This window comes from Mesoplodon bidens, assembly GCF_964165515.1.
Source record: "Mesoplodon bidens genome assembly, chromosome: 14".
NCBI classification, from domain to species: domain Eukaryota; kingdom Metazoa; phylum Chordata; class Mammalia; order Artiodactyla; family Ziphiidae; genus Mesoplodon; species Mesoplodon bidens.
Window position 1 is genome coordinate 19,513,124 of NC_138170.1, and position 71,505 is coordinate 19,584,628.

The 71,505-nt window shown below is 47.4% G+C and overlaps 1 protein-coding gene across 1 annotated transcript; it reads left to right on the plus strand.

Moving 5' to 3' along the window:
• Positions 1-10,376: 10,376 nt before the first annotated feature.
• On the plus strand, positions 10,377-45,851 carry IL1R2 (interleukin 1 receptor type 2). The gene is made up of 9 exons (XM_081254245.1): positions 10,377-10,430; positions 28,728-28,855; positions 29,377-29,635; positions 35,558-35,738; positions 36,955-37,126; positions 39,246-39,308; positions 41,419-41,554; positions 42,973-43,115; positions 45,660-45,851. Exons 1-9 carry the CDS (start codon positions 10,417-10,419, stop codon positions 45,824-45,826), a joined length of 1,263 nt encoding a protein of 420 aa, XP_081110371.1. The 5' UTR covers positions 10,377-10,416; the 3' UTR covers positions 45,827-45,851.
• Positions 45,852-71,505: the final 25,654 nt, after the last annotated feature.

Genomic DNA, 71,505 nt, shown 5'->3' on the forward strand with positions numbered 1-71,505 from the left:
TGCACGTCTGTGAGGCCAGGAGCCCTGGCAGCCAAGGCTGGGAGTGGGCAGGCCATTCCTCGACCCCCAGACACACACAGCGTTGTTTCCAGGGGTATTTCACCTCCCGCCAGCTGTCTCTCTAGGTGCCTTGAGCCACTGCACTTCAGGCTGGTTTCTCGTGCCCAGGGCGTTAATGAGTTGGGCTTAGTTTTGCTGTAGTTGCCAGCATTTGCTGGTGCTTTACTTGTGCCCGGCACTTTGCTGCATGCTGGTTTAGTCCTACAACAACCCTGGATTGATATTGTTATTGTCCTGATGTGCAGAGGAGGAGACAGGTCCAGAGAGACTAGGAATTGTGCCCGGGCCACTAATGAGCAGAGAATCGTGGTCACCTTTGACTCAGCTCTTTGAGCTCTTAGTAAATGTGCGTTAGACTCAGTGGGATTAGTGACTGATACTGCTCCAGGGTTCCCTATCCCTGAGCATCCTCGCCCTTATCTCTAATGGCTGTTGAGGATCAGGGTGCAGACTCTACCCCTGGGGCAGGGCGGGGGCTGAGCTTCTGTCTGGCACCCTCCACTGTGCTGTGCTGAGCCTGGGACCCGGCGTCCACCCTGGAGGGCGACGAGGCGTGAGGGAATGGGTTTGGAGAGGGCCTCTCACCTACCCGTCCTTGGAAGGCATTTTGCCTTTGGCGTCATTCCACCTTGGCAAGAGTAACAAAGCAATTCGCTTCCTGCTGGAATGTGACAGGCTCAACCATCAGTGTGAAATACGGGTTAGCAAAAGAAGATGGTAAACAAACACGTCCCATTTCTTCAGGGACATGACATTCTAGAGTGAAGGGTTCTGTTGCTACATGCTGGGAAGTTAGAGGATGGTTTCAGTCTTGTTGGAGATGTTTGCCACCTTTCCTGGTGTATTTTAATCTTCTGGGGATGTGGATGGCCATCGGATCTGCGTTGCCGATCCCCTCTCGGTGGAGGGCTCAGCTACCTCCTCCACCCCCAGGCATGAGGGCTGTGCCGTGTCCCTCCTGGTGCTGAACTGGCAGCAGCCCTTCCAGCCTCCCTGGTCGGTGGGGATGGGATCATGGGCTCCGGAACCACAGGGCCCAAGGCGGAGTCTCAGCTCCAACGTGAGCTACTACTCTCGGGTGGTTCAGAGCAACAGCAATGAGTGGTGTCACAATTCTGGTGGCTGGAAGTCGCAGGTCAAGGTGTCCACAGGCTCAAGCTCCCTCTGGTGACTCCAGGGGAGCATCCGTCTTTGCCTCTTCTGGCTTCTGGTGTCACCAGCCATCCTTGGCATCCCTCAGCTTGTAGGTGTGTCATTGCACTCACACAGCTGTCTCCTACTTGTGTGTCTTCACGTTGTCGTCCCTCTTGTGTGTCCATCTCTGTGTCCAAATTTCTTCTTTTTATAAGGACGCCAATCGTATTGGATTAGGGCCCACCCTAATGACCTCGTTTTAACTTGGTTGCCTTGGTAAAGCTGCAGTTTTCGGCTAAGGTCATATTCTGAGGTGTTGGGGGAGGGAGTTGGGACTCCAACATGTCTTTTTGGAAAAAGAGAATTCAACCCCTAACCTGTGCTCTTTTGACAAGTTACTTGACGTCTGCATACCTCAGTTTCTTTATCTGCAGAACAGGGCGGCTAATACATCATAATACTTACCTCATAGGACTGTTGGGATGATTAAATAAGTGAATATGTAAATAAAGTGCTTGGAATAGAGTCAGGCGCTTAGTAGGTGCTCTGGGAGAGAGAGTGGGTCTTATCATGACCCCTCCTCACACTCGCAGAGATGCAGGAGGTGTAGACGCTTACCGAGGGTGTGGTAAGTTGGATTAGGAGCCAAAGTTGGTCTGGACCCAGAGGTGGCTCCGGGGGAGGCCAGCGGGGAGACCAGCATCACCCTGGGTGGCTGATTTCACCCGGAGAGCACAGAGCCTGGTCTGGAAAATGACTTTCTCCTTCTGCTTTTTCAAAGAATTGTTGTCTAAGCTGGCGAGGCTTGGAAACTCATCAGGGAGCAGGGGAGGGCTTCAGCCCTTAGTCTTTAACATGGTGAAATCCGACCACCAGGGCTTCCTCATCTACAAAGGGAGGGGGTGCCCTGGGGGGCCCCGAGCCTCTTCCCACTCCAACAACCTGTGGGTCCATGGATACCCAAGCACAAGGGCAAAACCCACAGTGTTCTGACCAAACAAGCCCCAAGGCATAGTTTGCTTAGTTCTACTAGAATTTGGCCCAAGATGGCCCCAAAGCTTGGGCAGCTCCTCAGGCCTTGTTAGAATGGTCCAGCTGCCTCCTGTCTTTCAGGGTCTGGAGAAGCCAGAGCTTGGGGCTGTGGAGCCCCTGGGGTTCTAAGATTCCCAGAGGGTGAATAGCGGATTGATTGAATCCTACAGAACCCAGGATTCCTCTCCCCCCTCACCTGGGGCTGTCATAAAGTCTGGAGGTGGAATTCCTCTGCACCCCTTCCTGGGCTGACTCCTCTGGGTATAGGCCCAGGAGGGTAGGTCAGGGGGGCATGTCTGCCCGTGTGTGATTCTAACATTGTCTTCTTAGTCACTGGGAGAGTGGTCAGGATGACTGTGGGTCATCATCCTCTTGAGCCGTTGGTGGGGTGAGGGGTGCTTCCTTGGAGCATTTGGGAAGGGGGTCTTGCTTCTCCATCCAGACGCTGGAAAGAAAGGCATGAACCTGTGATTCAGGTAGGAGACCATTTACTGCCCTACTTGATTCTCAGTCATTGTTTTGAGAAGGAGATGAGCTTGAAGTTGTGGGAGAAGGCATGTATTTAAAGCTGTTGGAAGTCTGTCAAGTACACTCTGGAAATGGATCCAGGCTAACAGAGTGTTCTGAATAGAGAAATAATTATGATTTGTTATCAATGCATCATCACTTTATGGTACGTGACTATTTTTCCTAAGTTAATAGCATGTGCTTGCTGTAATTTTGTTTGTTTTTTACTTAGCAAGTCTTTTGTTGTTTGTTTGTTTTTTTTTGCGGTACGCGGGCCTCTCACTGTTGTGGCATCTCCCGTTGCGGAGCACAGTCTCCGGACGCGCAGGCTCAGCGGCCATGGCTCACAGGCCCAGCCACTCCACGGCATGTGGGATCTTCCTGGACCAGGGCACGAACCCGTGTCCCCTGCATCGGCAGGCAGACTCCCAACCACTGCGCCACCAGGGAAACCCTTAGCAAGCCTTTTGGATACAGATGGGATCAGAACAAACTTCACCCTAGTCCTGTTTCAATTGCCAGCACTATTGATGCCCCTACTTTTACTGCGTTAACGTAGCCAGATCAAGCCTGAGACATCCCAAGGTGAGGTGCCGCAGACTCTGTGGGTGGGGACTGATTCCAGCAAGAATTGACCTTTTTTTTTTTTTTTTTTACATCTTTATTGGAGTATAATTGCTTAACAATGGTGTGTTAGTTTCTGCTTTATAACAAAGTGAATCAGTGATACATATACATATGTTCCCATAACCCCTCCCTCTTGCGTCTCCCTCCCACCCTCCCTATCCCACCCCTCCAGGCGGTCACAAAGCACCGAGCTCATCTCCCTGTGCTATGCGGCTGCTTCCCACTAGCTATCTACTTTACGTTTGGTAGTGTATATATGTCCATGCCTCTCTTTCGCTTTGTCACAGCTTACCCTTCCCCCTGCCCATATCCTCAAGTCCATTCTCTAGTAGGTCTGTGTCTTGACCTTTGACTCTACCTCGTGGAGGGAATTCTGTGCAGAGGACCTTAGCATCGGTTATTGGTTACTCAGCATCTCGCTTGTTGTAAATTGACACTCCTTTGTTTACTTCTTCATTTTTGTCATTTTCCTCCACTAGAATATGAGTTCCTGGGGCAGGTTTTCAAAAATGTATTAGAGAAATGAATATGAATGAATGGGGTGCCGACCCAGTCCTTGGTCTTTTCTGAGCTTCATTGCTGTGAGCTGAAGTCAGCTTCCCCTGGTTGACCTGAGTAGATGCTGGCCATTAGATCTGGAAGCTCAGTTGTCTGCGAGGCCCCTTTGATGAAGCCTGGCAAACCCCAGGCCTCACCTGTGTCTTCCTTAGGACCTGTCCTCTGTGAGTGAGCCTTGGAATTTTCTTACTTGTTTGTGTTTTCTCCCTGAGGCAGCCAAAGATAGGGCCCTGGAGGAGGTGAGCGGCCCAAGGCCTCAGGCAGCGGCTCTCAATGCTGGCAGGCGGCCCAGAGACCACAGGGGAACTTGAGAGTGTTGCCTGACCCAGCCCCATTGCTCCCACCTGCACTGCCCAGGTCTCATTGGTGAGAGAGTGGCCTGGCGTGGGTATTTGTCAGACGCCTCTCATGGGCACTCAGAGGTGAGAACCACTGGAATAGCCCTTCTCACATTTTGTCCACATCAGAATCATCTGGGGGTGGGCGGCTTGTCAGACCCCAGTTGTTTGTTTCCTCCTCTAGTTTCTGACTCAGTGCTCTCAGGTGGGAGCTTAGAATCTACATTTCTTCTTTTGGCGGGGAGATGTGCCGCGCGACTTGCAGGATCTTAGTTCCCCGACCAGGGATCGAACCCGTGCCCCCTGCACTGGAAGCTCGGAGACCTAACCACTGGACCGCCAGGGAAGTCCCAGAATCTGCATTTCTAACGAGCTGCCAGGAAGCGCTGCTGTGGTCCGGGCCACACTTTGAGAACTGCTGCCCCAGGGCTCCATCACAGCCACCCTGCTTCTCGCTGACCCAGGGCTTTCTGCTTCCTGCCCCTGCTGCTCCACCAACCCCCTTTCTCCAGCTGGGGGGCTCTTGCTTTGCCCTCTTTACTGGTCTGCCCTTTGCTGAGCTCTGGGTTCGCCCTGACGGGATGTAGGAAAAATTGTTTTTATCCACTTTTGTCAACCCAAAGGAGATGGGAATGCTTCTAAAGGCTTTCTAAGTGGGGGGGAAATGGACCCCCCAAATGGGGAAATGTACACATGGAAGTGGACACAGTTGAGGGCGGCTGGGGTGTGGGCTCTGGGCTGGTTGGTTTGTGTTTGAGAGGCACACTTACGGGTGAGTCGTTTGGTATCTCTAGGAACTGGCTAGTCCTTGGAGGGGACAGCGAGGCCCCAGATGTCAAAGCTAGAACACAGACGTGCTTACTAAAAGACTTGGTTAATCCAGGGCGGTTTGCGGAGTAAAGGGGAGGTCTTGGCTCTGAACTTCAGATCCGTTTTAAAGTGTCTTTCCTAAGAGCACTGTCCAGCCCATAAACTATGCATTGGTGTGTCACTGACCCTTGTCCTCCAGATTCAGCCAGTCTCTCCCATGCCACGTTAGGGGTGACCATCCTCTTCCTTTTCCTCTCCGGTGGGGGGAGGTCCCGTGCTCAAGGTTCATGAACTGAGGCCAGCTACAGCCGTGTGAGGTCACTGATCCCACACAGGCCCCCTGGGGCAAGTGTAATAGCTGCAGGAGTGCTGGGTGAGGTGGGGTGACTGGGAACCGCACGGAGTGGCACCTCCTGTGAAAGCTGGAATGCCAGACCCTGATGGGACATTGAGGAACCCGGATCTCTTTGTGATTCGCTTCACCCCAGGTCCTCAGCCCAGCTGCCAAATCCTGTGGAGCCTGCCCTTGACCACCTGCCCTGGGGGCCTGGAGTGTTTTGAAGATGACAAATCAGAGTTGGCTCAGCCTGAAGTCTGTATGCCTGTCGGGAAGGCTGGCAGGTGCCCCTGCCCAGGTGGGGTTCTTTACATTACATGACACACGGATGAGAAGGCCGTGGGTGCATCTGGGGCCTGGCAGGGTGATTCAGGCACCATCACTGCTTCCCAGAAGCATGGCGCTTGCGTGTCAGCTGAGCAAATGTTCTGTGTGTCACTGAGATTATTAGAAAGCAGAGAACCATCCCATGACTCACTGGAAGCTGGGGGCAGGGGCTCTATAGAAGCTGGAGGGGTATCAGGGCCGGAGGATGTGGGAGGTGTGGGGAGGGCGGCCAGATCTGGAAACTTCACTTTCCGTCTGGATTGACGGGAAGCCACGGGGACTGTTGGCAGGCATGTCTTCCTGGCCACCCTTGGTGATGGGACACGCGGCATTGCTTCTTATAGAAATCAAATCTCTAGGACAAGGAATTGTTGCTCTTTCTGGTTCTAAAGGAATGGAATGTCTCTACACCCCTCCCACCCATGGAGAGAATGGCCCCACCTCCACGCATGGCCTGGCAGTGCCCTGGGAGGTCGGCTTCTAGGTTTGTTCTTCTGGACTGGCCACGTCCCCAGCGCCGGCCCCATGTCCCCAGCCCAGAGGTGGAGCGTAAGGCAGAGGGAAGCAGGGGCACAGAGAGGGACAGTGGACCTCGAATCAGAGCAGGCTTCTGGAGTCTCCGGAGCCCACGGCAGAGGGAGGGCTTGGTTTGTGGATGCAGGATGCAACGGTTCATGTGGGGGTGGAATGGGGAGCTCTGCGGCCTTCGGTGGGGAGGCAGTCGGGGCTGGGTGCCCTGAGGACGGGGTGTAGGCATGACATGGGCCCAGCATCCAGCTGGCCTCTGCCCACGCTCCGGGCCCCGTGGGCAGGATGGGGGGAGAGTGGGCAGTGGCCGTTAGAGTTCTCATCCCTTCGGGTGTCTCTCACTGGAACCAAGGTTAGGAGGAGGAAGCCAAGGAGGAGCTGGTAAGAACTGAATACAAAACAGAATCTCTCCTGCAGCTCTCGAATGCTCTGTGCATGCTCTCTACGCCACGCCATCTAGACAGCCTTGACCTTTAGGTGTGATGGGCACTGCGCTCCTCCAATTCACACTTATGCAGACCCATTCCCTACACTCTGTAGCATCATCAGGCACAGACTCTGAGAACGGGAAAGGAATCTTCGAGCTTGTCAAGGCTGAATAGTAGTCCCCTAAACACACCAAACTCCTCCCTGGAACCTGTGGGTTTGGTACCTTATATGGCAAAAGGGATTTTACAGGCGTGATTAAGTTGTGGATTTTCAGGTGGGAAGACTATCCTGGATGACTCGGGTGGGCCCCACATAGAGTCACGAGAGTCCTCCTAGGAGGGAGGCAAGAAGGTCAAAGAAAAAAGGCCACGTGTTGATGGAAGCAGGGGGGAAAAAAGGACAATGTGCTGGGGGGCCACAGTCAAGGAATTGAGGACAACCTCTAGGACATGGAAAAGGTAAGAGAAGGATTGTCCCCTGGAGCCTTCAGAAGGACCTCAGCACTGCCAACACCTTGACTATAGCCCCTTGAGACCATGTCAGACTTCTGACCTCCAGAACTGTAAGAGGATCAAGTGGTATTGTTTTAAGCCATTGTTGGTGGTAATTTGTTACAGCAGCAAAAGGAAACTAATACAGAACTTATTGACCTCAGCCCTCTCTTTTTACTGCTGAGGAGACTGAAGCCCATTTGTGGTAGATATTTTCCTTTTTAGTTTGCTAATTTGTAAGTTATTTATGAGAAGGGAATGATTTTTCTCCTGCCTCCGTGAATAAGACCAAGTTTTTTTCTGTAATTGTCCTGTTGACGAGAGCAGGCCTTAGAATTTTCAGTTTTATGGGGTGATTGCTATATTGATCCTATAGGTTCGATGACCATATTTTCTTGGATCAAAAATGAAAGAACTCTGATCTGATAGGTATGAGTGGGCTTATGGGGATAATAAGACAGAGGCTATTCCATAAAACCAGGGACAAATAGCCCGCGCTGTAATACATGGCGTAGTGGCCAACCCACGCCATCCTGGCCGCCAGCTCCCGTCTCACCTCCCACACCCTCTGCCTCCACAGCACAAGGAAGGAAAGGGGGTGGAAATCTTGACACGGGGTTTTCAGAGGATGCTGCTGATTTCTGAACCAGAACAGACGTTGAAAAGTCCTCCTGAGCCTAAAAAACGAAGACTCATTGCTTCAACCCTTGCAATAGACATCCTGGGTGACCTTCACCTCAAACCTCAGAGGATTTCGAGATACCACGGAACATTCTGTGCCTTGTTTATTTCCCATCAGTTGGTGGAGAAATTGAACCAATGCACTGGTGACAGTGGGAACAGGTCAGTGTAGGCCCTGGAGGGGAAGGAGGATGCCGAAAATGTAGCCCTGGAGATATTGCAGGATCGGTTCCAGACCACCACAATACTGCGAATATCGCAATAAAGTGAGTCACATGGATTTTTTGGTTCCCCCATGTATATAAAAGTTATGTTTACACTCTACTGTAACCTATTAAGCATGCAATAGCATTATGTGTATATACTTTATTGCTAAAAAATGCTAACCATCATCAGAGCCTTCAGTGTGTCATAACCTTTTTGCAACCATGTCAAAGATCACAGATCATCATCACAAATATAGTAATAATGAAAATGTTTGAAGTATTTGGAGAATTACCAAAATGTGAAACAGACACGAAGTGAGCAAACGCTATTGGAAAAAGAGCAAGGTTGCCACGAACCTTCAATGTATAATAAATGCAGTATCTGCGAAGCGCAGTAAAGCAAAGCCCAGTAAACCGAGGTCAGCCTGCACTGCTGCAGGCCAGGGGACTTGTTCTTGGGTGGCTGTGAGTCTGAGGCATTAGTTTTTTTGTTTTTGTTTTCTTTTTTTGCGGTACGCGGGCCTCTCCCTGTTGTGGCCTCTCCTGTTGCGGAGTACAGGCTCCGGACGCGCAGGCTCAGCGGCCATGGCTCACGGGCCCAGCCGCTCCGCGGCATGTGGGATCTTCCCAGACCGGGGCACAAACCCGTGTCCCCTGCATCAGTAGGCAGACTCTCAACCACTGCGCCACCAGGGAAACCCTGAGGCATTAGTTTTTGAAAGGACGATTCAAAGATTCAAATGATTCTTGTGGCTTGAGGATCAAGGTTTCCCATGGAAAAAGCTGAGGTTATATAAATTCCTCTTTCTGGATCACAAGATCAGCAGTTACCCTTCAGCATGGCCAAAGGCACATTGCACGATTTCACTTCCTTTCTTTGGCTCTATTAATGTGGGATGTCGTATGTTATTTAGTGAGTAGGATCTCATTGCTTCAACCCTTGGCAGGTCAGCTGGATTAATGTGTTTGGTGGACTACAGAGACGGTGTGGAGAGGACTCAGTTATTGACATGCCCTTCATCCTGGGATGACGATGGTATTTGGTGAGATTTACCTGCTTGGGTGAATTCACACCCTTGAAACTTCCTTGGCTTGACCCCAAATGTACAGCTCACTCTTCAATTTTACCATGTCAAAATTATGGAACAGAAACAAATATTCCCCCTTCAACTGGTCCTTGGAAAAAGAATAAACACAGATACAAGGTAACATTTACTTTTTGCCCAATAAACTTCTTTTGGGGGTATTTCCAGCTTCCATAAAAACCCCATTGTGAAGTTATACACACACTCAATTAATCCAGTGAACTCACCTGTGGTCCCCCTATGTGCCTGGACCTCAATTTCATCTCCTTGAAACTGGAGAATGGATTTGACCATCTCTAAGTTTCCATCTTGCTCCAGCATTGCTTTTCTCAGATATTATTTATCCATCTGAGTTGTGACCCTTGAAAGTTACCTTCCTTGTTAGCAAAAGGATAAAACTAATGCCGGCGGGCCCTTTTGACTGTGAGCCATTTGCTCTGGGTATGAAATTCCTAAGATTTCTCTAAAAGAGTTTCTGCATCTGCCTTTTCACCTGTAAGAGCCTCAGTATCTGAATAAATCAGACAGAAGATGTCATTCAGGTTAGTAACAAGGATTTTTAAGGACATTTGGAAAAGTCCTTCCTTTCCATCCAACAGCAGGGGTCCAGGCTCACCCCCTGGGGCTCCAAGCTCTCTAGCTCCACGGGGAGCTCCCTGAGGGGAGAGGCACATTCAGTATCACCTTTGGGGCTGCTGGGTGGTTAGCAGACACTGGTTTTGTACAGACATGAATTTCCATCTCTAAACTATTCAGTTAGCCAAATCCCACAGACTATAATAAATACTTCGAGAATCACCCCCTTCCTTTGCTAACAACTAAACATCACGTAAGACTGGCAGTGGGGGTCTCCTAACCCTAGAAGGACTTCATGGGGGAAACAGCACATACCTCGCTGGTTAAAGCCACAGAGTCCTCCTTTTCTCTTTAATGGGGCCGTGGTTGGGCAAAATACTCATCACTTTAAAACCACCTCACAGCTGGAAGTACGTAACTTTTAACGAGTCACAAAAAATAGGGAAACTTACACAGAGTTTCTCTGGCCACTTCCCCATCTGAGTGATCACACACCCAGCGCTACAGCGGAGGCGGGGCTCCCTGTGAGGAGGGAAAAGGTGTGTTCACAGCCACCCAGTTGGAGGAGTGGCACAAGCCTGATTGGGAAATCCCTGGACAATGAGAATATAAATTCCTGCCAGACTGCTGAGCTCCCACTGAAGGTGAAATGCCTGGCAGCCATCCCAGGAGACAAGCACCAGGCAAACGATGCAGAGCTGCAGGTAAGGGGAGAAGGGACGGGAGGGCCATTGACCTGGGAGTCAGGACACCTGGGCTCCATCGCTTCTGGAGGGCACCTCAGGAGGCTTTCCTGATGTCTCCAGACCCCAGGTGCCTCCTCCATGTGACTTTCCTCATCTCTGTGACCTTCCTCACCTGTGTGAAAGTGACCTTGACCTTTTGGGGCTTCAGTTTCTCTATCTGTCAAAAAAGGGGCTGGGGGCTTCTCTGGTGGCACAGTGGTTGAGAGTCTGCCTACCGATGCAGGGGACACGGGTTCGTGCCCTGGTCCGGGAAGATCCCACATGCCGTGGAGCGGCTGGGCCCGTGAGCCATGGCTGCTGAGCCTGCGCGTCCGGAGCCTGTGCTCCGCAACGGGAGAGGCCACAACAGTGAGAGGCCCGGGTACCGCAAAAAAAAAAAGGGGGGGGGCGCTGGATTGGAGAATTTCTAAGGACCTTCTATGATTGGAAGTGACCGGCAAAACTGCTGTGGAGTCAGTAAGAGGAAAGGAATTGCTGAGAGGATTTGTGTTCAGCTCAGGGGAGGCTATGCCTCTGAGACTTACACTGAGTTTAGAGGCTTTCCTCTTTGGAAGGATCATGGGATGCTTTCTAAAGTATGAGTAACTTTTCTAATGCCTGAGCTCTCCGTGTTGGCTGATCACCAACCCTCAAGGCCATCTTGGAGGAGTATCCCGCAGAGTGTGGCTAAGTGTGAGCCCCAGAGGCTAAAGCATCCGGGTTCCAGTCCAGCTGTGCCTGTTACTGGCTGTGTGATGTCACGCACCTGTTCCTATAGTAACTGTCTTTTAAAAATCCTGTTCTCCAGTGAAAAAGTATCACTGAATAGAGATGGTCCACCCAGTGGCCAGCAGCTCACCAGTAATCAACAGCCAGGAAGTATTAAGCTTATCTTTATCCCTTGCTTCTTCATTCCTGTGAAGTAATAATACAACTGGGTGCGATTCTTTAAAAAAATCATTTTTACTCTCGATTATAATTAAGTAATCCATGCAGTTTATTTTCACCCTCCCGGCGCCCCAGTCTCCTCGTCTGTAAATCGTGATGCTGATGGTGAGGGTCACAGGTGGAGGGAAAGGCGTATGAATCTGAATCACATGGAGCTTTAGCACAGTGCCGGGCTCAAGGGGGTGCCACCTAAATGGTCCAGCGGTTAAGACTCTGCGCTTCCAACTCAGGGGGTGTGGGTTCGATCCCTGGTTGGGGAACTAAGATCCCACATGCTGCTCGGTACGACCGAAAAAAAAAAAGCTTGCTCTCTGTATTAGACGTCCTCCCTCTCGAATCCCACTCCCCTTTGGAGGCCTTGCCTCTTCCTGGCGCCCAGCTCCTTCGGGAGCCCCTGGTCCCACTCTGCCCTAATGCCGTGTGATGCTGTTCGGGGCTTGTCATCCTGTTGAATTTCCTCTCCTGTAAACTGAGGCAGTTGAGTGACTTGACCTTCTGAGCCTCTCCGGCAGCTCGATGTCAGAGGTGAGATGCTGGGGCATTCCTCCCGGCAGCCCATCCTGCACCCCCTCCCCCTCTGCTCACCCTTCTCTGAGCTCTCCCTCCCCAAGAGAGCGGGGGTCCCTCTTCCCAGCTCGAAAAGGGGGGCTCCTCCTACAGGCACGGTAGAAGGGGCACTTCCCCTCAAACCTCATTACAGTCTTGCCCATATTTTTTTTTAATTTATTTATTTGGCTGCATGGGGTCTTTGCTGCTGCGTGCAGTCTTTCTCTAGTTGCAGCAAGCGGTGGCTTCTCTTGTTGCAGAGCACAGGCTCCAGGCACGTGAGCTTCAGTAGTTGTGTCGTGTGGGCTCAGCAGTTGTGGCTCACGGGGTTAGTTGCTCCGCGGCACGTGGGATCCTCCCGGACCAGGGCTCAAACCCGTGTCCCCTGCATTGGCAGGTGGACTCCCAACCACTGCGTCACCAGGGAAGCCCATTGCCCATATTTTAATTGTATGTTCCACTTTCTAGCCTGTCTGGTTATCGTAACAGGCAAGCAAGGGAGCTTGGTCAGGGTTGTGGGGCTGTGAGGATGGTCCCCGCACCATTTGTTCCCAGCCGGCCTGGGACGCCGCTCCACCTTTCCACACCTGCCACAGCCCTTCCCCTCAATATCCCCACTCCTACAATCGACACCTGAGTGATCAGGACGCACAGACCCTAGGATAGCAGAGTCTAGTGACAACACAGCTGAAGTAGTGCAAGTATATAGTTTCGGGTGGTCTTTTTATGTCACCATCACCTGCTCTCTCTATGGGGACACTTGATCATGACAGTGTCTTCAACCAGTGGTTCTCAAACGTCAGCCTGCTTCAGCATCACCTGAAGGATTTATTCAAACGGATTGCTGAGCCCACTCGGAATTTTGGATTTAGTAGACGCAGGGCAGGAGGGGCTGAGGACTTGCACTTCGAATGAGTTCCCAGGTGATGCTGAGGCTATGGGTCTGGGAGCAACACTTCCTTAGGAGACGAGAGGAGGTTTCATGTCCAGAAGCAAATCAGCAGGAACAAGTGAGTACCTCAGCGTGTGAAACTAGACCTCAGTTTCCTACCAATTTTGTTCTCTACGCACGAAGGACTGCTGCTTATAGAAGGAAGGAAGAAAGCGGCAGAAAGATGAAAGGGACGTGGACGCTTCTGTGATCAGCTGATGAGCCAAAGCCAATGGGGTCACAGGAAAAACAGTGATGGGGATGATGCTGGTCTTCCAGCATCTTAGAATCCCTGCTCCAGTGTTCGTAACCTGGTTGAGCATTAAAATCACCTGGAGAGCTTTAAAAAAAATCTCCATACCTGGGACCAATTACGTCAGGAGCTTGGGGGGTTGGGGCCCAGGCAGCAGTAGTTTTTAAAGCTTCCCAGGCAATTCTGATGTGCAGCTAAGGCTGGGATCCACTGCTCTATTCTACCTCTTATACTCACTGTTCCACTTATATAAACTATTTAGGGACTTCTTCTTTCTCCCTGCAGAGCCTGTGTTCTAAACCTGTCATGTATCTGATGATTCTCATTAGATACGTGGGCATTTGACTTATCAGTAGCATGAGAATCTGTATGAAACTCCATCTAAACGTTTCTGGAGCGTACGTTAGTGAAGAACCTCTGTTTCATTTTGAGCGCAAATAATTCCCTAAACACACGAGGTAAATTGTTGTGGCACTTGATTGTGGGCCAGAGGAGGCCAGTTTTTTTTTTTTTTTTTTTTTTTGCGGTATGTGGGCCTCTCATTGTTGTGGCCTCTCCCGTTGCGAAGCACAGGCTCCGGACACGCAGGCTCAGCAGCCATGGCTCACGGGCCCAGCCGCTCCGCGGCATGTGGGATCTTCCCAGACCGGGGCACGAACCCGTGTCCCCTGCATCGGCAGGCGGACTCTCAACCACTGCACCACCAGGGAAGCCCAAGAGGCCAGTTTAAAACCAGGATATTATCTTGTTATGTGACTTGGACGTATAAGTTTGTTTCTGGACGTTAGTTTCATTCATCTGATGAAATGGATGGATTAGAGAGCAGGGGTTCTTTGCTATTTTAAAGAATTTCTGGGAAGTATTCATTCCACTCAAAATTTTTTTAATTAATTAATTTATTTTTTATATTTATTTTTGGCTGTGTTGGGTCTTCGTTTCTGTGCGAGGGCTTTCTCTAGTTGTGGCGAGCGGGGGCCACTCTTCATCGCGGGGCGTGGGCCTCTCACTATCGTGGCCTTTCGTTGCGGAGCACAGGCTCCAGACGCGCAGGCTCAGTAGTTGTGGCTCACGGGCCCAGTTGCTCCGCGGCATGTGGGATCTTCCCAGACCAGGGCTCGAACCCATGTCCCCTGCATTGGCAGGCAGATTCTCAACCACTGTGCCACCAGGGAAGCCCTCAAATTTTTCATGAAATGTCAAGAGGAAATTTAAGAATGCTTGGACTTAATTGGGGATTGCTAACCTGAGTGTATTCAGGGGTCAGGCAGTAAGTCAAGTCCGTGAGGCTGTGAGTGACAGGGCCTATGACCCACTGGAATGAGTTTGTCCCTCAGAAAAGAGATTCAATGAATAATAACACCACCACTCAAGCTGAAAAAATGCATATCCACAAGTTGAACAGGCCTGTGACCCCCAGTTTGTGCTTCCCAGATTAGCTTTGACTATTTGTGACAATCTGATCACATCACCCCTAAGTTAAAGGGATGAGGGCCAAGTCCTGGCCCCATCACTTCTATTTGTATCTCCTTGGAGGAGTTATTGCACTTCTGTGAGCCTCGGTGTCTTTATCTCTAAAACAAAAATAATAATATTGGGCTTCCCTGGTGGCGCAGTGGTTGGGAGTCCGCCTGCCAATGCAGGGGACGTGGGTTCGTGCCCCAGTCCGGGAGGATCCCACATGCCGCGGAGAAGCTGGGCCCGTGAGCCATGGCTGCTGAGCCTGTGCATCTGGAGCCTGTGCTCCACAACGGGAGAGGCCACACAGTGAGAGGCCCGCGTACTGCAAAAAAAATAAATAAATAAAAAATAAAATAATATCTAGTTTGTAAAGTATTGGGAAAATTAAAAGAAATCATACATGTCAAGACTTTGCCCAGTGCCTGGCACATGGTTGATGTTCAATAAGTGTTAGTTATCCTCACCACCCTCACCATCCTCACCATCATCATCATCATCATCAGATTATGAGGTTCTGACCTCAAAATTTCAGAAACCACTCTGAGAGGGCTGGGGTGATCCGGGTACAGGGATTTAATATTGTCCCTGGTCTTAATCCATGAGGGTATCTGCCTACTTTATTTAAGAATGAGCCAGTCCTTACGATCAATGCTTCTCAAATCACCTGGGAGTCTTGTTAAAAGGCAGATGATTCTGATTCCCTGGTTCTGGGGTGGGGCCTGAGATTTTGCATTTCTCACAAGTGATGTCCATGATGCTGGTCCAGGGACCACACTTTGAGTAGGAAGGCTTTAGAATATTCGAGACGAGGTTTTCTTATTTGGGAGCGAGGAAGTCAATGTATGGCTTTGGATGTGTCCTAAATTTTCTAGAGCTAGTATTCATCAGCATGTTTTCTTAACTGTCTGTGGTTGGCAGAATTCTAAGGTGCCCCCCACTGAGCATGCCTTGTGCAGCCCCCTCCCCTTGGATGAGGGTGGGTAATATAAACAGGATGGGATGGCATTCCCATGATTAGGTTACCTTATACAGCAAAGGCGAGGGAATTTTGCAGATGTATTTTAGGTCCCCGGTCAGTTGATGTGAAATTAATCAAAAGGAAGACCATCCTGGGTGTTCCTGGCACAACCAGCTGGGCTCTTTAAAAGAGGGTCCAGGGGTCAGAGTCAAGAGGTCAGAGAGATGTGAAGTAGGTGGTCCATTGGCCCTGAGGAAACAAACTGTCCCGTTTTATGGAGGGGGCCCCGGGGCAGGAAACAGTGGTGGCTTCTAGTTGCTGAGAGTGGCCTTGGCTGACAGCCCGCAAGAAAGTGGGCACCTCAGTTGTATAATCCCTAAGAGCTGAATTCTACCATAGCCCCAGGGACGTGGGACAGGACCCCAAGCATTGATGTCCACCCGTGGGACCCTGAGCAGAGTCCATCCAAGCAGAGGCTGACCTTGGGCCCACAGTGATGTGAGCTAATAACTGGGCTTGGTTTCAGGTCACTGAGTTTGTGGTCCTTTGCCCCAGGGCAATAGAAAACGAACACAGTGTCCTTATTCTTCTCTTTGATTGCTGTGCATACCCTCCGGGTTACACTGCAAGATAACCTACAACATCTCAGTAGCTTAATCCATCACCTTGCTCACCGTCGCGTCACTGTCTGGGTGCAGCTGTGTCAGACCCTGACGGCCCCTCACAGCTACCTGAGGCCATTTTCAAAAGAGAATTTTGTAGACTACCTGTCTGCCTCAGATTGTTTTGACACAAGTGCTGGTGTGGAAAATCTGTGTTTTTCCTGTTTAACAGAAGGAAAAACAGACGTTCAGGAGCAAGGGAGTGGCTTCATGGATGGAAGTAAACCTCAGTCTCCTATTGGTGGCCACCATCCATCAACAGAGGCACCATCCTTGAACAAGGGTGGCAGAAGAGAGGGCTGGAGGGTGGGGTACCGGAAATGAAACACCTGGAGGTGACCTGTGTCCTTCCCGTGTCCTTCCCACGATAACCAGTCATGTGGCCGTGCCTAATTCAAGGGTGCAGAGAAGTGAAATCCTTTGTGCACCCCAAAGTATCACAGGTCCAGATGTTGGGAACCTGAGTCTATCATATCAGGTTGCTGGGGAGGAAGCAGGATTTCAGATCGGCCAGCTTCAGGATGCTCTCCTTGAACCAGGGATGAAGCTGGCTGCCCCGGCATCCTCCTGGGAGAAGCCAGAGGGAACACATGTGAGAGGGAAATGCTCCCCCCCACCCAGCTCCAGAGAAGAGCAAAGCGTTTCTTAATGGGACTTTCTGGGTCTGTGGAAAACCCAGTCAGTCTGGGATGTCTTCAGGCTAACGACTGGGGTTTCTTGTGCCCAGGGATTTCCCCACACCCTGTGGCTCAAAATCGCTTGGGTTTCCTATCGTGGTTGGCTTTCTTGGCTTGTTTTTTATCTGGTCTTGTGGCCATGCTGGGCCCAGGGCTGGGGGAAATTGTGCCTTCTGTGACCCTCAGAGGACAAGCCATTCTAGGTGGACATATTTTCCAGGGAGTGAAAGATGATCTTTCAAAGCATAAAAAGAAAATCTCATCTGTTCTGACAACTTAATTTTGGGAGGAAATATTTCTAGAAGATATGTATTGTGGTGCAAATTTGTAGTCACTGAAACTCGATGTCACAAAAATGTGCCTTTAATAACTTTTCTAATAAGACTCTCGTTTGGCTCCTGAGGCCTCTTTCTAGGAGGAAAGGGGAATTTAAGCTGCCCGTCCATGTTGTTCCAGTCTAGGCTGGTCCATCTCTGCCTCTCTTGGATTTATTTGGTCTCTTTTGGGTAGATGCTCAGTCTCTTAGGGTTTCTGACTTTGCCACCTACTTCTAGCAAGGAGTCTGAGAACTGGGGAAGCCGTGTCCTCAGGGCATGGTGGGGAGGGCGGCTGGTCCACACTTGCTGGCCTGGGGGGGGTCTTCACTGGTTTCCATGGAGATGTTCCTGGACCTGGCTGGTCACGCAGTGTCCTGCTACATCTGCTGCTGAGATTCGTGGCTGGGAACGCCGGGGTCTGGTCTTTCACGGCAGTCAGAGCCAGTGCAATGGCTGATGTGGCCCCACTGTGCCCCTTGCTGGCTCCATGGTCCTCTGCATCCCTTGGCCATGGCCTCACTTCTCCCCTGGCTTAGACTGGCCACCTGCGCAGGTGGTAGCCCAAATATTTACCAACCCGCACGGCAGGAGTATCAACCAGTCAGAACAGGTGCTGCCCTATGTTGCTGGACCGTGAGGATCTCAGGGGAGCCCCTGGAAAGGTAGAGGATGGAGAGTTCAGGGCTTACGTGGGTGGTTAGTTACCAACTGGTAAAGACATGTTTCCACAGTTGGCCACGCTGCTCCTTAGGGACTGAATGTCCTGCAGCCTCTAGGTCACCCGTCCGTCATGGCAGCCCCAGATCAGCTCAGATCTCAGTTTAGCCCCCCTTTCTCCATTGGAAGCACAGGGGAGATCTGAATCTCCTCCCCATCAGCAAAGAACTGAGGCCAGCAGGGAGCTAACCCTAGCATCCCTCTACCTAAATAGGCCACGCCATTATCTCCATCCTTCCCCGGGGCCCCCATCTTGGTACTGGCTCCTTACTTTACCCTGGTGGGATTCCTCCAGGGACCCAATTTGAAAGCAGAGGAAAAGCCCCTCCGCTTTCAGCTTCCCCCTCTCTTCTACCCTCTGTCTCTTTGCACTCACGTTTTGAGCCCGGAAGTGGGGGCAGAACCCGCTTTTCCTACTTAGACATCCCCTATGTCACATCCACTTCCTTCTTTCCTTTCCAAGGAGGCCTTTGCTCGTCCCCTTTCTTGGGGCCATAGTGGCTGAAGACTCAGAGGTAACGAGCAGCGAAATACACTGGAAGGTAGTTAGCGTGTTATCCTCATCACGTACCTTATTCACTGTCGTGTCCTCGAGAAGGAAGGTCCTGTGCAAAATTTAAACTGTTCTTCATGATTCAGGGATATCGTTACGGACATCAACTGTTTTGTGCTGGAACACCTGGATACCCTCAGTAGGACACAGAGAGGTGGAGGGGACCGTTTGTGTCTGCTCTGAAAGGCCTCTGATTGCTGTGCTCTTTGGTTCTTGCATCTGTCTCAGTAGTTTTTCTTCTCTCCTCCGTTATTGGGTAATTGGCTGCCACGGCTTTGTGGGTGTGTTTTCCCACATCAGCTCTCTCCCTCTTTCTGATTTGCTACCTCTTCTCTGCTTCTGATAGAACATTCTGGTCACCTATCGCTGCATAACAAACTGCCCCGGAATTGAGTGGCTTACGACAAACATTTTATTGTAACTCATACTCCACAGGTCATGAATTTGAGAGGGGCTTAGCTAGGCAGTTCTTTTGCTCCATGTGTTTCACTTGAGATCAATTAGTGGTACTCAGCTGGTGAGTGGACTCATCTGGCGAGCCTAGGATGCTTCACTCACATGGCTGGGGCTGGGCTGGGACGGTCGGCCTGACCCCCTACATGTAGCCTCCCTCCAAGCAGGTCTCAGGGCAGTTGGACAATTTACACGGTGACTGGCGTCCCCCAGAGCCAGCATCCCAAGAAAGCCAGGTGGAAGCTGCATGGCCTTTTCTGACTTAGCTTCAGTGTTCACTCAGCACCATTCTGTTGGTTAGACTTAAGTCACAGTTGGCCCACATTCAAGGGACCCCTTGATAAGTTGCACTCCACCTTTTTTAAAAAATATTTATTTATTTATTTTGGCTGCGTCAGGTCTTAGTTGTGGCACGTGGAATCCTTCATTGCGGTACACAGGCTCTTCCTTGCAGCGCATGGGCTTCTTTCTAGTTGTGGCATGTGGGTTCAGTACTTGCAGTGCGTGGGCTCTCTAGCTGTGGCACGTGGGTGCCAGAGCACACGGGCTTAGTTGCCCCACGGTATGCGGGGTCCAGTTCCCCAAACAGGGATTGAACCCGTGTCCCCTGCATTGGAAGGCAGATTCTTAACTACTGCACCACCAGGGAAGTCCCTGGACTCCACTTTTGATGGCAGAGTAGCCTGGTCACATCACAGAAAACACTAGGGAGATATTGTTGTGGCCATCTTTACAAAATACGATCCGCCCCTCTGAGAAGCAATAGCCACATTCATACGAATAAAGAGACAGGTTCTGAAAGAGAGCTTCACATTTCTTCTGTGAGTCAAATAGACATGACTTGGTGCCAGGATCCTATTGACTGTCTTTCAGCTGTTCAGGTTTTTTTGTCCTGGTTTCTTCTAGCTGTGTTATATTTTAGATGGTCATGTTTTCTGGATAACTGATAATTTAAATATCTGCGACATTTATTACTCTCAGATTACAAGGGTTGAAAGCAACATTCATTTCAAAGGGTGTGCATCTGCTCATAACAAGTCTCCTGTCCCATGCCAGCACAGGGCATCCAGATACTAGTTAACACTACCCAGTGAGCAGCCCCACAGGGCTGAAACTCCAGTACCCAGGACAACTCAGGAGTCTTGAGTCCTGGTTTTGCCAGTTGCTAGCTATGGGACCTTAAGCTACTGAGTTGATCCAATTCAGTGGTTATCTGACTGAGCCCCTGACTTGGTGCTTTAGAAATTAAAGGTGTGCCCAGGAATGAAGCCTAAACTCAAGTTCAGCCTGACCTTGACCCTAGGATTTTACACCTGGGAGGGACCTGGGAGCTTTTGGCAGCCCAAACCTTTATTTTGGTGATGAAGAAACTGTGACCCAGGCTGGGTAAGTGGCTCAGTGGCTTGCCTACGATCACGTAGCAATAGCTAATGGTCAAGTGAGGACAGGAATCCAGCTTCAATCTCCTCTTCTGTGTGCTTAAAAACTCTTGTGCTAAGATGTCTGAATGAAAGCATTAGCATTCCATAATAGGCCTTGAATGTGTGTGTTTATGATTGTGTGTTTGCAATTTAAACACACTTCTATAATACGGGTGTATGCACACAGGCTCATTGATTCCTTCAGGTGAAATTGCACACCTCTCTAGAATAGCATCTGGTGCGCTATTAGCTGTGCTATTGACTAGGGCACCAGAACATTCTCTGGCTGTGTGATGGACCTTTAGCTGTAGTGAGGCAGAATGCAGACTGGAAGCTCTGACTTCTCACCCAGGTCTGCCAGATGTGTGCTCTTGAGCAAATTACTTACCTCCCCAAGATTCTGGGTCTACTTCTGGAAGATGCTGATGAGAGTGACCTCTTGTCGAGGGCTTTCTCTGTGCCAGCACTGTGCTGACCTCTTTATATACCATATGTCCTCCTGTGATGCACGCCAAGCCGCAGCCACTTTACAGACTAGCAGACTGAGCCTCACAGAGGCACTGAACCATCCAACTAGCCCAGAAGGAAGGGAGGATTGACACTTGCTCCTGCCAGACTCTAAGGGCCATGTTGTTCCCACAGTGCTCTCCTGTGTAGACTCCCTAACCCTCAGGACTCTTGGAAGATGCAGAAGGACTTCTTCTGAGCTGCCCCCAGGGGGGAATCTGGCCAGTGAGTGAAACTTAATGGGAGGAGAAGCTGCATCCTAAAATGACAGAAGTTTCTGATCATGAGTAGTTTCCAAGACTGAAAGTGTCCATCTTACAAGGGGCACGTGTGGCCAGCTATGGAGGATGCTGGTTTGGGAAGACTGTTTGTGTGGGCTGCTAAACTTAATGGCTCCTGGAGTCCCCTCTAGGTCCAGGTGATGATGCTCCTACAGAGCTGAGGGCCAGTACCAAGAATGTGGACTGTGTCAACTCAGGCTTACCTCCTACCTGATGATTCCATTAGCTCTGTGGCCTTGGGTAACCTACTTAATGTGTCTGAGTTGGTTTCCGTTGCTTCATGTTTATAATGAGGTTGACACGCTCTACCAGACCCGCGGGCTTTGCCCTCTTGAGTTGTTCAGAGCAATGAATCCCTTTTACACAAACATCAGGCTGGGAGAATTTGAAGCTTGGTGAATTCGTACCGTGGCTGCCAAGGGTCTCATGCATCGAGCTTCCCTGTCTGTCCTGTTGGGGGAGGACGGCGACTGTTCTGAGCTGGAGGACTGGTCTTGTTGGGGGTTGGCCTGTGGGAGGGGCTGATGCAGGAGGAAGGTGATGGAAGGGTCTTTGCTTGATGGTCCAGCCTGCCGGGGGCTCTGAATGACTTGGGCTCACTGGGAATGCAAGGTGTGACTGGAGGAGCTGACGGAGAGGGAGGATGAGCTGGGCTGATATGCTGAATCTCTTGGTTAATGGTTCCTGGGGCACAAGTTGGTCCAGTTCAAAAGGTTTGACAGCGAAAGGGTGATTTGATTTATTTTTTATTTTATTTTTATTTTAAAAAATTAAAAAAAATATTATTGACGTAGAGTTGATTTACAATGTTGTGTTAGTTTCAGGTGTACAGCAAAGTGAATCAGTTATACGTATACATATATCCCCTCTTTTTTAGATTTTGTTCCCTGAGAGGTCATTACAGAGTACTGAGCAGAGCTCCCTGTGCTATACAGTAGGTCCTTATTAGTTATCTATTTTATATATAGTAGTGTGTATATGTCAATCCCAATCTCCCAGTGTATTCCTCCCGTCTCCTTACCCCCTGGTAACCATAAGTTTGTTTTCTACATCTGTGACTCTATTTCTGTTTTGTGGATAAGTTCATTGGGAAAGGGTGATTTTTTTTTAAACATCTTTATTGGAGTATAATTGCTTTATAGTGGTGTGTTAGTTTCTGCTTTATAACAAAGTGAGTCAGCTATACGTATACATATATCCCCATATCTCCTCCCTCTTGCGTCTCCCTCCCACCCTCCCTATCCCACCCATCTAGGTGGTCACAAAGCACCGAGCTGATCTCCCTGTGCTATGTGGCTGCTTCCCACTAGCTATCTATTTTACATTTGGTGGTGTATGTATGTCCATGCCACTCTCTCACTTCGTCCCAGCTTACCCTTCTGCCTCCCCATGTCCTCAAGTCCATTCTCTACATCTGCGTCTTTATTCCTGTCCTGCCCTTAGGTTCTTCAGAACCTTTTTTTTAGATTCCATATATATGTGTTACCATATGTTATTTGTTTTTCTCTTTCTGACTTACTTCACTCTGTATGACAGTCTCTAGGTCCATCCACCTCACTACAAATAACTCAGTTTCGTTTCTTTTTATGGCTGAGTAATATTCCACTGTATATATGTGCCACATCTTTTTTATCCATTCATCTATTGATGGACACTTAGGTTGCTTCCATGTCCTGGCTATTGTAAGTAGAGCTGCAGTGAGCATTGTGGTACATGACTCTTTTTGAATTATGGTTTTCTCAGGGTATATGCTCAATGGTGAGATTGCTGGGTCACAAGATAATTCTATTTTTTTTTTTTTTTTTTTTTTTTTTTTGCGGCATGCGGGCCTCTCACTGCTGTGGCCTCTCCCGTTGCAGAGCACAGGCTCCGGATGCGCAGGCTCAGCGGCCATGGCTCACGGGCTCAGCCACTCCGCTGCATGTGGGATCTTCCCAGACCGGGGCACAAACCCACGTCCCCTGCATCGGCAGGCGGACTCTCAACCACTGCGCCACCAGGGAAGCCCTATTTTTAGTTTTTTAAGGAACTTCCATACTGTTCTCCATAGTGGCTGTATCAATTTACATTCCCACCAACAGTGCAAGAGGGTTCCCTTTTCTCCTCATCCTCTCCAGCATTTGTTGTTTGTAGATTTGGAAAGGGTGATTTTAAAGAGAAAGATACTTGTTGGCAGAAAGTAAAACAGAAAGAGAGTGCGTAGCCCTTGGTGGAGCCAAGTCTGAACCTTACCAGGTTCTCCCTGGTCAGACATTCAGCCCAAGTGGCCCAGTGCCTTGTTCTGCTAAAGATGGGTCTTCCTGTGCCATGGGTTCCAGTAAGCGACTCTGTCCCCACCCCCCCAACCCCCCAGCCCCATCAGGGTCAAGGACATGCAGGTGCTGTCGTCATGACACAGCCATGCCGACCAGAAGCAGTCCCACCGTGCTGCTACTAATTGCCTTAATTCTGGGGGGAAAGTGTTAGCTTCTCTCTTTTCTATAGAACAAAACTAGTTTGTGGACTTCTCTCAAGGGTTCTGCTTCTGCTTTGAGCCCGTACATTTTTCAACCAAATGTGCCTCAAACCTGGGCACGTATTTCCCTGTATCTGAAGCTGGAGGATCTTCCCTACCTCTCAAACGCCTAACATCCTGTGCTTCCCAGAGACTTAGTTCCAAATACTTTTTATTTTGCTTCAGCTTTGAATTAAAAATAAAATCCAAGCTTAATTTTGATGTAAATATGTATTTCCCCATAGGTTTCAGAAGGTTTTATACCACATGCCTGAAACAACATGTTCAGTTTTTTAGGAATCTATTTTGCAAACTGAATGTGACTCGGCAGTAGGTATAAGCCTGGAGAGTTATTTGTCTTCCTTAATAGTCAAGATCTGTCACCTTGTGTTTGTGTTTTGGATGACTGTACTGCCTGACTCAGAGATGGACAGTTGCCTGAAACCTTCTGGGAACAAGGTGAAGATGGAAATAAAGAAAAGTTTCATCTTCTGGGTGAATGAAGAGAGAGACTCAAATATACTAGAGAATCAAATTTTTACTCCTTTTAAATGCCTAAAGATTTATCTCTGGAGCTATCATTTACTTACTTATTTACTCTCAATAAGCTTCCAGGTGTTCAGGGGAAAATGTGTGTGTGTGTGTGTGTGTGTGTTTGTGGCCCAGGTGGGGCTGGGATCCAGGCAGGGGGTTGGGAGGCTGAAGCCCCACTTCTTGAACCTATGGGGAAATTAATATTTACATCAAACTTAAGCTTGGAAATTTTTTTAAATTCAAAGCTGAAGCAAAATAAAAAGCATTTGGAACTAAGTTTCTGGGAAGCACAGGATGTGGGATAATGAGGGGGTCTGGGGCCCAGAGAGAGAGAGAGAAACAGACAGACAGAAAGAAACAGAGAGAGAAAATGAGAATAAAGCAAAATGTTAAAAATTGGTGAACCCAGGTAAGACACATACTTGTGTTATTATACTATTCCTGCAACCTTTTAGTCTGTTGGAATTGTTCAGAATTAAACTAAAAGGTGAAGTAAACACCTACACACCCTTAGGCTCCATGTGCCACCCTTCAGCAGGAGGCAGACCCAGGGTCACAGGCAGGTACTGTCACCTGGGCCTTAGCGAGGGCTGAGGGGGGTGCTGCTCAGGTGCCCTCCCCTCCCCCTCCCCTCCCCCCTGCCCCTGGCGCCCCTGGCTCAGGCTGGGCCATCAGCAGTTTCCACCTTACTGCATTATTTTTCTTTTCTTCAACTCTTCACACATTTTTTTGGTCATTTTCTTATGCCTGGCCCTGCTTTGCCTCCTATTCTTCTGTGCCCTTACACTGAGTACTGGGAAATAGGGTTATTTGACAAAGGAAAAAATAAAGCCAGAATTGTAACTCAAATACTTGGAACGAGCTGCCTTTAAAACTTCTTTCTTCCAGTAAGAAGGTCACCTCAGATTCAAGCAGAAATGTCAAATTGCCTGTCATTTAAGGACACATTTAAAGAAAATAGGGCAGGAAAATAGCATTTTGCTTGCAAACTTCTGCAAAACGAACTTTTCCCTCTGGGCCTGCAAAGACCGACCGTCTCCCTCACTAGGGCAGTTCTGGGTACAGCCCGCTGTTGAGGTTTCAGTTATTGAAAACGATCACTGCTATGTGCTTGTGGTTTAATCCTCTGAAGCCACTTCCTGGAGAGGTCGCAGCAAAGCAGCTATTGTGCCAAAGTTCACAGAGAAGAATGGAGAAAACTGCCTTGGCCGGGGGTCCAGGCGGGGGCGGGGGTAGTTGGGAAGCCCAGGCGGGGCTTGGGGGTCCAGCGGGGGCGGGGTTGGGAAGCCCAGGTGGGACTTGAGGGTCCAGGCGGGGGGGTTGGGAAGCCCAGGCGGGGCTGGGGGTCCAGGTGGGGCTTGTGGGTCCAGGCGGGGGGGTTGGGAAGCCCAGGCGGGGCTGGGGCCCAGGTGGGGCTTGGGGGTGGATGGGGAGGGGCTGGTCTCGGAGGAGAACAACAGTGTAGGATTTTGTTCCACTGGAACAGGGTCCTTGTTGAATCATCAGGGTTCTTACCCCAACCAGATGCGTGACTTTGAGGAGAGGATTAATTAAAGTCCATCTCCCGTTCATCACGTGAAAAGAAAGGGATGGGATGAGATTCCTCGGAGCCCCTCCCAGTTCCCTGGCTTTGTGACAGTTGAGCGAGCTGCCGCCCCAGAGTGGACACAGCCTGACTCTCTGGTGTCAGAGTGATTTTAAACGTGGTTTCAAACCTCCACACAATCAGAGTTTAAGCCTGAGCCTTGGGGGCTGCTTTCACCCGAGGAGAGTTGAGATGACTTCTCAGGGTCAGTGGGCAGAAACGGTTTATTTGGAAGAGTTGAGTGTCAGAAAGAGGAGCAGTGGGAACACCACACGTGACAGAACCCGCTGGGCTCCTTCCCTGGGGTCCTTGAGGTTAGGGATTCGGGGTGAGGATGACAGGAAGCCTGAACATATAAAAGGAGGCAGTCGGGGTGGGGGAGGGTAGCTCCACAAAGCCACTGAGGACCAGGCTCCTCTGGTCACCCCACCATTTCAGCACGTGGCTCAATCCGCCCACCACATCCACACTGAGCCGGCAGCAAGGCCGACTTTGGAGACTTTTACGTTTTTTTGAGACTTTTAAGTTGACACCTTGGGAGGGGCATACATTTCCACTGACATTTCATTGGCCCAAATCTTGTCACGTGGCCACTCCTAGTTGCAAGGGAGGATGGGAAATGTAGTCTTTGTGGGGATGGGGGCGGTGCCCAGGTAAGAGTCGGGGGTTCTGTTACTGGGGGAGCCGACTTTGGAGGAGGAAATTAGCACCATCTGTCACAGAAACTATATTTTTGAAGAGTAAGGCCTTTGGAATCACCAATCCTGGGTTTAAACGTCAACCCCCCGCGTACTAGCTGTGAGATGTTGGCCAAGCTACTTCACCTCTTTATCCTACTGCATCATCCGTAGATCTGGAGAGAGACTCGCATCATGGGGGCAAAATGAAGGAACAAACGGTCAGTATTTAGCACAGCAGCGGTAACCGTTCCACTGGTCCCTGGGTCAACGTCTTTGACTTCATTCATTTACTTGGATACGTGGTATTGATTGCACGTGGTGTGTTTAACTCCTGTTTCTTTTATGTCCTTACTGGAGAACTCGTGAGTCTGGCTGGGACCAGTATGGTTGGGACGTGATAAGCTAGTCCCTGCCCAAAGAGGACAAAGCAACGTGGTCAATGTTGGTGTGACCTTTATGCTAAGCAAGTGGCCTGGTGAACCTTGGGTGGGGTTCAAGTTACAGGAAATGTCGGCGTTTCAGGAACACGTGAAGGATAGGACCCTGTAGAAGCAGGAAGAGCTTAGGGGAGACAGCCCGGGGTGGACACCCAACTAAGGGGAAAGTCCCAGGTCCTCCACATCAACCCCTGCGCCTCATCACCAGTGGGGGAGCTCAGGACGCAGCTCTGAGCCCCTGCCTTCTGATGGTTCCCCACTGATGGGGAGGGGAGTTTCTAGAGTGCAAGGGTTACTTCCTCTGTCTGCCAACCCTGCCCTGGCCAGTTAAGAGCCATCTGGTTTTACTAGGAGACATTCAGAACTGCATCTGTGCCAGGAACAGAGAAAAAGTCAGACTCCTTCAAGGATATGGGGAGGAGGTATGGGTAAGGATGTTTTTTTCTGGATTCACTCATCACTCCCAACTCCGTGGTAGACTTTCAATCATACACATTCCCTGGTAACTTCTGGAACTGGGCACTGTGTAGTCTACGAAGGCTGTGAATAAGACCCAGCCTCTGTCCTCAAGGCCGTCCCCACCCGTGGGAGCCAGACAAGTCACAGGTGTGGTGGATGGCCTGATTGCTCCCACTTCATTCCCCTCCTGGTGTAACTTTGCAACTCCTCCCACTACAGGTGGGGGTATTTCCTGGTCCCACAGATGGCAGTTTGGCCACGTCTTGCTTTGGCCAACGGAATGTGGGCCAAAAAGAGTGAGCTAGTTCTGAGCAAGCAAGGCCTCGAGTGCTTTTGCCCACATTGTTTGAGTTTTGCCATCACATGAGAAGATCATCTCCCAGGAAGTCACTGGTCCAAGGAGGGTGAGACACCCATGGAGCTGACTTGGGTCCCACCTGAAGCTTGGAGCCGAGACTAACCCAGCCTAATCTAGGTCAGCCAAGCTCCACCTGACACACAGACCTGTGAGCAAGAATAAGCGACTGGTGTCGTATGGCATTCGCTTTGGGGCTGGCTTGTTAGCAGTATTGTTGTGGCAGCAGCTAGCGATACAACAGGCAACTGCGATAAAGCGTGAGAGGGACCACGGGGAGATGCGGAGGCATCTGATACTCCAGACTTGGGGAGGTTGGTAGGGAGGAATGCTTTGTGAGCTTGTATAAATTATTCACTTTTTGGCCCTCATTTTGCTTTTTCCTCGGGGACGCTCTAGATCAGAGGGTATGCTGCATCCCTCAGCGTATGTCAGAATTGTATGTAAAATAAGAGTTAATCCATAAAGACTATAGGAAGAGTTCTCTGACCAGTAAAATATAAGGAACTTTCGACTTCTGGTGATTCATTCACTCATCCCTTCATTCAACAAATAGGAGTTAGGGAAACAGCAGTGAATAAAATAAAGTAGGGTCCTGAGCACATGGAGCTTACATGCTGGAGAGAAGAGACATGGTTAATGATAGACGCCATAGAGAGCAATAGAGCAGGAAAGGAAATATGGAGCACTGGGGTGGAAGGTGGTGCAACTTTACGGGAAGGTCAGGGAAGACCTCACCAAGGGTGATGCCTGAGCCCAGACCCTAGCAGTGGCCTTAGGTGAGGAAAGAGCCTATCAGGCCAAGGGGTAGGGAGTGCTAAGGCACGCTTCAGGAGAGAGAAACACTTAAGAGACAGAACTCCTAGTCCAGTGAAAGTTGCTGTAGAGGAATAAATTCAAAAATTTGAGTTTTCTTGTTAAAAAATCCAGGCAAAAGGGTTTTGGTCATCAGGGGAAACCTCCAGAACCCATCCCAGGGACCATCCTCAAGGGGTTCTCTCTTTGGGCATCAGTGGTTCTTGGTGACCCCTCCTCTGTGTCCTCCTCTAGGCTGTGGGGTGCTGGACCTGCGGTCTCCACCTCCTGTGTCCTCCAGAAGTTCCCGGGAGTGATATTCACCTGGTCCATGTTGATGATGTGTGTCTCTGTCTTCACCATGCAGCCTGAGGAACACATGGGTAAGAAGTGACTCTTTCAGCTGGAGGGGACGTGCTGCAGCTTCTCTGGGGAAAGGAGTTGCTTCTCTAGGGAGGTTCTGTTGTCCTCAAAAAGCAAGGTGGTGGTAGGTGATGGAGTCTTCCTCTTGCCCATCTCCTCTGGTGCACGAGCTTGCTCTGGGCCTCGGTCATTTCTGCCAAAGGAGCAAACCAAAGAGACCCTGCTTTGGCCCTTGACAAAAGGTGCCTTTGGATTTTAACCATACGACCTGCTGCAACTAAGCTGAACTCAATCAAGATCGACTTTGAATGATAAGGCATCAACAAGTCAAAAATAAGGCCAAACTTTTTTTGTCATCACGTGAACCTGACTTAACTTTTCCCACAGAATGTTGATGGGACTGGATAGTCGCCCTAACCTTGTTATTTGGGAGTTCTGAGATCTTTGTGAGAGGAGGGGTTCATGGGGCCCCCACGTTGTCCGGGGCATGTGGCTTCCTCGGATGGACCTAAAGCCTGACTGTGGGTTCTTTGTCCTTCAGTGGCTGTAGGAAGCTGCCAATTTCATGGCAGGCATCCCAAAACCAGGTTCAAGGTAGAAGGGGAAGCTGTGGCCATGAGGTGCCCCCAGGTGCCCTACTGGGACTCTGCTAGCGCCCACCTCAATGTGACATGGCGTAGAAACGACTCCACCACGATGGTCCCAGGGGAGGAAGAGATGCGTGTGTGGGTCCAGGACGGCAGCCTCTGGATTGTGCCAGCCTTGCGGGGGGACTCAGGCACCTACGTCTGCACTGTAAGGTCAGTCCCTCTGGGGTGAGGATGGGAAGGGGGGCCCTTGCAGGATGGATGCTTGCATGGCGTTTCCATGACAACCTGGATTTCAAAACCCAGCGCACAGGTGGGAACCCGCCTTACGTCCGCTTCACTGTCACTGAAATACCTCCTACCTGAGAGCCTGTCCACAGATGTCCTCATGGCGCCCTCTCTCGCTTCACTGAAGTCTCTGCTCAAGTGTCACCTCTATGGAGAGGACGTCCCTGGCCACTTGATCTAAAGCAGGATTCCCGTCACTCTCCCCTTACCCTGTGCTTGTTTCTCCTCATCTGTCACACATATATGTGTTTTATGTACTTAAGGCTTATCTACCCTGTTAGAACGTAAATTCCAGAGGACAGGGACTTGGTTTGTTTGGTTCACTGCTGAATCCACAAGGACCCAAGAAATAGATGTAGAACACTGAGTAGAACTGGAGACCCAGGTGAGACTTCAAGAAGAAGTTAATCCAACTGCTTATTGCACACCTGGGGGAACCAAGCTCACTTATAAAGTTCTCCCAGGCGGTGGGTGTGGAGGTGAGGCTGGAACCCACAGCTCCTGGGGTGTAGTCCCCTTCCTCATTGTCCTGTTGCTTTTTTTCCCCTTTAATTGTGGTAACGTAAGCATAATATAAAATTTACCATTTTAGGGGCTTCCCTGGTGGTGCAGTGGTTGAGAATCCGCCTGCTGATGCAGGGGACACGGGTTCGTGCCCCGGTCCGGGAGGATCCCACATGCCGCGGAGCGGCTGGGCCTGTGAGCCATGGCCGCTGGGCCTGCGCATCTGGAGCCTGTACTCTGCAACGGGAGACGCCACAACAGTGAGAGGCCCGCATACCGCACAAAAAGAAAAGAAAAAATTTACCATTTTAACCCTTTTTAAGTGTACCATTCAGTTGTGTTAAGTACAGTCACATGGTTTGTGTGACCATCACCACCATCCAGCTCCAGAACTCTTTTCATCTTCCCAAGCTGAAACTCTGTCCCCACTGAACAACTCTTCAATGTCCCCTCCCCACCAGCTCCTGGCAACCCGCATTCTACCTTTATTCTGTCTCGATGAATTTGACTATTCCAAGTATCTCATATTCCAAGTACCACAGTATTTGTCCTTTCGTGACTGGCTTCTTTCACTCAGCACAACGTCTTCAAGGTTCATCCATGTTGTAGCAGGTGTCAAAATTTCCTTCCTTTTTAGGGCTGAATAATATTCCATTATATGTACGGTTGACCCTTGAACAACACGGGGGTGAGGGGCACCAACCCCTAAAGTCAACAATCTGCATATAACTTATAGTCAGCCTTCAGTATCCACGGTTCCTCAGTATCCTCAGTTTTGCCTCCGTGGATCCAACCAACATGGATTGTGTGATACTGTAGTATTTACTATTGAAAAAAAATTTGTGTACAAGTGGACCCACACAGTTCAAACCTGTGTTGTTCAAGGGTCAACTGTACATACCATATTTTGTTTATCCATTTATCCATCAAGGGACACTTAGGCTGCTTCTGCCTTTTGGTTGTTGTGAATAATGCTGTTTGTACATGCCTGTACAAAAATTTGAGTCCCCGATTTCAATTCTTTTGAGTATATACCCAGAAATGGAATTGGGGGATCGTATGGTAATTCTATATTTAATTTTGAGGAACTTAAATTGTTTTCCACAGTGGCCAGACTATTTTACTTTCCCTCCAGGAATGTACAAGGGTTCCAATTTCTCAACATCCTTACCAACACTTATTATTTTCTGTTTTTTAATAGCCATTCTGATGGGGGTGAAGTGGTATATCACCGTGATTTTTTTTTAACATCTTTATTGGGGTATAATTGCTTTACAATGTTGTGTTAGTTTCTGCTGTCTAACAAAATGAATCAGCTATATGTATACATATATCCCCATATCCCCTCCCTCTAGGTGGTCACAAAGCACTGAGCTGATCTCCCTGTGCTATGCAGCTGCTTCCCACTAGCTATCTATTTTACATTTGGTAGTATCACTGTGATTTTGATTTGCATTTCCCTAATGATTAGTGATCTTGAGCACCTTTCCATGTGCTTTACTGGCCATCTGTGTATCTTCTTTGGAGAAATGTCTATTCAAGTCATTTTCCCACTTTAAAATCAAGTTGCTTGTTTATTTGTTTTTGAGTTGTAGGAATTCCTTATGTATTCTGGATATCAATGCCTTACCAGATATATGACATGCAAATATTTTCTTGCATTCCATGGGTTGCCTTTTCACTCTGCTGATAATGTCCTTTGATGGACAAAAGTTTTAAATTTTGATGAAGTTCAATTTATCTAATTTTTCTTTCGTTGCCTGTGCTTTTTATGTCATAGCCAAGAAATCACGTCTAATGCCATGAAGCTTTCCCTCTGTGTTTTCTTCTAAACATTTTTATAGTTTTGGGCTCTTATGTTTTGGTCTTTGATCCATTTTGAGTTAAATTTTGTATATGGGTAAGTTCATGGGCCAACTTCATTCTTTTGCATGTGGCTAACCTGTTTTCCTAAGATCTTTTATTGAAAAGACCGTCCTTTCCCCATTGAACGGTCTAGGCATACCTTGCTGCTTCTTGAAGGAGAAAGTTGTAGGCCTAGTGTTGGCAGCCTTAAACATTTCCTGAGTTAGTTCTTCTGAAAGGATTAGGGCAGACCATTGGCGTGACTGGGAAATACTCTTCTTGGCCTTGTTTCTTCAGCTGCTGCCTTTCTTCTACCCCAAGGCTCTAATCATCCTCACCAGCCAGCTTCAGAGTCTCCCCAGATTTCATAAACTCATTTGACTTAAGGAGAAACTGTGCCCATGAGTATTTACATTTAGAAAGACAGCCAAAGAAAGTGACATTCTCAGCACAAAGAAATTACTGGTGAATGGGAGAATTTCAGACAATATCAACCCCAGTCCTAGATGGTGTGTGTGTGTGTGTGTGTGTGTGTGTGTGTGTTTTCAGTCCTGTCAATGGAAGCAGGCAGACAATCTCATATTTTCATATCAGAGAAATGTGGATATCTGATTTTTAAAAAAAATATACTTTATTAAATTTGATTTCATCTGTATTTTTCACTTTTTATTTTTTATTATTAAAACATGGACATAGAAAAAAATAAAAAATAAATAAACCAATTAATCAATATATTTATTTTTAGTTTTGGCTGTGTTGGGTCTTCGTTGCTGCGCACGGGCTTTCCCTAGTTGCGGTAAGCAGGAGCTACTCTTCGTTGTGGTGCACGGGCTTCTCATTGTGGTGGCTTCTCTTGTTGCAGAGCACGTGCTCTAGGCGCAGGGGCTTCAGTAGTTGTGGCACGTGGGCTCAGTAGTTGCGGCTCGTGAGCTCTAGAGTGCAGGGTCAGTAGTTGTGGTGCATGGGCTTAGTTGCTCCGCAGCATGTGGGATCTTCCCGGACCAGGGCTTGAACCTGTGTCGCCTGCATTGGCAGGCGGACTTTTAACCACTGCGCCACCAGGGAAGTCCCTGGATATCTGATTTTACAATAGCTATAAATGCATAATTTTTCTTTCCTTCTTAGTGTCAAAAATTCTAACGTTTTTCTAAGGAATACTACGAGGAAAACTTAATAGCGTGGTAGAAATAGAATGGAATTTGGAGTCAGAATGATATGGATGTGAATCTTAGTCCTCATTTGCTACCTGGTAGGACCTTGGTCTTATTATTTGATATTTATGGGCCTCAGTTTTCTCCTTTGTAAGGAGGTTTGTTGGGAGGGTTCTGTGAAATCACGGCATATGAAGCATAGAGTATGGGGAGCACCATTGTAGGTGTCAGTATGCACATGGAAATGGCCTTTCTTTCCCCAAATGCAAGACTTACTTACTACTGAAGTGATAATATGCAAAAATTAGGGAGATGTTAGCTGTCATATTTGCCTTAAAGTTTGTTTTTATACTTGATTAATAAATTTGTGCTTAATACCTTATTTTGTTTTGTATTCTTGTAGAAAAAAGAGATCTGAGATTGAGAGGCCAGGGAAACCCGGTGTGGGTTAATCTTTTGTAGCTTGTGGGAGAGTTCCCCTGGCTGACCTCTCAAACTCTCTTCCAGCTTCGGGATTGGGGTCTAATAGAGCGAGAATCACCAGCAGCTGCCATAATGCCCTTTGGCATTTACAGTCACAGGGCATAAAACGGCCCTGCTCCTGTGCTGTTTATAATTTTGTGACCTAGAACCCACATAGCTGTTCTGTTCATCAGGGTGGGCAAGGTGATGCTGCTGGGCCACGCAGCTCCCAAGTCTCAGTGCCAGGACCTGTAACCCCACCGTCTGCTCTGGATGGGGGACAGGACATATCTGGTGGATGGCACAAATGACAACCACCTCTTTGCTGTGGGGCTGCCACACTACATGGGGAATATGAGTGGTGACCAAATGATTTCCCCACCCATCTTTCTTTTGAGTTATTTCCACGGGGGCGGGGGGCGGTTTGTTGCCCAAGGGGGATGACCAGATCAGTAATGTGAACAGGTTTGTAACTCTCAATATGTCTCGTAAGCTTGGTGTCTGGATGTAATGCCCTGATTTACAGGTTTTCCCACAGCCCTACTGGCTTCTAACCTTGGTTTGACCTCTGAGAGGCTCTATGGCCTTAGGAATTTACTTACTTTCTGTATACCTAATTTTCCTCATCTAAAAGTGATACAGTAGTATCACAGGGTTGGAGAATAAATGAAATGATGTATTGCAGAGCACAGAGCCTGGCATGCTCTCCTCCCCAGGAGCTGCTGGGAGGGCTATTTTCAGGTGTGCTCTGTTCTTCAGACTTGCCCTCATTAGCATTTCTTCGATTTGCAGTGAGATTATGCATTCTTCAAGGTGATAGCTGTCTGCATTTCTTCGTGCATAAAATGTTTTTCATCTTTTTCCTTTCTTCAACCAGATATGAAGTAGAATATAGATATTGGCATTATATATTTGAATTAATTTCTTTTTGCTTTCGGGTAGTAAGCATTTATCACTTACTACTTTCACATATAATTTGCACATTTTGTTCCTTCTTTGGGTATAGAATTTTTTTACATTTTGCTGTACCCCTCCCTCCCAACCCCATAAAACACACATGCTCATTGTCTGTGTTGATGTCCAGTGTTTCTTAGGTAGGTCACCAGCAGCTTAGCTGAGCTAATTATATCTTTATGTTTTTCTACTTAAAAAAATTGTTTGAATTAATATCCTCTGTCCTTCCCTCCACATCGTCTGTGTTTCTGTCAATGTTTTGCCTCTGTCCTTTCCCCAGTTCTAGGGTCTTCATAGAATGATGATATTGCGATTATAGTTAGACCCACCACATAAATAAATAAAAACCAAACAAACAAAGTTACCAAGTTAATTTCCCCTGTGCAGTATTGCAAAAATCATTTCTAGAGCTTATACAAAGTGCTCAGCAGTTTTCTGAAATTTGACTTCAGTTGATAAATGATTTCCAAGAGAAGTAAAGAGGATTTTCTTTATATGGAAACAGTGGCTCTTAGGAAACAATGTCTCCATCTAGATAAGGTTGCCTGGACCAGGAATTTGGAGCATACTGGGGCTGTGATCAAGAACCTCCCCCGGAACCTGGAAGGGCTTAGGCCCCTTTGAAGAGGACTTGAGGGTTTTTTACTGGCCCTCAATGGTCTTGGAATCAGGCTTGTGGAGGGTCCTTTTTGGAAACATGCAGAATATATCACCATTTCTATATGACACTTATGATGTGTTTTGTTTTTTTGTTTTTTTGTGTGTGTGCTCCAAAGATTCAAAAGGACAAGGGACAAAAGTACTGCAATACGAATGAGGAAAATACAGAATGAAGAATTTAATAAGATTGGGGAATTATTCTTAATTTCACTTAGTTTTATTTTCATTTTGCCTTGCCATTTATTATTCCTTTTTTTCCCTTTTAAATCAGAAATGCCTCTTACTGTGACGAAATGTCTGTTGAGCTCAGGGTTTTTGAGAAGACAGAAGCTTCCCTGCCTCTCATCTTCTACCCGCAAATTGTAACCTTGTCAGCCTCTGGGTTATTAGTTTGTCCTGACCTGAGTGAATTCATCGGGAACAAAACTGATGTGAAGATTCGATGGTACAAGGTACATCTTTAAGAATTGCCGTTTAATGAAAATGTGTTTGATGAGCCATAGGAAAGATATAAAATACTCATTTGAAGACAATATGTTCACTTTTATATTTCTATTTTTTTAAACCAGTGATTTTAAAAAGGACCATGATTAATATACTCTATTAGTTTTTATAGGGCTTAGGTAAGTGTTCTCAGATGGTGATTTGAAAAGACAGAGTGGAAATGAATGCAGAATAAATAACAGCTGAAGAAAATAGCTTTTTACTCTGTTGTTTGTCTATAGAAATTTTTAGAAAGAACTATTTAACAACTTGATACATGTATTGATAGAGTTTTTTGAAAGTACATAAAAATCAACCTTTGAGTTAAAGGAGTAAATATAAACACAATTTCGTGTCTTGACTGGCTGAATAAATATCTACTATCATTGGCTCCCTTGTTTAGACCAGGTGTGGGCAAATGACAGCCAGGGCCAAAAATTGAGCTGCCACCCATTTTTGTATGTTCACCAGCTTAGTTTTCACTTGTTTAAATGGTTAAAAAAAAAGACTAATATTTCATGACCCGTGAAAATGATATAAAACTCAAATCTCAGTGTCTATCAGTAATGTTTTACCGGGACATGCTCATTTATTTCTGTGTTTTCGTGGGGCAACGGCAGAGTTGAATAGTTGAACAGAGGCCACGTGGACCGTAGGCCTAAAATATTTACTCTCTGGCCCTTTACAGAAAAAGTTGCCGACTCCTGATATACACCATAGATTGATACTGAAAAGTACAGTTATTTGTTTAAAAATGGATAGAAACTAACCCTTTAATCAAAAAATAGGTTGACCAGTTGACTGGTATTCTAACTACAAGATATCTATAGGATGTCAATTTAATATTGGGAACTTTTAAATGATCTTCGGAGAAAGTAAGCAGCCAGCTCCTAGGAGTTAGCCTGCCCAATTATGGAGCTCTTGGTTTTGTAAGAGCATAAAAATGTCAAGTGAGGGGTTTTCCTCTGGTTAAACAAACCCAGCCATCCTGTGTTATATGCCAGCAAACTCCCCCTTGTAAAAATACAGTTAAAAGCATGTCCCAAAGGACAATATTTGCAAAGTAAATATCAGAGCGATTCTTGGATTGCAGATTCAACAGTGACGGATAATAGCAATGCTGCTCATAGTTTCTGAGATGTCAATTAAGATATAGCGTAACTTTGAAAAACATTTTCTCTTAAGGATTCTGTCCCTTTGGATCAAGACAACGAGAAATTTCTAAGTGTGAGGGGAACTCGCTTACTGGTAAACAATGTGTCTCTGGAGGATGCGGGCTATTATCGGTGTGCCATGACGTTTGCCCACAGAGGCAGGCAATACAACATCACCAGGAATATCAAACTCCGTGTTAAGAGTGAGTACTTGCCATCAAGGTACCTCTGCACCCTGGTTCAGCAACAAGCATGCAAGGAAAAAATTAGGGTTCCCGCAGAATTCTTTGAATGTCTTTTGGTATGAAAGGAAAACAGATATGGCAACTCTCTAAGCATCAGGTTTCTAAGATGTGTAGGACACTTGGAAAGAGAGGAAGCAGGGTGTTTTCATGAGGAATGGTGAATCCCTGGGTAGTGGACAGGGTTCCGAGTCTGAGGCTAAAACATACACCACTAGAGGGAGCCAAACAGTGGTTCTCTTGGAAGGTACCTTTGGAAGGCTTGCACCTCCAGGGCCAGCTATCAGGACACGGTCGCCATGACTTTGTGTATAATTCTAGGATACTAGGATTTTATTGGATTTTTCCGAGAGAAGGCTATGCATTGGCATATGTAGTGAAAATTGCCCTTTTCTGGTCTTTCCCAAGCAGGTCTAGTTACCCTTGAAACCAGGATTTTAAATAGTGAGGGATCTCATTGGTTTAAATGAGTTCTACATGAAAATAATCTTGTGAACAGTACTGATTAGCATGTCAAGTTTATCCACGGTTTCCTCCATGCCTCTTACGTGTGGGGCATCAAGCTTGGTGCAAAGGGCACACAAGTGATGCAGTTCTGGCCCCTGCCCTGGAAAGTATGGCGCTTTTCTTTGTTTTATACACAGAGTAACTACACAACTGGAGTCTTTTAAGGGCATTTCAGAGAGCATTGGAACTATATTAAGTTTCCATGATTGGTCTGTGAGGGGAAAGATTTTTTTCTCCCAGAGAATCCAGAGATTCAGTTTTACTACAGGGAACATCGTGTCTCCCATGAATGGAAATCTCTAGATTATTTTCTTTTAACGTCTTGTGAAGATTCATTCACATCAACCCCTTGCTCCTGCACAGCGGGGATCCCTGAGAATCCCGTGCCTTTGAAGGGGCCCCGAATTATCCTGTTCATGTGATACTGCACAGGAACACTAGGCGGCGCCAACCTACCTATAATCCTGTGTCCGGGCCACGCTGTGTCTCAGCCGTTCTCAAAGGGTGGTCCTCGGCCAGCGGCGGCGGCGGCGGTGGCGGCGGCGGCATCACCAGGGTACTCATCAGACCTGCAGAATCTCAGGCCCCATCCCAGACCTACTGAATCAGAAACGATGAGCAGTCTGTGTTGAACACCCCCACCACCCCTGTGTCGGTGATGCTGATGCAGCCTGGAATTGGGACCCATGGATGAATTAACGTCTCGTCCTTGGGGCGTTCTTGTCCCCTCTCTGCTCCCAGCCTCTGTGCAGCAGCCCTGTGACCGTGAGGGGAGGGAAAAGCTCCCGGTCATGGTGGAGAAGCCGGCTGCTCCCTGGGCTCTCCTGGGATGCTGCATAATGCTTACTCCCGTTAGGGTTTCAAATGCTCTTTAGTGGAAGAGGTGGGGATGGAGCGGAGCTCTTCGTCCACCCCCATACACTGTCCTTTCTGCTCCAGTTCAGGTGCCCAGTTTCTTCCAGCTGCTGGGAGATCTGCCTCTCAGGGAGCTGGGTTCCAATTCCCCCCGCCAAAGGGTCAATCACCTCAACTAAAAAGCTCTGGTGGCCAAGCTGGGTTACTCTGTTTATCACTCAGTATGGGGTTAGCATCACGAACAGGTGGTTCTGGGGCCCCTGTGCCTTTTTTATTTTTTATTTCTTTGGAAGCGACGCCAGGGTTCTGTGGTAGGTGCATGGGATGGCAGGGAGGGAGTGGGGAGAGATACTTTGGGGCCAGGAGCCTCTGGGGTAAGACCTATCCTGTGGACAGCGTGAAGGTTCCTGTTAAGGATTCATTCAGCAAGCCGGGGAGCGGAATGGTTAATTGTTACCACAGAGCGGAGAACATCTGTTCGTGGAATGTGTGTTTAACTGTGGCTTCTTCCAGTCATCTCTCTTCTGGGAAAAGCATTGGCCAAAGAAGCTCAATTTCGTGGAGAGCCGGTTTCCTTTGCCAGGCAAAAGCCAAGTCTCACAATGGCTGGCCCTACTGTAAAGGATAATTTAGTTAATTAGCTAAACAATAGACCCTGACCCTCAGCTTCCAAGGAAGGCTTTCCTAACTGAATCTCTTTTCCTCCTATCTTTCTCAGAAAGAGAAGAGGAGACGATTCCCGTGATCATCTCCCCCCACCAGACCATCTCAGCTTCGCTGGGTAAGGACCGTGTAACCCACCTGGATGCCTGCAGTCCCAAAGCTGGGGCCCCAGGACCCCTGTGTCACCGACTGCGGCTGCCATGGGGTTTGCAGGTCCCCCTACCCCAGCGGGAAATAGCAAATGAGAGGGAACATTTCCCTTTACCAAATCCTGTCAGTAATGGCATTATCTGAAAACATGTACGCTTTGCTTCTTGAAAACCCTGCCTAGAAAAATCTCAGTGCAAAAATCAGAACATTCTAGTAGCTGTTAACTGCATGAAAGGATTAAGGCATGATGCCCCAGAAAGTCAGCACCTGTGGTGTGTTTAAAATATTTCACTTTACCAATACGTGGCTGACGCTCAGCATTTCCCCAAGACTCCGGCTCTGCCCCTGCTGGTCCCCCCAGAGACAGTTTCTTATCGCCAAAATAGCTGGTCAGCGGGTCAAGAGAGTTAATGAAAATGCATGACAGAGGTTTTCACCATTTTTCACCATCCTGGCCAGCACGCACTTTCTTATTGAGCGCTGCTAAGTCTGATAAGATGCCATTCAGGGCTTCCCTGGTGGCGCAGTGGTTGAGAGTCCGCCTGCCAATGTAGGGGACACGGGTTCATGCCCCGGTCCGGGAGGATCCCACATGCCGTGGAGCCGTGGCCGCTGAGCCTGCGCATCGGGAGCCTGTGCTCCGCAGTGGGAGAGGCCACAGCAGTGAGAGGCCCGCGAACCGCAAAAAAAAAAAAAAAAAAAGATGCCATTCAATGCCAACATCAACCCCGTGGGGAGGTCTTGTTTCTCCGAATTTCCAGAAGGAAAAGCTGCCCAGGGGGTCCCTGGCTCAGTATCTGTCAAAACGCCATAGTCGGGTCTGGCTGGGGTTCAGACTCAGGCCTGTGTGTCTGTAAGGCCTGTACCTTTTCTGTGTGTCTGTTTTTATATAGTGGTTTTGTAGGTCTTATGCTCATTTATTAAACCCTGGCTACAGAGTCCTGTCTATCTACATATCATCTATCTATCTATCTATCATCTATCTATTATCTATCTAACCATCCATCTATCATCTATTATCTATCTGTTATCTATCTACCTCCCTCCCTCCCTCCCTCCCTCTTTTGTCTGGTGTGTGGCTTACATTTTTAACTTTCACTGGTGGTCATGGAGAAGGAGGGCTCTTGCACAGACACCAGGATTGCTGCCTGACACCTGAGTTGCAGCTCCCAACAGCTGCCTTGGCTCTCAGAAGAGCCTCCTGGAAGCTTGGGGAAGTGGGGACCCGGGTTAGCGCTGACTAGCGCCCCAGCACCCCTGCCCCTCTGTGTTCCCCAGCCCAGCGGAGCTGAGTCTCCGGCCCTGTTGCTTTGCATGCACTGATGTGCCTGGCAGAGTCATATGAGGCCGGAACGAATGGGCTGCTTTTGGCTGAGAAATCTTTAAGGTCACAAGGGATGTGAAGGAAGAAGAAGAGTGGGCTTTCTGAGCCTGAAGTGACCAGGTGCATTCAAGCACACACCCCAGGGAGGCACACTACCCACGAGGAAGAAACACGTGGGAAGGATTTTTTCATTTATTCCCCCTCCTCGCCTTTGGTGACTAAAAAAAAAAAAACAACATAGTGATTGAGGCAGGGGACCTAGGACCATCATATTGCACAACTATAGAAGGCATCATTCATGTAAAACACAGTGGCTTTTGAAAGGATTCATCCTAAATGAACATGACCAGGGATAGAGAGCTCCTAGGGGAAACAGGAGAGCAGAGACCAGCAATGGGCAAAGAGACAGAATCCTCTGAATTCTGGATCTGGATTTTTGGAGGCAAGAAGAATAAACTGTGGAAGAAGGCTCTGGAATCCAGAATGCACTGTAGGAGCCGAGTGGCCTTGGGGAAGCCATTTGCCTCTGGGTTTCCATCTGCCCTGAGGACCAGTGGAAAGAGCTGGAGACCCTTGGTAAATACTGATGCTCTAGGTGAATGGAATTGCTTGAGGGAACTAAGTTTCCTTCTAAGAAAAGAATTGGTGAGGGTGTCTGAAAAGAGGGGGGAAGATCCACCGCTCAGATCTGCTGATGTGACCCCGTCCCCTGGCTGGGTTCTGATGTTTGATGTGCTGCGTCTTGCTGTCACAGGGTCGAGACTGACAATCCCGTGTAAGGTGTTTCTGGGAGCTGGCATACACGCGACCACCTTGCTGTGGTGGACTGCCAACAACACATACGTAGAGGATGCCTACCAGGGGGGCCGCGTGACCAAGGGGCGGCGCCAGTAAGTGGGGGAAGATCTTCCTCATCCCCTGGGCGGAGCTGTTGTGAACCCCCTGTAGACTCCACTTCCTTGTAGATACAATGTCCTAGCCAATCCATCCATATGACACACACACCACATTACAAATATATATATATGTTTTTATTCTACTCCGTTGGATTTTTAGAATCTTAAACATTGGGTTTTGCCAAGAATCACCAACTGTTCTTGAGAATCAAGCCTTCTCTCTAAATCTATGAGCTGCAGCCTACTACTTGACATGGGTGTTGCCCCTTCTAGCTGTTTAATTAGATCTTTCTTCCTTGAGCATTGCAGAGTCAAACATTCACAGCCCTTAAAATGACCCTGAAACTTAGCCACGGGACCCGAGAGCCGCCTCTGCTTCCTTCCAGCCTCTAAGGAAGGTTACTCTGAAAGAAAGCAAGGACTCTGTCCTCATAAGCCTTCATCTCCGGGAAATATTTTCTCACTCTGAAAGTAGAACAATCAGGCCTTGTAAATGGAAACCATTTGCGTGTGAGGAAGGCAGACCCTTCAATGTTCCAAATTATAAAGTGTTTTTAAAATTATACTTTCAATACTCTGAAGTCGCCTGAACTTTTGCTGGCCCAATTTTTGTCTTTTTGGAAGGACCTATCAAAAAAGATCTTTCTGGGTGCAATTTAGTGGATAGAAATTATGTGTGGCTAGTGCAACTGTTTGCTTGCAAATCCTCGTTGTGAAAAGCTTGGGCAGACCCCACATGCCGCATATCAGCTTACTCATACTGTCTGTTTGCTTAAAGGGGCCTATTTTCCCCCCATAGATTAAAAAGAAATAGTCCTAGTGGATCCACATCCATGATATTTTTATTCACACTAACAGATCATAGTGAAGTATCTTCGGATTCCTGCAACATTGCAAATGGCAGTGCTGTTGATTAGAGACTCCTCCGCTGCGGTCCATCTGCAGCCCTCGGATCTGAACTTGAGTTTCTAGAGTGAGGGTTGGCAGTGAGTGGGGATGAGGGTAGACACCGTGGAGGACGGGATTCCTGGAAACTCCCTGCCCTCCAATATGCAAATGATTTCTTGGTGATACAGTCCAATTTCCCAAAACTTGACATTTCTATTTCTACTACTGTTTCTTTGTTCATCAAGGGCCTTAAAAAGTGATTTCTCCCCCATTATCCAAACTAAACTGGCTTCTGCAAGTGCTCCTTGTCACAAGTATCCTATCATAGTGACCAGCGTCTTCAGGGTCCCTCTTACCTTCGGGAACAGGCTTAGAAATTCTCCCAAATACGTAACAAATATAATGGCAAGTGCCTCTAACTTGGTAAATCGTGACATCAATTTAAGCACAGTGGGGCCTTGAGAATGTGTAGGTGTCTATGTCGAAAAGACACTTTATGTTTAACTAAGTGTTTTCTCACTTAGGGAATACTCAGAAAATAATGAGAATTATATTGAAGTGCCACTGATTTTTGATCCAGTCATAAGAGAGGATTTGCACACGGATTTTACATGTGTTGTCCGTAATACGATGAGTTTCCAGATGCTTCGTACTACAGTCAAAGAAGGTATGGATTTTGGGGACATTAAAGGGAAAAACTATGTGTTGGATGCTCTGTGGATGCTAAATAAAGCTCCCGACGCTCTGGGTGATTACTTAGGAGGGCCCGTGAGTTTCCCATTAGTGGAGCACAGAAAGCAAATCTCTCATCTTTTATAACATTTTTGGTAGGGTGGAGGCTGGCTTTTGGAGATTGTACTCAAAGAAAAATTTAAAGAGGAAGCTGATATTTTGGGAAAAAAGATAAAATGGTTCTGCGATAGATTTAAAAAAACCCCGTGTCCTCTAGTGGTTCTGCCTGGATCGGCAGGACCAGCTCTGCTTTCATGACCCCTCGAGGAGAGTGCAATGCTTTTTATCCCGAGGTTGAGAGATTTCATCCTCCAAGAGCTGGGAACTGGAAGGTGCGCAGGGCTCAGGCAGCTTCAGGGTTAAAGCCGTCAGTCATCAGGAGATAAAGCATAAGGCTGTAGCCAAACCAACCCAGTGTTCACGGAAGGACATTTACAAAAGAAAAGAAAACCCTGACTTACCATTTTGACAAATCGATTTCTTCTCAGTGTCTGAGCACTGAGCAGGAAAGGGAGACGTGGGGGATGTAGTCTGTCGACAGCCCGAAGGATAAGAAGGGAAGAGACAAAGCGATCCCTACCAGGAACCTTACCCTGCCTGCTGGGCCGTCTGCACAATCAATAAACACAAACTGCCCCACAGATTCCGTATTTGCAGGGGAGGCAGCTGCAGACAAGCTTTTACTTGGAAAGCTGAGAATTTGTGGAAGCCTCAGGGCAGGAAGGACAGCACAGTATAACTTCTCTCCAGCTGTGGTCCATGCATACCAGCATCCCTGACTTGAGCCACTCGTTGAAAATGCAGATTCCTAGGCCCACCCCCAGATCTACCCGGTCAGCTTCTCTGGGGTGAGGCCAAAGACGGCAATGTTGCAAGCTCCTTTCGTGTTAAAGTTTCAGAACCGTTGCCCTAGGACACACGCAAAGGCTGACATCCCAGATCATTTCCATGAGCGGGTTGGTGGTGGTACAAACTTGGAAATGGAGGAGCCCACAGAAAGTGGGATCCACTGCTGGGCTTCGGATTAGTGACCCAAAGGAAGCCATGGTTTGTCTGCTCCTGATGCTGGGAACCTGCAAACGTTTCTAAGACGTGAGCCCTGACCCGGCATGTCCTTCGCTGGGTGGGCCATGGCTGATCACAGAGGGCACAGGTCAAAGCCTTTCACCAGGGCTGAGAGGTGCCTCCAAATGGCTGCTCTGAAAATTAAAGCTTCACTCGTGTCTAAGCCTTGAGGGATTTTAAGGTGTAAGAATCATCTGGAGAAATTGGCTGAGATTGTGTCGATTTCTGAACACCTGCACAGACTAAGATAAATAGTAGCTTAAAAATGTAGAATTCTAGCCTCATCATCCATGCGCTTGTTAACTTTTCTAAATTTAATTTTTATTATATATTATAGTTGATTGACAATGTTCTGTTAGTTTCAGGTGTACAGCAAAGTGAATCAGTTATACATATACATATATCTGCTCTTTTTCAGATTCTTTTCCCATATAGGTTATTACAGAATATTGAGCAGAGTTCCCTGTGCTCTACAGTAGGTCCTTGTTGGTTACCTGTAGTATGTATATGTCAGTCCCAAACTCCTAATTTATCCTTCCTCCTCAACACTTGTTAACTTTTTATCCATACTTCCTATATTTTCTAAAATAAATTAATTTTTAAATTTATTTTGGCTAGGTTAGGTCTCTTCATTGCTGCGTGCAGGCTTTCTCTAGTTGCAGTGAGCGGGGGCTAGTCTTCTTTGTGGTGCGCGGGCTTCTCATTGAGGTGGCTTCTCTTGTTGTGGAGCACGGGCTCTAGGCACGTGGGCTCAGTAGTTGTGGCTCACGGGCTCCAGAGCGCAGGCTCAGTAGTTGTGGCGCATGGGCTTAGTTGCTTCATGGCATGTGGGATCTTCCCGGACCAGGGATCGAACCTGTGTCCGCTGCACTGGCAGGCGGATTCTTAACTACTGCGCCACCAGGGATTGCTTCTTATGTTTTCATAACACAGAGATGCCAAGGAGTAGAATATAAAATAGCTGGATCCAAGCGATAATCTTGACACCTAAAGCTCCTTTATTCAAAATTTTTCTTTTCCTTTGTTACTTTACTGACGCCTCATGACACCCATGCTCATGGAAAAGGGCAAATGATGTGCTGGCCACGTCACAGTCAGCTAGCAGAGACCTAGACAGGCATCTTATTGCACACAGCCCAACGGGTAGAGCAAAATTAGACCATCGACACCTGCCCACCCCCCCAACTCTGCATTGCTTCTCTCCAACGGATATTTGTTCTACCTTACTCGTTTGCCTAATGCTACAGATATCATGCTCAAGTATCCTTGATCTTGGTGTAAGACAGACTTTCTGAAAATCAGTACATATTTATAAGAACTGACAAACACCACTTCCTTCTCTGTAAAGTGCACGGCAGTGTCCTATTTGGTGGTAGAAACGTGTTCACCCCTCACATGTCTGTTCTTCCTACAGCTGCCACGTTCTCCTGGGAGATAACACTGGCCCCCTTTTCCCTCATCTTCTTGGTTTTGGGGGGAATGTGGATGCACAGACGGTGTAAACGCAGAACTGGAAAAGCCTATGGTTGGATGGAGTTAAAGACCAGCCATCAGATTCTCAATCCTATCCGAGTAAAATAAAGGAAATAAAACAGTTCAAATCAAACGATGTCCTTTCTTCCAGAAGCAGCCCTGGTTTTTGAGGGATGCAGTTCTTTTCCTCAGTTGTTTAACAGAGCTGCTGTGTTTATAGTGGGTTTACAGTAAAAGACTGAAGTGGACATGTAAAGTTTATTCTGAAACTGAATCACGGGAGCCAGTGTGCACATGGGTGGGCGTGAGGTGCTCTTTGAATAAGAGGTGAAAACACCTAAATGAGTTTTGGAATTCATTCATTCATTTCACAAAAATGTGTTAAAAGTCTACTTTAGCTATGCTCTATGGCAAGTGTTATAGATAAAGACATGGTTTTCCTTTCGGGAAGGTGGAATTTCATGTTGAAACGGGAAAGCATGGTTTCGAAATACTAAAGAAGAGTCACAGCAAGAATTGGTAAATGCTTTTTAAAAGGACGATCCAAAAAATAGTAATTCAAATAGATGGTCAGAAAAATACGTTAGAACATACTAGCAGACTGAGAAATGGATTCGCCTTCATAATGAAACTTCTGAAAATAAAGAGAATGGAAGAGTATTGAGATAATTGCATACACATTGAGAAAAAAGTAATCAGAGCCTCTTTTATGTAATACGCCAAAACTAAATTCCAGCTTAATTAATGAGTTAAATTAAAAAAATCAAATTTCAGGAAAATTGGCATGACTCACTCCTTCACCTATTTAAGTCTTTGTCCAAATGTGACCTTCCCAGAGGCCCTTATAAGAGTCCCTTCCAAACCCTCTCTGTCCCCCCCAACTCTGCTTTGTGTCATTATAGCTCTTATCACCACCAGACCTTCCATTATATAGTTGCTTGTTTATTTTCTGTTTTTCCCACCAGAATGGGAGCTCCTTGAGGGCAGAGATGTTATTTGGGTCACGGCCATATCTCCAATACCTCAAATCAAGCCTGTCATCCACTGGGCATTTAATAATTATTTGTAGAATAGACGAAAACAGGATGAATTCTCTTGTGTTCACTAGCAATAAAAGAATCACCAGAGTAAAGATGGACAGGGTTCATTATGTTACAATTTCTGCATAAAAAAATAAAATAATAAAAGCAAAACATCAGGGCTTCCCTGGTGGCGCAGTGGTTGAGAGTCTCCCTGCCGATGCAGGGGACACGGGTTCATGCCCCGGTCCGGGAAGATCCCACGTGCCGCGGAGCAGCTGGGCCCGTGAGCCATGGCCGCTGGGCCTGTGCGTCCAGAGCCTGTGCTCCGCAACGGGAGAGGCCACAACAGTGAGAAGCCCGTGTACCACAAAAAAAAAAAAAAGCAAAACATCAAAGAAATTGTGTCAAGCAAAGTCAAGGCACTAATAACTATAACATAGTTATTCAAGGTTTTAAGAAAGGTATCAGAACCAAACAGATGAAAGAACATGGGTTAGGGAATTGGGAGAAGAAACACCAAGGAAACGTGGTTTCAGTAATAATCAGAGATATCAGAGATACCTAAGCACTCACATACTATCCAGTGTTAAAAGGTGATACCAGGGCTTCCCTGGTGGCGCAGTGGTTGAGAATCTGCCTGCTAATGCAGGGGACACGGGTTCGAGCCCTGGTCTGGGAGGATCTCACATGCCACGGAGCAACTAGGCACGTGAGCCACAACTACTGAGCCTGCGCGTCTGGAGCCTGTGCTCCGCAACGAGAGGCCGCGATAGTGAGAGGCCCGCGCACCACGATGGAGAGTGGCCCCCTCTTGCCACAACTAGAGAAAGCCCTGGCACAGAAACGAAGACCCAACACAGCAAAAATAAATAAATTAATTAATAAACTCCTACCCCCAACATCTTCTTTAAAAAAAAGAAAAAAAAAGGTGACACCAAGGTCATTACAAAACAGTCACCCTCACTCCCTACAATCCCATGTATATATACACTGGCACTGGGAGGTGACAGGCATATATGTGAAGCCAGTGGGGTGCTGGGACCAGCTGGCACCTTTTTAAAGAGCTGAGTGTGGCATCTCTTCCCAACTCTGTTGAGTGATATCATGCTGTACCTTAAAATCAGCTGTCGTGGGAGTATTTACACCACAGAAATCAGCAAATGCCCCAAGTCTCCCCTTTGTGGTACCCCACTACAAGGGTCATAGCGATGCCCAGCCCTGCTACTCCTGGGGATTTAGGACCTGATTCAATAAAAGATGATGATTAGACATGTGAAAGAGATCAGTGAAACTTATCCCCCGGTGATGAAAAATTATGATCAGCTGTAAATGATAATTATCAAGATTGTGAGACCAGAATATTTGCAATGTTATGGAAAGTTTTTTATATACAAAACAACAATTGTTTTATACAATTGTTGGGCTGCACCCCACATTCCTACAAGCCCTGTAATTGCCCAGCCTCGAGACCCAAGAAAGCCCGGAGACAGCGACAGAGACATCAGTGGTTTGTTGAACGGGGGATCTTACACATCAGAAGCAAAGGGTCCTGGAGTGACACCCACCATGGATGGCAGATGGCACACAGGACACGGCAGCTGTCTTCCTTGCTCCGGGGAGAAAGAAGGAGGCTACAAGTTATAGAGAGAATTGATATTAGGTAGCCTCATCGGTTACCAGGGAAACCAGCATCTGGGGCGTGGCCCTCCAGCCCCTCAGGTTAAAGTTGTTTCCCTTTAATAAACTAGCAGGTGGAGCCATTCTGCCCTAAGGATTAGAACCATAGCTAGCTGGAGCACAGAGCAAGCATGTTGTTGTGGGTCAGGTGTAGGTGAGGCAGGGGCTAGATGAGCAGGGGTGGAGGCACTGCCGGGTGGTGCCTCCGTGATCCTGGACATGTCCTTTCATCTTGTAGTAGGTCAGTCTTCTCATCTGAAAAATGGGGATAATAACAGGACTGATCCTGGAGTGCCAGCTCTTTAATAATCAAAAACCATAGGAGCGGGACTTCCCTGGTGGTCCAGTGGTTAGGACTCCGTGCTCTCACTGTCGTGGGCCCGTGTTCGATCCCTGGTCGGGGAACTAAGATCTTACAAACCGCACGGCACCCCACCCAAGAAAAAAATAGGAGGAATAGACAGAAATAAATATAGTTGTATTGTTTAGACCAAGGTCAACAAACTAGTTTTCTGGCAAAATCCAGCCTGGCCTCTGTTTCTATAAATTAAGTTTTATCAGGACACAGCCAGGCCTGTTTACACACCGTCCGTGGCCGCTCTGGCTCTCAGAAGGCAGAGCTGAGTAGTGGGGCCATGGCTGGAGTATTAACCTTCCGGCCCTTTACAGAAAAGGTTTGCTGACAGCTGGTCTAGACAAGGAAATTAGGGGCAGTTTTGACCCTTAATGTTTGTATTCCCTCTTATTATCTTCTCTTTTTGCCTGTTTTCCAAGCAGATGAGAGAGAGGGAAGTAAGAAGGAGCAGACAGAGGCCTTTTAGCATCAATCAGGAACTTTAATGGGACGGGAATGGAAAGCAGTGCTGGAGATGGAGGACAGGTGGGGGCTTTGTGAAGAGCCGCTCCAGGTGCTTCTCCCTTGCTGGGTCTTCAGGCTCGGGTGTCACGCGGCGCTCCTCACGCGGCGTTCCCGGGACCCCTCCTCCAGGGCTCTTCGCCCCTCCTTCAGATTTGGGCGGCTTCATCCATGCCACAGAAGAGAAGTTGACTGCGGCCAGAAGAGCAGCTCCTGCTTCCAGACCCCGCCTGGCTGCTGGCTTACGCATTTCCTCCCCGAGATTTGGAGCCTGGGTCGCACCGTCAGAAAAAGTAAGAGACAGTCGGGGAATCTGGGGCACTGATTTGTGATACTATCACAGAATAAGTGTGATACTGGGATGGTTACATTATGAAGGAAGAGTCTTTATCTTTCTAAGAGACATACAGAGATACTGATGGGTAGAGTTGCGATTTGCTTCACAATAATCCAGCGCTGGGGGGAATGTGGTGAAATAAGATCCGCCGTGTACTGAGCATTGTTGCTAACGCCGGTCATGGCGCGTGGGGCGTTCCTTACACCAATCTGTTTTTTTGTACGTTTAAAAATTTCCATTATACAAGGTAAAAACCAACACACAGAAACAACCCAAATACCCACTAGACAAGACAATGGGTACATAAATGTCATAGCACAGTGGAAGCTTCTACAACAGTGAAAATGAATAAACTACAGCTACATAAAGTAATGTGGATGAATCTTAGAAATATATTATTGCGTAAATAGCGAATCCCAGAAGCATTGATTTATAGCATGATGCTCATATATAAAGTGAAAAACAACTAAAACTCTCTAAACACACACATGTACATACATTAACATATACATATTTAAGAACACATACGTGCTAAAACCATATTTTCACTGTATGTGGATGTATGTATCTATAATTAGAGAGCACATATGTGATTTTAAGGGTTTAAAAGCACCTATATTTTAAGAAAGCAGGAGAATGAGAAACCGAAGTTTCAGTACAGTGAATTCATCAGGTGAGGTGAATTCATCAGGTCACGTGACAGGTGAGACCAGGGTTGAGAAGACTGAGGAAGATGTAAGTTTCCTCAGGTTCTGGATCTCATGTTGGGTGGTAGATTATTATCATTTTTATCAAACATTAAGAAGTAGGGCCAGGGCTTCCCTGGTGGCACAGTGGTTGGGAGTCCGCCTGCAGGGGACATGGGTTCGTGCCCCGGTCTGGGAGGATCCCAAGTGCTGCGGAGCGGCTGGGCCCGTGAGCCATGGCCGCTGGGCCGGCATGTCCGGAGCCTGTGCTCCGCGGTGGGAGGGGCCACAGCAGTGAGAGGCTCGCGTACTGCAAAAAAAAAAAACAAAAACAAAAGAAACAGGGCCACTTAAGAGTATGTGTATTGAACCAAGGATTCTGATAAATCTAATTCCGTGCGCCCAAATCCAAATTAAACAACAAAAAGAAACAAGATGGTTCCTTTCCTTAATGTGGCTGATCTTGTCCATTTTATGTTGATTCTATTGGTTTAACTTTCTGCAGGTGAATTTTTTCACCTCCTCCTACAAAACTGAGGGGTGGGGATGGGCAGTAAATAGCATCTTTGTTGCCCATAGGAAAAACAATCCCGATGTCATCATATACCACCTGCCCAAGAACTGACTGAGGATGACAGTGGACACCAGGAACAGGTACCCACAATAATTTATGCATGAAAAACTAAATTTGATGTCTCAAGTATTTCCTACGCGATAGGAACAGATGGGTGCTTCTCGGAGAAGGTGGGCTTGTCTGTCTACCGTGAGACCTTTCAGGGCAGGAGCATTCCTGCTCATTGACGCATCCCCAGCACCTATAGGTACCTAGGAAGTGCCTGCTGAGGCGATGGATAAATTGTGTGTTACCTGGGTTTCTGGGGACTCGCCAGCCTGTGTGAACAAATGGGACACCATTAGTGGGACCTTTCAAGTTTCCCTTTCCTGCCCCTCCTCCCAGACTCTCACTGGTCATTTCCATGACTCCAGGCAGGAGCTTACTCAGACACAACACGGGCCTCGTGCTTTTGTGGTTGCTTTCCTGTTCTCGTCATCCCACCATCCCCACTGGCATCTGCCACCCATGCCATCTCTTCAGGGCTCCTCGTTACAGCTGCTGTCACCCTACACCGTGTCCCAGGGTGTCTGGGGGACAAGCAGCCCAGCTGCCACCCTGGGCAGGAGCCGCCTTGTACACTCACAGGAACACCCCTTCTGTGGCTCACGTGGTCAGCCAGGCATCACGGTGGTGATGGTGGTGGACCAGCAGCCTGTCTCCCTCGGGCCTAGCCACGGAGCTGCCCTCCTCCTCCCTGGCACGCCTGTGGAAACCACTTCCTCATTCCTCCGCAGACCGAGCAAAGCAAAACAAACCCTCCTACAGAGAAACTCCCAGAGGCACTGCCCACTGGTTCTTTAGAAATGGCGCAGCCTACAGCTTCCAGGTCCCGAGGGAGACCCAGGAGTTGGGCTGTGCGGGGCCGGGAGCTGCTCAGACAGCAGCAGGGACTCCGGGAGAGAAAGGGACAGTGTCAGGGCCTGATTTAGTTACGACTAGCGTCAGAGCCTTTGTTAGGTATCGTGTCAGGGCCTGAGTGTGGGCCCTTAGATGTGGGAGAGAGGACTGGGAGCGAGTCCTTTGCAAGAACACAGGAAGAAGGTTCAGAGCAAATATTTGCTTTCCGGGGGGCGGGGCAGCCTGGCTTCCGGGAAGAGCTGAGCTACACGTGTCCAGTTCCCCTCCCAACTCATCAGAGAAACACCTGGAATCCGTGAGGGGACAGGAGTGACTAATGGGGGTCCCTCCACACGGAAGGAAGCACCAGGAATGGCACCCAAGTGATCCTGTCACCTACAGCATTTCCTAGGGTTTGTCCTCTTGGCCTGTGAGACTCCAGCCAGGACACCGCTTGTCCCACTAGGATGGGAGTGAGCAGCCCACCAATACCGTCCCACTCAACCTTTCCGGGGATGCTCACCCAGGAAATACAGGTGCACTTTCTGGATCTTTCTGAGCCTGCTGTTGGGCAATGTAGATGTAGCCTCCAGAAGGCTCAGAAATGATTAAGAACATATGTGAATTAAATTAGCTGCAAAACTATGCTCTACTCGAGGCTGGACGTTCTCCTGGTTTATGTCCTGGCCCAAAGCACCATTTTAAGATGTAGGTTTTATTATTATTCCAGTGTGGTGAGGCCAGCAGATCAGGAGATGACCGTTACTGGAAGGATGGTGTGTCACAGATCCCAAGAGAAGGGGCGTGCTGGGCCATGTAGGGCCACGCAGGGAAGCACCAGCGTGGGTCAGGAGTGAGGGGAAAGTGTAGCCTTTATTGTGGTTTCTGTCGAAGGAATGGGAGAGGCAGGGGAAGTGGGCTTAGCATTGGCTCGTTTGAATCATTTCAGTGGGCTCTGGGGCATGGGGCCTGTCCCTGGTTGTCTGGTGACCGGCTTAGCGCAGGTGGAGAGTGGCCCAGAGTGTGGGAGCTGATAAAGGAAGTGGTTGGGATGTGGACAGGTTTGTTTGCATTTGAAAAGCGCATTCTGGGAATTGGCTAACCTGGGGAGGGAAATTTCCTGCAGGGCCAGCAAGGCCTGTCAAAGCCTCAGAAACAAGTGGTTCATACAATTATGCCCAGCTTATCTGGCATAGCTCAGCATACAATCGGCCACGAAATCAAATGGCCAAAAGTAAAGAGCCAACAAAATAGGCTCCCAATTTTATATTTTTTTCAAGGAGGTTATCAAATATCCTTTATTTATTTTTTCAGTTTTAATTTTTTTATTTACGTAGAGTTGATGTACAATGTTGTGTTAATTTCTGCTGTACAACAAAGTGATTCTCTTATACATATATATACAGTCTCTTTTAAAAATATTCTTTTCCATTATGGTTTATCACAGGATATTGAATATAGTCTGTGCCATACAGTAGGACCTTGTTGCTTATCCATCCCATATATAAAATCTTACATCTGCCAACCCCAACCTCCCACTCCATTCCTTCCCCACACCCCTCCCCCTTGGCAACTGCAAGCCTGTTCTCTATGTCTGTGAACCTGTGTCTGTTTGGTAGATAAGTTCATTTGTGTCATATTTGAGATTCTACATATAAGTGATATCATATGGTATTTGTCTCTCTCACTTCACTTAATATGATCATCTCTAGTTGCATCCAATGTTGCTACACATGGCATTATTTCATTTTTTTTATGTCTGCGTAGTATTCCATTTTGTATATACACAACACCTTCTTTATCCATTCCTCTGTTGATAGACATTTAGGTTGTTTCCATGCTGTGGCTATTGTGAATAGTGCTGCTATGAACATAGAGGTGCATGTATCTTTTTGAATTAGAGTTTTGTCTGGATATATGCCCAGGGGTGGGATTGCTGGGTCATATGGTTCAAATATCCTTTATTAACAACAGTCAAGGCAGTAAAGCAGTCACCATAAACCTGGCAAACATTAGTGGGAAAGTTAGTGCTGCAGAGAAATGAAGCCTTGCGTTTGTGGTCTTGGCAGTATCCAAAAAAAAAAAAAAAAAAAAAAAAGTAAAATATTATTCTGTAGCCCAAATTTGATTTTCAGCCCTTTCCCATTGTCAAGCTCCTAAGGAGACATTAAAGTTCAAAGATTAAATTATTTTGCCCTTGTAAGTTCAAGTACAAAGAAACCAAACTTCAAAAATGTTGAAATTAAGGTCTGAGTTTCCTCCTCATCAATTCCTTCCTGCTCAGTCCCAGCAAGGAGACTGCTCTGTCCAGGGTGGGGGACTGCAGTGCAGGCTGTCTTGTCTTCTGCAGGGAAGGGTGTGGCTCCTTAGGGCTTGAACATCGAATTGGCTTCTCACACGCCCCTTAAATCTTGTTAGTACAAGATGATCACAGCCCTGACCCCACCCGCATGGAATTTTAAAATAATCTGTTCCCTGGCCTCTGGGGCAGACTTCCCAGGCAAATGCTGCTCCCACAACCAGGTACTGAGTGTCAGCAGAGCCCAGGGCCCCTGGTTCACAAGGCTTCCAGGTGGTTCTGGTACTTGCTCAAGATCTGAGCCCCACTGTGGTTTGTGTAGATTCCACAGCCCGGGAGTGTAAATCCTGTTGGGCCAATTATTCCAACAGGCGTGAATGACAGCACCATGGTGACCATACCTGGGCAATCCCACCTGGGCATCTTAGCTTGGCATCTGGGTCCTGATGCTTTCCTGTGGAAATAGCCCTGTGGTGGCTATTTAAGTACCAGGCTAGCCTGGGTTCAAATCCCAGCTCAACTGTTACCTCTCTTTGCGACAATGGTTCCTTAAGATTTCTGTAAACTGGCAGAATAATGCCTATTTCATAAGATTGCTTTGGAGATTAAATTAAATGAGGTACTATATGGCGAGTATCTCCAGAATAATGCTCCTTAGATGACGATTTCCAATTGTGTGTCTCTATGAGCCTAGGTTGTGGGAATTTTCAGATTACAACGATCTCTTGGTTTGCTGGTTGATTTCCCAGACTTCTGGGGAATTATCATTTCTCTTGTCTCCCCCAATATCCTGCCTAGCCTGAAGCCCCCCTTCCAGGCATGGTACCCCTCACAGCCGATGTCGATGTGTGCTACCCAGACCCAAGCCCTGCTTGCAATAACCTCAGTTACTCGTTGCAAACCAGTGGTGGTTTTATGTGATGAGCAGATCAGAGAGGGTGTAATGAGCGCAGGTCAGTGGTTAGAACTCTATGGCCTGGAGAATACAAATCTGTAAAACTACTGTAAAAGATGTTTTTAAAGTGCAAATGGACTTTGCCCACCTGTTTCTGAAGCAGGAGAAGCAGCACACCACCTTGTGACATGTGAAAGATTTTAAAAGGATGTATGTCCCCACAGAGCAGGGAGCAAGCTCATAGAATAGCTCGTGTCCACAGGTGGTACAAATGGCAGAGGGGAGTTTGCTAAGGATCTAGAAGTCAGGGAGAGAGCATCACAGCAGCGGGTGCTTAGCAATTATTGGGAACATCTTGAACCTTCGGGTTGCCCTCTGGGAGAACAGTCAGCATGGTATCTCACCGCAGACGAGTCCATTCCTGGTTATGTCTCTGAGCATCTCCTTCCTTTTGGAACCTCGGTCCAGCTGGTAAGCCCCCCGCAATTCTTGGTCTTCCCTTCTCTTCTCTCCTATAGTCTGGCTGTAGGCAAGAAAACAGTGAGCTCATACTTTTATACAGTTTATACTGAACTCAGTTCATCCTCGCCACAACTTGTGAGAATGGCAGATGACGCTTACTGCTCCCTTTTAACTGAGGTTTAAGTAGCTCAGGGGACTAAGATCCTCAACTCTTTGCATTTCTTCTCATTTTACTGTAAGTTCCATCTTGAGGTGTGCTGACGATTTACTAGCTGATAAAGCTATGGATTGCCATTGGAGAGAGCATTTACCTTTAAACAGGTGTCTTTGGTGATGGTGCTGGTAGAGTTTTGGACAACATGGCATGGGCATGAGAGAGAGGTTTGGGAGAATTTCCCCGGGTCCTCAGATCACAAGACTCTTTACTCACCTCTGGAGGTGATTTAGGTGATGAATTACAAGGGCAGATAAAGGGTCTGTATCGCTTCCAGGAGATCCAGTAAATGCTACGGATCCTCCTGTGGGGGGGGGGATGGGTGGGACTGTTTAAATCCTTTTAAGTCAAGCCAAAAATTGGGCTTCAGGCCAACAGCTGAAGGACGCCAGTAGCTTCTTTGATCAAGATGCATGAAGTCTTCTGGGATCTCCTATCAAACGGCATTGTTTTCGGAAGCTCTCCTCTTGCTGGCCATTGATACCAAACAGTGCTTTGAAGGCTACTGTTGAGCCGTGGCTGGCTTTCATTCTTCAAAACAGACTTGTGAAATGAAAATAATCATACTCTACCAAAGCCAAGAAGCTTAAATAGTCATTTCTTCCCTCAGTGGAAGTTAACAGGAGGTTATCTTTAACCCTCATTTGAGGCAAAGTGAAACAACAGGGGCGATTATGGGAAGGGCTGCAGGCGCGTTTGTGAAGTCAGAGCTTGGTTTTCCCAGGACTGCGGTTTCAAGAGCCCCAGCCTGACCGATCAGTGCAGGCTAGAGGGCCTGGCTGGAGGCTCAGGAAAGACTTAGGGCCGTTGCCCTTGTGTGGTTGAGGCCACGGGAGTCTTCAGGGAGGCTCACACTGGGGCTAGAAACTCCCTTTTGCTGGTGTCCAGAGATGTTCAGGCTCCCAGGGGTAGGTTCTTTCTAACCAAATTCAAGAGGCTGATGAATTCCAGAACATCAATTTGTTAATTACAGTAGGCGTGTCCCTTCCCAGTGACTTAATGGAGGTGACTGGGGGTGGGGGGTTGAATTTGGGATCCGAAGGCAGCTTGGGGAGCATGAAACCATAGGAGGCCTGATGGAATGTTGAGGCAGTGAAGTAGCCAGTGAAGAGCACGGTCCCTGCCCCAGACTTCCTGGGACTGGGTCCCAGCCAATGTTACACCGGTGACATTGACATACAGTTGTTTGTAATAGTCTCTCAGGGTCCTTTTCATTTCTCTGGTGTCAGTTGTAACTTCTTTTTCATTTCTAATTTTATTGATTTGGGGCCTCTCCCTTTTTATTTTCTTGATGAGTCTGGCTAAAGGTTTATCCATTTTGTTTATCTTCTCCAAGAACCAGCTTTTAGTTTCATCGATCTTTTCTGTTGTTTTCTTTGTCTCTATTTTATTTATTTCTGCTCTTATGATTCCTTTTCTTCTGCTGACTTTGGGTTTTGTTTGTTCTTCTTTCTCTAGTTGCTTTAGGTGTAAGGTTAGGGTGTTTATTTGAGATTTTTCTTGTTTCCTGAGGTAAGCTTGTATCACTACAAATTTCTTTCTTAGAACTGCTTTTGCTGCATCCCATAGGGTTTGGGACACAGCAAAAGCTGTTCTTAGAGGGAAACTTAGAACTTTCTTTCTCTATCTCTCTTCCTTAAATATGGAATTGATATAATTTCATCAGGTTTGGTGTGAGGATTAAATGAGAGACTCCACGTTAAGCATGAAGAACAATGTCAGGTGCACGGTACCCACTACGAGCGTTATTTGCCATCATTGCCTTCCAGAGCGGAGGGCGGCAAGCTTTTTCTGTAAAGGATCAGATAGTGAATATTTCCGCCTTTGCTGGCTACACCGTCTGTATCACAACTACTCGATTCTGCTGTTACAGCACAAAAGCAACCCTAGATAATATTTAAACAAGTGGACAGGGTTGTGTTCCAGCGAAAGTTTGTTTGTAAAAACAGGTGGTGGGCGGGACTCTATCCTTGAACTGTGGTTTATTGACCCTTCATCTACAGAACTACTGTGACAGTGGACTGCCAGGTGGAATTACTGAATAGGACCGAGGGGCTAAGAAGCGGAAGGTTTAATATTTCTCCTTAATACAAGGGCCACGCTACCCTTTGGGAGGAGGGTGTGGGCAGATAGGGAGGCTGAAGCACTCACTCCCATATTGTGAAGGTGACAGAATTTGATTCCCTTGGCCCTTATTTTGTTGCATTTTCCCTAACCCTGGGCAGCCCAGCGTTCACATGGGTGGAAAGAATCCACTCTGCTCGTTTGCCAAGGAGTGAGGGACAGAATTCCGAACCAAGGCCTAGCTGCCAGGGAGGGATATTAAAGGATCATGGAGGGTGGAATCTCCATTTGAAGGGATATTAGTGGTCAACTGTCAGATACTTCTCTTCCCTCAACTGCATCATATCCAAGAAAGGTGGTGAATCCATAGCCAACCTTGACCAAGAGCATCTTCCAGGGATGGCTGGAATCAGAACTGTCCTTAGGCCAGAGGAATAAGCAAAAACCCAAAGACTTCTTTCTAAATGCATTTTCAGTCTCATAATGTTTTTTGAAAGTTTGGCCAAAAATTGAGCCAAAAGGAATCATAGAAGAAAGTTGCTTGAACCAAACTGGACCCCTCCGAGCCAGAGGAGGCTGGGCGGAGAGCACTGGGTTTGTGTGGGGAGAGGAGACATCACAGCCCTGCTCTCAGCATTCAGAGAAAGTTGCTGCTTTTGTTCAAAGTTGACCGCTCCAAATCACCCAAAGTGGGGGTCTGGGCAGAGCCAGCCTCCCTGAATAATTATACTTCCTCCTGCCCCTTTTCTGGGAATCTGTGGTTTGGGAACTGTCTAGAAATCTGAGTCAGAAGAGTGAGGTGTGGGGATGCAGGGGAATCTTTAGTTTTAGGGTCAGGGAATCCCCTGGTTGCTGGCTGCAGGCCCCGGACACAAATTAGTGGAAATTCGGACCTAGCATTCCTAGGTGTATATTAAATAATGCAGAAATATCTGGACACATGGTATGAGGGCCCGTTTGCAGCCTCATTTTCAGCCTCAGAAACGCCAGGAGTGAGGCTGGCTGAGCTCGTGGTTGACTTGTGTTTCTGGACCACTTGACTTCATCTTCTGAGCACGTCCCTTCTAGATGTGTAATTAATATCCATTTGGCTTTAGTCAAAGCTGTCTTGGCCAGGGTATAGTCCTTTCCCTTAAAAGTGACCTTTCAGGCATCAAATTTTACCCACTTTCCATAGGTCCAAGTGGATCCCAAATTCCCAAAGTTCATTAATCTTATAATGTCTGGGTGTGTGCATATATACACATAAATGTATAATATATGTGTGTATATGTGTGTTATGTATACGTATATATGTGCATGTATGTACATAGGTGTACACACACATATGTATTGTTTAGGTGTTTGGTTTTGTTTGCCAAAATTGTCTCCTGTATTTTCTAAATAGGAGGAGAGTTAGGGTAGTGGGCGCATGGCCCTTCATTTGCTTCTCTCAACTATTCAGTGGGCCAAAGGTCTCGGTGATCCCAAAGGCCATGGTGCAAGTTGCAATGCCTTTTCTGAGCTGGTCTTAGGAGTCACCTACCAGCATTCCTGCAGGCCAGTCCTGATTTAATAGTTGAGATAAAAGGGCATGAATCTCTAGCAAAGGAGGGTCATTTTGGAAGCTGCCTGTTCTGGCCGTTATCACATCCCTGTATGAGATGCAGGACCGGCACAGCGGAATTGGCTCTATGCAGGTCCCACCTCTGAGGACACTGCTTTCTTGCACTGCCCTTTGTGTGCCCTGGGCTGACAGATGCTGCCATCTGGTTCAGCCCCATCTCCTCATGAATACCTCAGGAAGGCCTTGGACTCGGGACTTTACCATCCTAAAAACCAAATCCAGAAGGTCAAAAGCCTGTGAAGTGTGTACATCCAATTAAGGATAAGGCACATGTGTATACACATGTGTATGGATACTGCCTGGAGAACTGGTGACATCTGCTGCCCTTGGGAGTGTGGCCGTGTGTCTGTCCTGCCCTGATCCTCTTCTTTGGTTGCCCTGTGTTGCTTCTGCATCCACACCATCCAGTCCACCTCCATCCAGCAGACACAGTAGTCAAAAGATTCTGCCTTTCTCTGTGTTGCTCAAAGGACATCTTTAAAGGGCTGATCTCATCTGCAGAATCCCATCTGCTCCATTACCTGTATTTCTAGTGCTCTAGATACTGTGTTCTCACTTGTTCCCTCCCTTCCCCCTCCCCGATCCCCTCCCCCATCCCCTCCCCCTTCCCCTCTTCCCTCCCTCCCTCTTTCATTCATTTAGCTGTGACCATGTATGACTGTGTCCGGGGCTGTGGGTGGAGCCCTTTGCTCTCCATTGGCTGTTGGACGGTGTGTCAAGTGCTGCAGGGCTCAGGCTGGGATTTCCTTCATTAGATGCGGCTCTTTTCCTTTTTTTTTTTAATTGAGATATAACATTGTGTAAGTTTAAGGTATACAATGTGTTGGTTTGATAATTTAGAGACTGCAGTATGATTTCTGCAGTAGCGTTAGCTCACACCTTTATCATGTCACATTTATCATTTCTTTTTTTGTGGTGAGAAGAATGACGATCTCGTCTCTTAGCAGCTTTGGAGTTTATCTACAGTATTGCTGACTATAATCACTGTGCTGTGCATTAGACCTCCTGGGCCTATTTGTCTACTAGTTGTAAGTTTGTACCCTTAAACAGCATCTCCCCAATTCCCCACACCCCCAGCCCTTGGTAACCACCATTTTATTGTACTCTGTATTTCTACGAGTTCAGTTTTTTTTTTTAAGATTCCCCATATAAGTGAGGTCCTACACTTAACTGTCTGACTTATCTCAGCATAATGCCTTCAAGGTCCATCATGTGTGGCACATGCAGGATTTCCTTCTTTTTCACGGCTGAATAATATTCCATTATATATATTTTTATAATACATCTTCTTTATCCATTCATCTGTTGGTGGCCTCTTAGATTGTCTCCATATCTTGGCTGTTGAGAATAATGCTGCAATGAACATGGGCCTAGATCTCCCTTCCAGATTATGATTTCAATTCCTTCAGATATATGCCCAGAAGTAGGGCTGCTGGATCACGTGTTAGTTCAACTTTAAAATTTCTGAGGAACCGCCGTACTGATTTCCATAATGGCTGCACCAATTTACATTCCCACCAACAGTGCACAAGGGCTCCCTTTTCCCCACACCCGCGCCAACATTTGTTGCCTCTTGTCTCTTTGGTAAAAGCCATTCTAATAGGTGTGAGGGGATTTCTCATTTACAGCAGGCTCTTCTCATGGCTTCTGCCAAATATCCTGCGCAAAGTGCCAGTGGAAGCTGCCTACGGCACAGCGGGTGAGATTTGAGAGGTGGCTCTTGCAGGGGGCAGTGCTGTCTGGGCTGACCTTCCTGAGTGGACCCTGGAAAGGTCCTTCTTATTGTTCTCTCCTCTCGTTTCCTATGATCTAACATCCCGTCAGTTACAGTCTCTCGACAGTCTTGGGGTCTTTGTGGGACTTTGCTCCTTTCCTGATGTTTTCTCTCTTCCCCAAAGGACAGCCTGTTGGTCCCTCCAAGAACCTATTTTTCCTCTGGCACTTGTGTATCTGGCCTCCCAGTACACAAAGAATTCAAATCAGCTCTTTTAAAAGGCGGAGTGGCCGCTGAAGTGGGGAGCGTGACAGTAATGTGCTGAGTCCATTGAAAGAGATTGAGGAAACAGTGGGCTTCTCTGGTGGCGCAAGTGGTTGAGAGTCCGCCTGCCGATGCAGGGGACGCGGGTTCTGTGCCCCGGTCCGGGAAGATCCCACATGCTGTGGAGCGGCTGGGCCCGTGAGCCATGGCCGCTGAGCCTGCGCGTCCGGAGCCTGTGCTCCGCAACGGGAGAGGCCACAACAGTGAGAGGCCCGCGGACCGCAAAAAAAAAAAAAAAAAAAGAGAGATTGAGGAAACAGAAAAACTGCACATGGCAGAAGTACGTACTCAGAAAGAGTGCTCCCCTTGGGACTTTCAGAAGCAGGTCAGGCTGCTCCCCGTGGCTCGGCCACGGGGAACAACACAGCTCACGCGATCCCTGGAAGGTTCACACCCTGCATTTGAGGTTTGGCACAGCATGTCTGGTCTCTAGACAGGGGTCCGCACTCACAAAGCCGTACATGGGGCCTGGGGGCAGGGACTGTGTCACGGTGTGATGTGGATGATCCCTGTTCTGGGGAGTGACCTGGATGGAGCGGGGAGGCCTCCAGGTGGGCGACATCAGCTCTCGGCTAAGCTACTGGAGGGGGGGAGGGGCCTCCAGGACTGTGGTGTCCAGGGTGGCTGCCCATCGATGCTCTCATCTCTTGGGTGGTTGGTAGGGTCTTTTTTTTTTCTTCAGGGAGAAAAGTCCTTATTGCAGGGCAGCCAAGCAAGGAGATAGGAAACAAGTCTCAGATCTGTCTCCCAATTGGCTTTTAATTTTTTTTTATGTTTTATTTATTTATTTTTTTTGCGGTACGCGGGCCTCTCACTGCTGCGGCCTCTCCCGTTGCGGAGCACAGGCTCCGGACGCGCAGGCTCAGCGGCCACGGCTCACGGGCCCAGCCGCTCCGCGGCATGTGGGATCTTCCCGGACCGGGGCACGAACCCGTGTCCCCTGCATCGGCAGGCGGACTCTCAACCACTGTGCCACCAGGGAAGCCGTCAATTGGCTTTTTTAAAAAAAGAATATTTTTATACAATTTTTAAAGGTGACACTCCATTTACAGTTGTTACAAAATATTGGCTGTATTCCCCATGTTGTACAATAAAAATAAATCCTTGGAGCCTGTCTTACACCCAATAGTTTGTACCTCCCAATCCCCCACCCCTCTATTGCCCCTTCCCTCCCACTGGTAACGAGTTACACATTGTCTTTTTTAAACAATTTTTACATGTTTATAAATTTCTTATGTTTGGAAATATTCTTTTATTTTTTTCCTCAAATCTTATTAGTATAGTTTTCTTTTAATTTTTTTTCCTTTTTAAAAATTGAAGTATAGTTGATTTGCAATGTCGGGTTAGTTTCAGTTGTAGAGCAAAGTGATTCAGTTATACATATATCTATCCTTTTTCAGATTCTTTTCCATTATAGGTTGTTACGAGATATTGAATATAGTTCCCTGTGCTCTACAGTAGGGTCTGCTTTGATGTGGGTTCTAGGAAGTCACCAAGGAACTGACAGGTCACTTGAGTAATCGTCCCCTGGGAGGGGATGCTTTGGTGAGTGTGGTTGTGTGTGTCAGGGTGGCAGTGACCTGGATGCCCAGAATAATTAGCTTTCTACCCAGTTTGAACCTTACGAAGATACAAGAACCTCTAAGCAGAACTCTCCTACCCTGCCAAGGGAGGGAGAGTTATCTAGGCTTTCCCCACCCAGAGCACAAGGCCACTTTTATGTCAAGCACCAGAACAATTGTTTAGAAGTTCTAATTACCCGAAGAGAGCTCTTTTAAGGGGAAAACAAATATACTATTTAATTAACATATTTAATTCCACGTTTGCAGTGGGCCCGAAGGGAAGTAATAGCATTATGAGTACAAACCATGAGCTTTCACGGACAGCTGCAGGCTCCCATGTGCCAGTTTTTTAATTTTTTTAAAAAAGTTTTTATTTTATATTGGAGTATAGTTGATTAACAATGTTGTGTTAGTTTCAGATGTACAGCAAAGTGATTCAGTTCTACATATACCTGTCTCTATTCTTTTTCAAATTCTTTTCCCATTGAGGTTGTTACAGTATATTGAGCAGACTTCCCTGTGCTATACAGCTGCTTATCCACGTGAAATACAGCAGTGTATACTTTTTGACAGCACACTACCTGGCTTTCAGATCAGAGACGCTTGTGTGAACCTAAAAGGCACTTGGTTACCAGGCACTCGTGTGGACTTGGTGACGCGGACAAGGAAACTTTGCATTTTTGTCTGGATTCCTCGATCCAGGCACCATGCAAACCCCCTTCACTGGGACAAGTCCTCTGAGCTGCCATCACAGTCATGTCAATACTCCTGTTTTTACGGACAAGCAGCCAGCTTGACTCACAGGCTCATGAGCATCTTCTGCTGCGCCTTGGAGAGATTCCTGTACCGTGAGCACGTGAAACTCACACACAGCCCTACACCCCTTCCTTCCCCCTCATCCTACTTCACTGTATACAAACAAGTCCCCTGACCCTCCAGAAAGCGAAGATCTTTGTTCTTTCTGAGCCATTTTACAGGGCACTTTCCCCCTATTCTTATGGCAATGAATTCCTTCCCTTTGGCCAGTTGGCTCCTGCACTCCCAACCTCTCTAATTTTGCACCCAAACTGAGCCCTGCTTTCCCTTCTTATTTGCCCTCTCAATGGTTCTAAGCTTGTAGTCGTTTGAAAGAGTTCAGCTAATGGGCAGAAAACCTGAAAGGAATTCTATCTGCTTGGCTGGCTTGGGCTTACCAGCTGGGAGCAACCCTGCTCCCTGCTCTGAAGGTGATTTTAGGGCGGCCACATGGAGCAAAGGGCACGACTTCTTCACTGTGAGACACAGAGGGGGATGTGAGCAAAGCTTAAGAGGCTGGGGAGGGGAGAGGACCAGAGTTTAACTACTGTTTTATGGGACGTGATCTGCTGTGACTTTTCCTTTCCTTTCTCTCGATGTGTATTTACGTGTATGTATATGTATATATATGTATGTATGTATGTGCCTGTCTATCTATTATGTATCTATCTATCATCTATCTATGTATTATCTATCTATCTATTTATACACACATACACAGATGAATCAAAACCAAGTAATTCAAGCCCTGTTTTCAAAGTGATGTTTTTAGACTTATCAAAACATTAAAACCAACTTTTAAAACAAAAGGAAAATGAAAGAAATCCTATTTTACAAGTGCAAGGAGGGACTTCCCTGGCGGTCCAGTGGTGAGGACTCTTCACTTTCACTGCCGAGGGCCCGGGTTCGATCCCTGGTTGGGGAACTAAGATCCCACAAGCTGGAAGGTGTGGCCAAAAAAACCCCAGAAAACAAAAAAGTGCAAGGAATGTCTCCAGAGTTTCAGGGAGTCAGGATCAGGCAAAGCCCCAGCCTGTCGGCTCGCATCCCATCTGCCCACCTGTTGCCCTGCAGGGTAAGCGTGTGCAGCTGGTCCAGGTCCAAGCTGAAGGCAGGCTTATGGGCGGATAGAGATGCTTATGAGGGCAAACTGCTTCCATGGTGAACACGATCTGGGCTCTGTCACCAGGCAGCGCCTGGGTGACCCTGGACACATCACTTCCCCCTGCTGGGCCACAGTTTTCCCTTCTGGAAAATAAGTGTCTCTGAGTGACCCTCGAGTTCCTTGCAGAGACAGTATTCCATGACTTATAATCACAGGGCTAGAATCTGAGAACTGTGGTTACAGGACAAGTGTCATCCTGGTGGCCCAAATCTCGCATCACCATGGAGGATGATCACGTGGTCTTGACTCTATTCTGATGTGCAGAGGTGAGAATGGCAGGGGTTTGGGGCTACTACACTTGCCTCAGGGATTTTCTTACCATCTCCAAATGAGACCCAGAGTAAACTGGGCTGGGAAATCACCACTGGGTCCCTAATTCCATCTCCTCCATTGAAGAGCTCTGTGATCTTGGGCACAGAGCTATCTATCACATTTACCCTCCTGGGGTTTCTCTGTCAGAATAGGTGCCTTACAAGGTCATAGTTCAGGCTGTGTTTGTGGCAGCATCTGCTCAGACTGTTGTTCAGTAACCAGAAACCTGTGATCATGATAATGTCTAACATAGTCCATAGTGAACGGGGGATGCCTTGAGAATCCTGGCCCACAAGTAACAGCAGACTATAACTTAACAGCCATGATTTAACAACCTCTTATTAATAAAACATCTTGGTGAGTGCAAAGCAGCAATTAGATTTTCCAGAAAACATGTGACTTCAGTTTCTTGGAAGTGTTTTTATAGCTTCACAGCAATAAACATTTTCCTCATCTTGAATTAAAGGGCTGAGTGGGTCCACTGAGCATTCTCTCTTTTGCAAGTATTTCCTTTGGATAGCGTTCAAAACAACAAAATCCTATTATAGATTAAAATTTGGAAAGCCCCTGTTTTGACTACATTTGACCAAGGACTAACTTCAAGTTTAGGTGGAACGAGCAGGCAATTTCTGTCCTCAACATATTTATAAAGGTAATATTTCATGATTTCTAGTTTATGTACTTTTCATTTAGGCCACTTTTCCCCCCTGAATCATGATCAAAATATACAGATGAATAAAAATATAAAACTTTTTATACATAATCCCACTTCTTATAATTAAGAATGTGTATTAGTAAACTTTTTTTTTTATTTGCAAGTGACAGCCATTCTCAAAGTAGCATGTGTGTGAGAGAGAGAGAGAGGGAGAGGGAGAGAGAGAGAAGGAATCTATTGGCTCTTAATACAGTAAAGTTGAGCAAAATCCAGGAACATGACAGCTTCAGGCATGGCTGGATCCAGGGGGCCAATAAGGTGCCTTTTCTTTGTGTCTCTTGAACAGGTTCTCTTCATGGGGTAGGCATATTAGCCAATGGTAGGTCAAGGTGTACCTTATATTTGAATAGCAACCCACATGAGAAAAGATCATCTTCCCTATATCTCTGGCTGAAAGAGCTCAGAGAAGAGTCTGGTTTGTCCAGCTTGTGTCTTGTGCCCCCCTCTGCACTAGTCACCGTGGCCATAAGGATGGTAATAATCTGATTGATCAGGCCTGGGTGACGTGTCCTCATCCATTCTACAACTTAAATAGTGTGCCTCTGTATTACTGTTTCCTCATTTCTAAAAGTAGTGAGAAGAATGTTCTTCTGGCTTATTTATTAAGGTTGTCATGCAGGTAAATTGCTTGATGATTGCTTTCCATAATGTGCTTGATTTTCTTGGACAGCGGTGTTGCATTTCAATCAAATATGGGTGCAGGCGCCTGCAGAGTAAACAAGATGGTGGCTGGTCAGAGACTCAGGCGGGTCATCCTTCCACAGGATTCCCAGAGGGAGGGGGATGTGGTCCCTCTTCCCTTCTCCTCAATTTATGAAGGACTTTCTGCTTCTGGGGTTTTTAGCTCCTACTCTTGTACCCAGAGCCCAGAGTAGAAAACCAGGTTGAAATGAAAGGCTTGGGATTTATTCTAGAAAAATCCCAGAGCCTTAGCAGTGTGTCTCTCATGGGTCAAAATCAAGGGCTTGTGCATTCAAATGGAACGTGGTGATAATTTGCATTATTTGACTTATGCTTTGTCCCATACAAAAGCTGTGGTGGTGAGGACTTCTTTTTCCTTTTCAGAAACGAGGGAGTTGTATCACCAGGGTCCAGCGTTGCCTCCCTCAATAGGAAAGCCCCTGAAAACTGGGATGAGTCATCATTTTCTCGGGGCAACGCTGGGAGCTCAGTGCTTTGGTGTTAATTGAAATTCTCCTTTTCGTGAGGTTTTCCCTGAAGATGTGGAAACAAGTGACTGGGGGGAGGGTGCAGAGAAATGAATAACACGATAACTCCTGAAAGGCTTGAAATGATCCCATACGTGTCTTCTCACTTGGAGAGGCAGATGGGCTCTGTTTGTAGTGGAGAAGCTGAGGTGTCACCTGAGCCACCAGGCCAATGCCGCACGTTGGTTGGGGCCCACCTGGAACCCTGACTCCTTCTCTGGCTGCTCATAGCCTCAGACACATTTGCACACAGCTTCAGGGGTGAATTGGGGGTAATTTATTTCCGCATTCTCCTTAGGAAACAGGCCTTCCATAATCAACAGAACTTCATACCACATAACCTAAAATTAAAAAAACTCCTCTAAGCCAAAAGACCTTTAGTTTTATTCCCTTGAATAGACTTCATGACCCTGGATGGACCTTGTATGTCATACTCACCTGTGTACTTCTGAACAAATAGTCCTTCCCCCTGTGATCAAATGTCCTTTGACCTCTTTTCAAATGTCCCTGACCAGTTTTCCCTTTCCAGCAGGCCTTTGAAGTTTGTTTACCTGAGGGCAAGGCCCTCCCTCCCCTGTGGCCACAGAGCAATTCCGGGAAGGTTGGTGGGCAGTGGTTTTCTGGGCATCTCTTTGCGTACAAGGATGTGTACCTGTGAGCACGTGGGCCAAGACCTGTAGAGTGAGGCTCCCTGGCTTTTTGCTGGAGGGAGTTTCCTCATTGCTTCCCATATGAGGCTCCCCAGGAAACAATCACAGCCATACATCAAAATTCCGAGTCTAGGATGTTTTCCTACAAAAAATGGAGCCCCTTCTTTCTTGACTCCCTCCCTCCACCCCAGGGGTTTCTCTCTCCTTGGATTTTTTTCTTTTCATTTTTTTAAACAGCTTTATTGAGATATAAGCTACATATCGTACAATTCAGTCATTTAAAGTATATAATTTAGTGGTTCTTCTGTGCAGTCACTGTTGTACAGCCATCACTATAATCCATTAAAAAATTTTTTTATCACCACAAAATAAAACAAACCTGTACTCATGAGCGGTCATTCCCCTTTCCCATCATCCCCAGCTCTAGGCAGCCACTAATCTACTTTCTATCTCTGTATGTTTGCCTAGTCTCTTCATTTCATATAAATGGAATCATAAAATATGTGTTTTGCAAATGGCTTCTTCCACTTAGCATAGTGTTTCCAGGTTCGTGCATGAGGAACATGTATCAGTATGGAAATTCCATGATTTGTAATTCTTTCATCAATTGACAGCCGGCTTGTTCCCGCCTTTGGGTTCTTAAGAATAATGCTGCTATGGACATCCTGTACAAGGTTTGTATGGACCTGTGTATTCAGTTCTTTGGGTATATACCTAGGAGTGGAACTGCTAGGACATATGGTAACTTTATGTTTAATCCTTTGAGGAACTTCCAGAGAGTTTTACAAATTGATGGCACCATTTTCCCATCCCACTAGCAATGTATGAGAGTTCTAATTTCTCCACTGTTTTCACCAGCACTTGTTACTGTCTTTTGGATTATAACCATGCTAGTGAGTAAGAAGTAGGATCTCACTGTGGTTTTGATGTGTATTCCCCTAATGACTCATGATGTTGAGCACCTTTTCACGTGCTTATTGGCCATTTGTATACCTTCTTTGGAGAAATGTCTAGGCGCATCTTCCACCCTTTTTTTTTTTTTTTTTTTTTTTGCGGTATGTGGGCCTCTCACTGTTGTGGCCTCTCCCGTTGCGGAGCACAGGCTCCGGACGCACAGGCCCAGCGGCCATGGCTTATGGGCCCAGCCTCTCTGCGGCATGTGGGATCTTCCCAGACCAGGGCACGAACCCGTTTCCCCTGCATCGGCAGGCGGACTCTCAACCACTGCGCCACCAGGGAAGCCCTCCACCCATTTTAAAATTGGGTTATTTGTCTTTATTGTTGAAGAGTAAGTGTACTTTAAAATTTTTTTTTAAATTTCATATTGGAGTAATGCTGGTCAAGTGTTGGCTCCGGACACCCAGGGCACCTCACTGGCCCGGGTGGGACAACGGGGGCCTCTTCCAGGGCCTGTCGAGGTGGTGACAAAGTGTGCTGTTCTATCTGTAACGTTGGGATCTGGAGCTTTTCATGACTGGGCAAGTCGGCCTGCCCTGCATTTAATGGACTTCATTAACCTTCCCATCTGTAAAATGGGAATAGTGTGTCGTTCTCACCAAAGGGTGAGAGGACCGAATGAGAGAAGCCCATAGAACTTCAGAGGACCGTCGTCCTCACCTCTATCCCCTCCGTGAGGCAAGGCTGCATGGCGGGCTGCCTGCCGGCATAAAACCAACTCACTGTCTTACGGGGACTTGTAAGATCCAGATACATCCCTTCACTTGTTCCTCACGCTGACCCTGTGTGGACGTTACGGTGGTTATATCCCATTTTTGCCAAGGAAGAATCAAAGGTCAAGAGGGAAAAAGGGACTTATTTCCAAACCTGCCCTTTTCCCACTATGGTGGCACCATTTATAAATAAGCTTTTTCATAAAATGTTCCAGTTCTGCAGGAAACTATTCAAAGTGTCAAAGAGTTTGTGAAGACATAAAGGGCTATTCGTACCTTTAAGCCAGTTGGGGCAAAGAGGTAGGGACTGAATGACAGCCTTGTCTCCCTGGTTTCCTTATAGGGACACCAGAGTTGTCAAGATTTGGGTGCATCTGAGAAAGATACTGGGGAAGCAGACTAGAGGTGTTCCAGGGAAGTGATGTTCTAGCTGGGATAGAACTTGGTTCTTGTAGCAGGTGTCACTTGAAGTGGTGAAGATGACCTTCACCTTCTCCGCTGGCCTGGCTTCGTGTAACACCGAGTGGGGAATGCTCTGGGCATGTTTAGTTTGGCCCTGAGGCATCGTGAGAGAGTGGGGAGAGCAAAGATTTGGGAATCAGACAAACCAGTTAGAGGACCAGAGCTGTCACTCTTTGAGTTTTACCTTTCTCTTTTGTAAAATGGGTTTATTCTATCTATTTTTGTATGGTTCTTGGGAGGATTCAGTGAGATTAAGTATGTCAAATCCTTTCACAGAAGACAGTCAACAAATGATAACTGACATTTCCCTGCCTCAAACCCCAAGCTCCTCCCTGTCTTCCCTTTCCCTCCCCCTGTCTTTCTGTCTCTCTCTCCCCCATCCCAATTCTATACCCCTTGGACAATCATGTGGCATCGCTGGGTCTCCTCAACTGTACAAGAGAAATAGTAGAGCCGCTTTAACAGTCAGGACGACTAAATCAATGCTCTCAGCCCCAAAATGTGGTTTCCCCGAGTTCTCTGCATGGCTGAACTGAGTTAGGAGCGGAGGGGTCTGAGTCACGGTTACCAGCTCTACGGCTTCTCAAAGAGGCTTTGTCCTGCTGCCAGACTGACTATAGGTGGCAGTCACCACCCCCCTAGGATGTGTCATAGCAGTGGCGTTAATACAGTCCTGCCCCTTATCCAAGGCTCCACTTTCCATGGTTTCAGTTACCCTGGGTCCACCATGGTCTGAAAATATTAAACGGAAAATTCCAGAAATAAACAATTCATCAGTTTTAAATCATTCCCCATTCTGAATAGTGTGATGAAATCTCGTGCCACCCAGACGTGAATCATCCCTTTGTCCTGTGTGTCCAGTCCCTTGGTCACTTAGTAGCCACTGGGTTATCAGATTACCTGTCACGCGATCTCAGTGCTTGTGTTCAGTGACCCTTATTTTACTTAATAACGGCCCCAAAGGGCAGGGGAGTGATACTGGCGATTCAGATGCGCCAAAGAAACGCCGTAAAGTGCGTCCTCTAAGGGAAAACGTGAAAGTTCGTGACTCAGTAAGGACAGAAGAAAAACAATCGTATGCTGAGGGTGCTAAGATCGAATAAGAATGAATCTTCTATCTGTGAAATGATGAAGTATGAAAAAAGAAATTCATGCTAGTTTTGCTATTGCACCTCAAACTGCAAAAGTTATAGCCACAGTGCCTGATAAGTGCTTAGTTAAGAAGGAAAAGGCATTAAATTTGTGCGATAAGATACTTTGAGAAAGACCATATTCACACAGCTTTTATCACAAGATGTTGTTACAGTTGTTCTATTTTATTATTAGTTGTTAACCTCTTACAGTGCCTGATTTATAAATTAAACTTTATCACAGGTGTTTCTGTATAGGAAAAAGCATAGGGTTCAGTAGTAGCCCCAGTTTCAGGCATCCCCTGGGGGTCCTGGAATGTATCCCTTGCAGATAAGGGGGGATGGCCATCATGATCACCTGGGGGATTAGCCCAAGAACCCCTTTCTCTCCAGAGAGGACTCAGAACAGTGAGAGGACTTAAGAACCAAAGTCCGGAGAAGGGAATTGACTTGTCCAAGACCCCAAAGCCAGTCTGTGCCTGACCTGTGAGAAACAATAGCGGGGGACA

Bases quoted from the DNA above. Each gene is read 5' to 3' on its own strand.
- IL1R2 (XM_081254245.1), top strand. The intron at 28,856-29,376 runs GTAAGAAGTGAC...TTTGTCCTTCAG, and splicing joins GCAGCCTGAGGAACACATGG to TGGCTGTAGGAAGCTGCCAA. The intron at 43,116-45,659 runs GTATGGATTTTG...TTCTTCCTACAG, and splicing joins TCGTACTACAGTCAAAGAAG to CTGCCACGTTCTCCTGGGAG.